Genomic DNA, 51946 nt, shown 5'->3' with positions numbered 1-51946 from the left:
AAGCTGTCAAATGTGAAAAGGGTAGCTTTTCAGGTATTGAAGAAACATCCAATCCAATTTATTTTACAATACCAAAAGGCAAACTTTGGTTCTTGCCCTCTCTAGAGGCCAACACTGTCAGTCCCTACTCGGTCTCCTTTCAGCACACTGAAGCCAGATGTGAAATGGCACATACACGAATAAAAGTACAGATGGGGGCACCCAGATGATTCAATGACCATGTCAAGATTTCAGACTTGCATTCAATTGTCATCCCTCCCATCTGTCACCCCATTCCACATCTCCCTATATCTCTATAGATATAGAAATGACGACAATACAACATAAGATTTAAAAGTTGTAATGAGGTCATTGCCCATTTAAACTAGATTTGAATATTTTGCTAGATGGCTCTTTTAAAAGTTTTCTTTTTATATGATGTAATATTACTGTATATTCAGACAAGCACAGACAATATGCATGGAAAAGACTTGAGAATACATGAACATGACAAGCCAATGGTAAACACACAGTGGACAGTACGGTGGCACATTTCAAATAAATGGTTCTCTTTATTCGACTTCCAGATAAGACTAAAAACGCAAAATTCAAACCCTTTGTTTTATGCATCTACAAAAAAACAAAAAAAGAAATTTCAGAAAAGAAAAACCATCCCACTTCCATGATTGTATTTTCAATTCCTTGGTTTTCAAAGGGGAAAAAAAGTTTATAGCTTGAGGTGAATCCGTATAGTTTAAGAATCCATCTGCACATATCCACCTGGGCTCAGTGTGTGGTACAGTATGTGCCGTTACGCCTGGTAAGTGCCCACAAAAAGTTTGTAAACTTAACTTTGGTCGATTATTTCTCAACTTTAATAAAATTGGTATTGTATTTTATATATTTTTATCGACGATTAGTCACCATTACAACAAGGTACAGTTTGTAAGGCTCAAGCATTTATGAAATGAGCAACAAAGCAAGTCCCCATTGTTTTTGCCCCAAATCCCCTGCAATATTGTTCTGTTGGCATTCTCGTGGAGTCGCTCTCATTTTGAGCTTCAAGTGCTGGCAGGTGTGTGACTGGCAACTGAACATGGGTCCTGCAACTTTGACATCTGTCTTGAGGTACAGTTGTGCAAATCTTGCCTATGGTTCCTCAGTGAGGAAGGGGTGAGGAACTGTCTTCTTGGGGTGTTGTCTCCCTGGTACGGCCCCTTCACGGTCTGTCTGTGACTTCACCAGTCTCACGGAACTTGGTCCTAAGTTTGGAAATGTGTTGTACCAGTCTCTGAGTAACGGCACATCAGCTCCACTTGCCCCATTATCCTGAAGGGACAAACGTGGCACCTTTCCATGGGGGCAGTGTTGCTGCTTGGAGCATACACAAACTCAACTCAACAAACTTACAGAACCCATGCTCTGCCAGCAGATTTGTGCTGGCAGGTCGCTCAAAATGACAGCGATTACTAACAGACGCCTATTGCGGGATTTTGGCAAAAGAAATTGGGGTCCTACCCACACGTTTAGCTGTGTTGCTCATTCCACGAATGCCCGATCCTTACAAGCTGTGCCTTGTCGTAAAGGGGAATAATTATCAACGATAAAAATTATTTAAAGAATAATAATACCAATTGGTATAATTAAAGGGTGAAAAATAATCAACCAAAGTTAAAATTTCAAACTTTTTGTGGGCAGTTTACTTAGTTGCATGCCTGTGACCAAGCACCAAAAATAACAGATCTACAAGCTCAAAACGTTGCAGAGAGATGCATTGAGCTTACAGATCTGCCATGTTCGACACACGACACCCTCGTGCGAATAAGTATAAAATCTGGTTTTACCATTTCACTGTGCAACTTCACCCCGACCCGACCACCCAAACCCTCCCTCTCTACCACCCAACCCACCCACATACACACCTCTCAAACAGGATGTACAAAAGCTTGTGTTTAGCATTAAACAGTGCAGGACCTTAACATAAACAGTAAAGGCTCCGTTCTCTCTTCCTCCCCCTTTCCCTCCCACCCACACTTGCCCCAGGTGAGCATTTATCACTGAGGGCGTAGGACTCATTTAATCTACAAAGTGACAGAGTAACAGCAGGGGGTACAGGAGAAAACATACACGCTGTATACAACGAACTCCCATCACTGTCATTTTCTCTGGTTCACACAGATACACATACACGCACACATTCAGACACACAAACGGGTAAAAATAGTTTTTAGAGAAAAACAAAAAAGCAGAACTGAACCCTGGATACTGTTTGCTTTGTCGCTTTGTTTTGTGAAGAGGGAGAAACAAGTAGGGAGGTAGAGGAAGAGTGTTGTTGAAGCGACAGGGCTGGCTGGTTCTGGGAATAGGATCCAGCAGCGGCTGTTATTTCTTGGCCTTGGCGCCCTTGGCTGAATTTCGAGGTGGGGTGACTGGTCTCCCGGATCCCATTCCACCTCCGCCACCATAAGAATACAACTTCTTATCTGCTGGCTTGAGAATCTGACAGACAGGACGGAGATGTGTTTTGTTTTATTTAAACATCTGAAGATTGGGTGACTGCATGTTTTGTTTCAGCCAAATGGGCGACTGACATTTTGGTTAAATTGTGAGGACATGAAAGTTCACACTCTCACTGCGCTGGCAGCATGTTTTCTGTGCTAGGATTCAGGTTAAAAGTCATCAATGTTGCCCTTCAAGACATCAAATTTAACAGCGAAAATAAACATGAGAATTCAGGTCAGTGTAACTAGGTTCTAAAATAGTTTCTTTTTATGACTTCTTGAGAAGGACAGTATTTAAAACAATGAGGCCAAAAAAAAAAAAAGAAAAAAAAACTGACAGGCTTTATGATGAATCACTCATCAGCCAGAAAAATGGCAGGAAATGCTTTGAAATCTGGGCAGCTAAAAACAAAGGTTTAAAGAGACAGTAGAGTGAAAAGCCATGAGAGGCCTGTCTACCCACCTGGAAGGAGCACATGAGTGTCTCATCTACACTCATCATGGCACCGGCATTGTCAAATTCGCCACAGTAGTTGGGGGCCGAGAATAGTGTAACAAGTTGCCTCTTGGCGAAGAACTCATAACCATCTTCTACCACCTTCAGGACAGAGATTACATGACAGTAAATTACATGTGAAATGAGGAGGAAAACAGACAAAAGGCCACAACATACAACCAACGCTGAACCTTGTTCTATGCAAAAATCTGAAATTCATGTTTGGTATATCATTTCTCTGTTGAAACAGTTAACTTTTATACCAAAACTTTTATACTGTTGGAAGGCCTGTATATTTCCCTTTAAAATGGTGCCCCATTTGTAAAGAACATGCATTTGGGGAAATCTCGATATTTCTACATTTCATTATTTCGACTAAGGTTTAGGCAAAGTTTTACAGAGGTAAGGGTTTGGGCTAGGTTTAGTCATAGTGATAAATATTCACCAGGTTCCCATTCACCAGCGTCGGCAGTTTGGTATTTCACCAGGTTAACATTCACCCGTGTCAAACAAATGATGTCGCAATACTTAAGCAGTGCAGTTAAGTACAGTATGTGGGTTGAGCCTATGACAAATGTGACAAATCTCTGCCCGTGTTAAACAGCTTATCCTGCTGTTGCCATTGACCTTGGGGTACAAAGGGGCTCCGTGTCTCCCCATAGGATCCCACTCTGTTAGAGTGGGATCCTATGGGGAGACAAGGGCCCACGAGTTCCTAAGCCCACAAGGGCCCACGAGTTCCCCTCTCTGGGGAAAAACCTCCATTAAAACAGAAGGACTCAGGCCAGCAGGTGTATGGGAAAATGAAGGCCTGTCCCTCGGATAAAATTGGAACGGCCTGAAGGTCTGTTAAGAGTAGGATCCTATGGGGATACACAGAGCCCTCAGGACCCCCGGGTACCTGTGTGCACCTGGGGTAGGCAGCTCAAAACAAGAACAGCAGAATAAGCTGTGTTGTAACAAAGCAAGTGACAACGCCAGTAAGCAAAATTGAGAGGAAAAAAGCACCAGGGCTTGTTTTACACATACTGTCAGAATCTGATTTCTTCATGTTCATTATGTGTGATTTTGAAACCCGTTTCACCATGCACTTACAGTCAATGGAATGGTATTACCGGTTCCTCACAAACGTAACAGATAAAAGATGACCCATGGTTCTACCAAAGTTTAACATTACAGCTAGCCCAGCTTTCAGACTGTCTGGTTTCATTTACCTGATGTGCCCTACATATAAGGTCCATGTCGTGCTTGTGCAAAAATTTGGCGACCACATCCGCCCCAAATGTGAAGGACACGCCGCGGTCATTCTCTCCCCAGCCCAGGACATCTTTGTCGGGGTCAGCCCACAGCAGGTCACACAACAAGCCCTGGTCAGGCACGTCTGTGGGGCGCATCACCCTGCGTACCTGCTCCATAGACTGGAGATCAGGTGAGAGGCCTGTAAGGAAGATGTGGACACAACACAATCATCTTACTGACAATTCTGAGAATATACTTTTAGAAGCATAACATGTTTTAATCAAATACATAATTCCAAATCTCAGTGCTACAGGGTTTTAAAACAAAAAATAAAAAAACAACATCATCATAAGACCCTACTTATGGTAAAAAGTCTTATCCATAACAAAACTAAATATATATATTATACTATTTATGTCCAGGGCAGGCCTACCTCCATGACAGCAGAAGATCTTCTCATCTACAATGGCAGCCACAGGTAAACAATTGAAGCAGTCTGTGAAGGTCTTCCACAGCTTGATGTTATACCGTCGCTTGCCTAACAACAGGTGGGGGAGAGGATGAGTACTGGGCGCCACAATTATGGCATGAAACCATAAATGGGAAAGCATGTTTGTCTAAGGGTTTCTGTTACACTTACACTCATCATAAAAGCCATAGATACGGTTTATAGAGGCGCATTCGTGGTTGCCACGCAGCAGAAAGAAGTTCTCTGGATATTTGACTTTGTAGGCAAGCAGCAGGCAGATTGTCTCCAGGGACTGCTTCCCCCTGTCCACATAATCGCCCAAGAACAGGTAATTGCTTTCTGGTGGGAAGCCTCCATATTCAAACAATCGGAGGAGATCATAGTACTGACCATGGACATCACCTGTAGGGGGCAGCAGAGAAGTACAATTTTAAACACCATATGGACAACAGCATGGATAGTAATTGTTAGGGCACACAGGCAACAGATCTGTCAATTACAGTCAAAATACTGTATGTTGCCAACCTTGAAGACCTGGATAGGTTCTCATTTCATGTTTACTGCGCCTATTTTTAAAGGGCTACACATTCTACTACACATTAATTCTACTCCTGGCATTCTTACTCTGAGACCGAGAGTAGGAATGCAATCAGGGTGACAGGTAGGGCAATGGGAATGAAGGCTGCAGATTCAACTCTAGGTCATTGAATGTAGCACATCTGAGTGGCTCTCTGGCTATTTTCCAGTCATTGACCCCAGTTCATTATAACTCACCACAGATTTTAAGAGGAGCCTCTAGTTCAAGCAGGATCGGCTGGCTGAGGAAGATTTCACGGGACTTGAGGCAAAGGCCACGGATCTCATTCTCTGACAGCTGGACATTCTTCCCTGGCCGAGAACCCTTAACTGGAAGCAGGACAAAGAGACAGAGCAGTGATTATTAGTGACAACACCATGCTCCACACCCACACCCACACCCACACCTCTCAGAAAGTCCAATGCAACTAGTCTGATGTGGTTAGCTTGAAATCGGTGCAAGGTCTGGCTGCTTGTGAAGCTGATCAAACCCAGGCTAAGAGAACCCCACACCCTGACCCAACAACCCCACTCAATTGGTTTTGCTGAAGTAACTATAGCAAAGAGCCTGCAAAAGGAGCACGGCTCAATTTGAAAGAAGCCAGTAAGCATTTGTATATCAAAAGAGGAGGATCTTTACAAAGAAGCAAAGTTGAAATGCCAAGAGCTGAGCTGGATTATCACAGTTTAATAAATACAAACACAAAATTCACAAGACCTTGAAAAACAACTTAAAGATAAAACCAATTAAGAAAATGAAGTCAAAACTAAGCTCAGCCGCTGTTACATTAGTATCTCAATTGCTGTTATCAGATAAGAGCTGTGGCATGTAGCAGGTTTGTCAACTCACTGGTTTTCACAGTTTCAGCTATCAAAAGGAAACCATCCATGCATGCATGTTGGCGTGGATTTTGACAAGCAGCCCATTTTGTTTTTGTGTGGTAGATAATCGTGGGAAAGTGAAACTTTATGAAGAGCAGGCAATGTCATAAGTAAACTGCAATAAGGAGTATGTAAGGCAATCACTTGGTATGTATGAATTTATGAAACAACCTTTCAAGTGTAACCGTGTGTGTGTGTGGTAGTGGCATTGATATTCCAGAGTTTTGCCTCCATTAAAAGGAACCCTTTACTGAGTTGACAGAAAATAAAAGAATTTGTACCCCCTCATGTTTCTGGATAATTATAGTCCACCTACTGATATGATTACAGTATATTAGATGGTTAACAATTAATGTGTCCACTAGGGCTATCACAATCATGACATTTGACTTGACAATAAATACTAATAGTGATTAACAATTTAATTGTGGCAATTGTTGGCATTGCACATTGGAATACTAATTTAAAAAGAAATCTGCCATTTAGGCTTTATACCCAAATATTCACAGGACAGCTATGAAAAATAATGTTGTCAAGAGATGATTGACAAGGACAAGTACCAATAATCAAAATATGTAATTCACTATGGCCAAAATAGGCCATATTTAATAATTCAATACTTTGATTAAAAGGAATTGTGGAGAACTGGAAATAGACGATCTGCAAGCTCACAACAACACGTTGCATTGCCATTTCCACCATTTCTGAAAATGTTAATGATGATTATGCACAATAATTGCCATCATCAAAAAAGAAAAATGCAAATAGGCGATTATATGTAATAATTGTGAGTTTGTGACAGGCCTATACACAATCTGCCTTTACAGCAGGGGTCTTCAACAGGGGGTCCGGGACCCCCAGGGGGTCCTCAGAGTTACTAAAGGGGGTCCTCTAAATCTTTGTGTGGTAGAAACTTTTTTTTATATTAACCACTTGAACCCTAGTGTCCATATTCTGAGAACTTTAGCCAAATATAGCAGATCTACAAGCTCACAGTAGATCGTCTATTTACAGCAAAGATGTTTGGTGTAGAGGGGAAAAAGAGCAGACTAAGTACAGAATGAAAGGTCAAGTATTGACGGTTCAAGTTTTAATCTATGAAAAGGTTGTGGTGGTCCCTGCTTCATTTCTCTCTCCTTGGCCTGAAAATGTCGAAGACCCCTGCTTTACAGAGACACCGTTACCATACAGGGCACACTCCATCAGTTGCAATTCTATGCCTTTCTACACAGCAGCGCAACGGTGTCGCTTGCAAAAAAGCACAGAACTACAAGCCTACGTACGTCTCTTTGCCAATAACTTAAAGCTTCACATTAGGTGTGAAGCATTGACAATATGTGAAGCATTACAATTCTACAATATTATGTACTGTATTGTATGTGGGTTACGGATGTATTTGTGGGGTGAGTGAGTGGGTGGGCTGCAGGGTAGTACGCTGGGAATTGTGAATATTCTTTTGAAAATCTTAAAATCTTCATATTGTGTTGAGTCTGGCATAGAGGATTGCATCCTGTGCCAGAAAATGTTCAATAAACTTTAACACGTTAGCTTGTAGATCTGTTCTTTATCATACTTTCAGCAAAGGATGACAACAGGAAAGAAACAAGTTGGTCCCTAAAAAACTATTCGACGTCTGTAATATGAAACTGGTTTGTATTTTCCAAAAACATGAAATTAAGCATTATTTGCAAAGATAAGATTTGCACGTTGGATGGCAACACAGCAATGCAAATCTTTTAACTACTTCTACGGGAGGCGAGTCAAGCAGAGCATGGGGCTCCCAGTGAACTATAGCCCAAACAATTATAATGAAGGCATTAGAGCAGTGATTCTCTAGCCTAGCACAGCTAAACAATCCACCCATGTTATAACAAGGTGGAAGAAAAGGTAATACATCAACACAAATTCATTGAATGTATAGAAATAGTAATCCAAGTAATAGACCATGCACCTATTCAGTATGTGTGTGTGTGTGTGTGTGTGTGTGTGTGTGTGTGTGTGTGTGTGTGTGTGTGTGTGTGTGTGTGTGTGTGTGTGTGTGTGTGTGGTGCTTTCCTTTCAGGGGGGGGAGGGGGCGGTCATTATATTGACGTCAAAAGCACACACGCTTTTAGATGTGTGTAGCTACTGTGTGCATGGAGCAAAATAGAAAATACTGTGCTGCTGTAGAGAAACTAAAATCGAACGAATCTCAAAAAGTACCTACCACAGTAATGGAGCCATGTAGCCTATGAAGACACACGCACAATGCACATACAGTCACTGCTGGAAACCTAAAGTAGGCCAGGTGTTAAAGTAGACTCTCCATATGAATGGACTTGTAAATCTAAGGGGGATGTGCAAGCCCACCTGCAGTTAGCTGCATTATAGTCTGGCCAAGCCAGGCTAGTGTTTCTCACCCCTTTAAACTTCAAGGACCCATAGTTTGATATGCATTAGGCCACAGATCCCCTTTTGAGACACAAGGTCCATTTACATAGGGAGCACAGTGTTCCATCCTCTAATTCCATGTTAAGACAAAAAACAAAATCTACCCATGGGAGCCGCCATTTCGCATAACCGCATCCTACTTTCTTCTACGTTATACAAAATCACATCAAAACAAAAAGTTCCAAAGACACTGCCATTTTGACCAGATTGTATTTGGTCACACGTTTGACTATAAAACCCAGAGCAGCACGTCTGTGCCACGGCACGAATGCCATGAGCGGACCTGATTTTATGGGACATACTTTACTATCGGAAACAAATCGACATTTCTTGTAATTCTTGTAAATTAATAACACTAGTATCCTTGCCCGTTCGAACTTATGTGTTCCTAATTATGTGTAGTTTGGGTTATGGGGTGTGCACAGTATATGAGGGAAGTAATGTTGGAGAAACCAGACCTATCAGTGATGTCAGTCATCTCCAAATTTGGGTAGTGTTTCTGCATGTGGCCGTTACCATGGTGGCAGCGCATGCGCAGTACAGGTGCCGGTATCAGAGATGTCAGTCATCTCCAAATTTGGGTATTAGTGGTGTAAGATGCCACATATTTAAATGCCATTAGAAGTATTACATTTGCAATGTCTTTATTTTGGTGCTAGCCTATTTACAGCCTTTTATTTCTTTCAGGTAAATTTTCTACACAAGTTAAACGCTTCACTTTGTTAAAAATGACACATTATTAGGGCTCAATTTCTCTGGGACTCAAAATGTCAAACACTGAGCTTAGCTAAGATGGCGAAAGGTTGACATGATCAGTGGTATGATCGTTATGTCGTCTGAAAAAGATTATGCCCAGCTATACATGATAAACGAGAAAGGTTCATACTAAGCGAAGTTGTTGCCTTTGAGGCTTGCATCCAATTCAGAACAAATCTTCACTTACTAATAGTTCCACTTCAGACCAAATCCTCACTTACTAACAGCTTCAAGATCTCAAAAAAGGAGACTCCAAATTTAAACAGGCAGAACTTAACTAAACAGTACTCAGAAATTCATGTTGACATTTTTGAACAGTAGCATTTTTGAGTAATGACCGTTATTTACAACACTGTCATTTACAATGAGAAAATTGAGCAATGATGTTGTGGGTCCCAGGGACATTAAGTTGGTCCCAAATACATTTTGTGGTTTGACAAAAATGATTGTGCCGTTGTAAAAAAAGAAAAGAAAAAAAAAACTCGAAAAGAAATCTTAAGAAATGTCAAATAAATGTAGGCTAGATACAGAGCTGAGAAATTATATTTGAATGTATTGACTGTTTGATTAAATTGTTTAGATTTTGCATAGGAAGAGATAGATGCATATAATGAAGATAAAATAATGGCTCACACCGTTTTCCACCTGTCAAAGTCAAACTCTTCAATAGTTTAGTTTCTTGTAAACAGTCAGTTGAGTTGACCACAGACTTTGGTTCAACCACATCTCCCTATTCGGGGCATACAGTCAGTGAAAATGTGGAATGTGTTTTGGCTTGTTTAGATGGACAAGAGATTGATGTGTCGGCAGTGGCACACAGATGAAATGCTGGCACCGAGTGGCCGCTTTAACTTTAACATGATTTCAATAGCATACATCTCCTGGATGCATCGACTGAGTTTACAGTGTCCTTTCAGATTATTTTGTATCAGACATACAGGACGGATAGTATTCAACATCATTGCTAGAGACAAGTAAGTACTGTATAAAAGCATAGACAATATAATTATATTAGACATTTTGATGGCTAGCTGTTTAATTTAAGAAAAAACAAGGGGTGGAAGGTGTGAAAAAAAGTTGCTGAATGCACCTGAGACGAGAGCCGACACCGACAGATGGCTACTATGGTGCTAAGAATAGCATATGGCTTGATGGAGTTTTTCCAACAACAAACACATGTGCATGCTTAAATAATTTGAGAAATTATAAAAGATAACTAAAGGTCTACTGCAGTGCAGGGTGCCCACAACATGCGTTTCACTTTCACATGTAGATGGATGGGCGTGGATTGAGATCATAGATAGATGTTTTTTTTTTTTATTGAAAAACAAAGATCTAAAATCTGATTAATCTGCAAAAAAGTAAATGGGGAATGCCCTGGGACCCCAAAATGATGCCCCTGAATGTAGGTGGCTTGTGCAAGAATTGATGGAATTAGGAACTTGGGTTGTTTGTACAATTACAGAACCAATCAACAAGATGCATGAGCAGCACAGAACAGAAGCTGTACGGGGGATTACATAAGTGCACATACTGTATTACTTCATGTATGTTGGCAAAGGAATAGCATACATTTGTTCCAGTGACATTTATTTTTTCCAGTGACATTTATTATCTTACTGGCTGCAAGCGAAGCTTTCTATAATAAACATAGGGGTGTGATTGATTGAACGGTTAGCTATTCAACACTGAAATACACAACCACAAGCAAATAGCTTGAAAATGCCAAGCAAGCATAGCCAAGTGGGATGCCAAAATAGATTAGAACAGCAAGTAAAAACGTGTGAATTGAATCTATATACATGTGTTAAGGGTTAATGTTAAACAACCAGTAAACCTCCAATGGGTGTGAACTGTGAAGAAAAAACATTGTCCTCAACAGTGAAAACTAAAAGTAGGTATAAATACTGTAGCAGTGCTCGTCACTTTAACCCTGGATTATGACCAGCTAAGCCATCACGGAGCTTATTCCAAAGTTAGTCACATAGCCGGCGATGGGCAACCGTGAGTTTAGATTGGGGCTGTGGGAGAGAGGCTGGGGGCCACAGACAAAAGGCTTTCCGCTGTGTTGAGCACGGGCTAGAAAAGAAAAAGTTGGGCCAGCACAATAGCAAAGCCATTGGAGGGGAGTAGGGAGCAGCAGAACCAACTGTTTGTTTGGTGCCCATCTCCCTGCCCCATGCTGGGTGCTGTGGTAGTGGGCAGGATTATGTGAGGTCATGTTCAGACATACTACTGGCAAGAGTCACAGACTGACCCCCAGGGTCCACAGAGCCCTCCTAGTAGCTAATCCAATTGAAACCTCTCACTATCCAAACAAACACACTTAATTGGTTTGATGTAACACGGGCAGTAGGGTTTGCTGAGCTGTTGTAAAGTCTGAAGGCGATAATGAACTTTGTCACTAAATGTTACATAAAAAGACTTCCTCTCAATAAATGTTTGCTCAGAAGTGGATAGGTTGAATTAATAAAATATGAACATTACATCTTTCTGTACGGAGATATGCAGACCACTGAAGCCACAATTTGAAGCTGGTAACAAAAAAAAATGATATATATATATAAAAGGTCAGGTTACATAATAGGATATAAATACTGCCATTATCGGGTCTGTTTGTTTTCTCCTGAGTTTGGCAGACAACCTTATCACGGCCCAAGTAAATCTGTGTACAAAACACAGTCCTGCAGCTGCTGGGTCCCATAGTCAAAGTCAAACTCCCAGGAGGTTCTATCTGCACACACATTTGTGAATAATCAAAATCACTTACACCAGCACAACTCGAACTATTAGGACATTAGAAATGTAAACAAATACAAGGCATTAGTCAAAAGTATTCAAGATACCCAAGTACCCAACCCTGCCACACACACTTAAAAAGCAACCATATATACCTAACTTTCCACAAGAACTTTCCATGTGAATAACGGCAGGCAATATACAGATGTAATAAATATGCAACATAATTGCCAAAGACACATCAAAGTCCATCCGAGTCTTATGAATCACAGGTAAACACACATGCATTCCTATGGCAACCAGTCATAGACAGAAGGATGCAGTGCCTGTGCTCTATGCACCTGCCCTGCAAGGACAGAGGATGATAAACCAAATCTACAGCGTTTGGAGCTCACAGACTTGTTCCTGTGATCTTTATATGAAATATACTGTTAAGTCAAGAGGAGATTTATGCTTCTCTGTGATAACCTAAGCTAAGGCATTATACTTATTAAGAATTATTCGATTGGGAATGTTAAACGAAGCAAATCCCGCTCACCATATTTTAATGGCAATCTAAACTGTGATACACAAGAATAGTAAAAAGGCATTCTAGCTCATTTTTAGAAACAATGTTTCATAAATCTAGAGTGGAGCAATTAGGTAATAACAAATATCCATTTAACCAAACAGGGAACAAGTTAAAGCATCCTTTCCCATTAACCTCATGGCTCGGGAACATAGCTCTCAAGGCAATTTACTTGCTAAAATGACAGATTGTATAATGCACTTTAAAACTACTGTATAGATAATGCTATGGAGGTATAAAACAAACTATAATAATAATAATAAAGTGTGTGCGTGTGTATATATAAGAAAGTAAGTAAGAAAGAAATAAAGACAGAAAAAAAAGAAGACACTGAACCAACTTTTTAACTTAAAACCATGTTTGTATCATTTGAGAAGATCTACATAGTTCTGATATCAAACAAGCCCTTTATATTATTTGATACTTTTTTTTCTTTTCCCCCAAAATAAATTTAAATGAATTGCAAATGTTCTGTGTCGTTACAACTCATGGTAATAAAAAGCAGCAGGCTAGGAAGTAGAGTTAAACTCGTATTCCATCTACACAACAAGGTGGTGTAAGGCCAGTACACATGCTACTTCACTGCGGGTACATTTCTCAGTACATCAACCAAATGCAGATCGACATCAATTAAGATCTATCGAACAGCCAAATCGATTCCCCCAATTCCCAAATAAGTAACTTGAGCCATTTGTGTCCGCATCAGAACTAGCGATAACGCTCGTCCAGAGTGTGTGAGCTTGGCTCTAGCACTATGCAACTCAGCTGACTAGCGTTGACTTACCAAATGCTCCAGGAAACAGAAACACACACCAAACCAAACCACCATGAAGACCCGCAGATTATTTACATAGCTCGAACACTTGAGCGTTTAAATGCGAGTCCTTCTCACCTTCCAAGAGACGTTGAATTATGGAGTCGATGTTTAATTTGTCCGGCTCCGCCATTTTCTGTTTTTTTTTACGTTCTCAGTCAGTCGGCACCTTTATGTCATGCAGCACCTTCGATTGTAAGAGCAGAAGCGAACAAAGACGGACACAGTCGGTTAGTTATTCACAGCATACCGGTATCATTGAGTACATCTCACAGTAGAGCTGTGTTGTTAGCGGACTTGTGCAATCAATGAGCTGACGGTGGAAGCTAAGCTAACTAGCAACTAGGAAACACAACTGGGTTAATACTAGCAACACGGCTAAACTAGCATAGCAAGTTAGCCAGCCTTATTCGCAAAAACATATATATGTAGCCACATTAAACACCAGCAGACCTTGTCCTCGGCTGAACAACGATGCTTCCGGTGAATATTGCGATGCTGAGTTTCTTTTCTTTCGCTCTCTAATTTCAATGAAGTCCGTTTCCCTCCGTAAGTCAGGCCCCTTATCTTCCCCCAGCAGCACGGAACTTTAAAAGGGGCAACAAGGGCCGTATTTTACACTCTTGAAAAGAGGTTGATTCACGGCCCAGTAATTTAGATTTACTATACTCTGATTGGCCCACTGTACAATTTTAAACCCCCAACTCTCGCACCGGATTGGATACGCACTGCATCGGTCTTTACAGTAGTGCTGCCCCGCCCCCGTTCGTTCACGATGACATCAATGGCAACGAACGAACACAGATCATCATAGACTGTGGAAGAGATCCCCAAAGAGTGACATCAAGTGTTCAAAGTTGAAATTGCACAATGAAATTGGTCTTCATCTATGCCTGGGTTTAGTTTGCCAAATACAACTTTTTCCAGGACCTTTGATATGAAACATCCAACCCAGATTTGGCACACACACACACACACACACACACACACACACATATATATATATATATATATATATATATATATATATATATATATATATATATATATATATACGCCTCTCAGCCGTTATAAAAGGCAACCACATGCCTCTTGTGGCTTATTGCAATGACCATTTTTTTTGGTGTATCCTTTTAGTTGACCTTGTACCACTGAACTGTACTGTCATGAAACATCTTCGAACAATCAATCAATCTATCAATCAATCAATTAATCAATCAATCAATCAAAAGTCAAGGTTAGGTTTTTCAATAATGGGCTGGACCACAGCATGTTTAAAATATAGCAGGAGTGAGGGACACAATGTGAGCTAATACAGCTGTTGACAACATGGCAAAGGCCTCTTTGAGTAGATGTGATCATGTGAGTGGACAATAACAAGTTGTGCGTTTCATATGAGAACCTATGTCCAGAAGATGAGGGAGAGACACTGGGTCGAACTGGCATAGGACAGCACTAGACACATGCATGCACAGGGGGTGTAAAATGGACTGGTCACATGCAGATGGTGAAATCGGTTACCCTTTTAACAAAGAATGAGAGAAAGTTTTCACAAGTGGACAGGGATGTCTGCTATTATAAAATCATGAAAAACAACCCATTTTTGTGGCACACTTTTTCCCACATGGGCATGGACAGCTATTCATTTTCAAATATGGAAGCCTTTATAAAGGATATGTTGGCTGTTGTAAATCCATTGCTGACCATGATAAACAAATGTGCTTTTTGTCTGAGAAGTAGGGTTACACAGCGATTCCAGGAAGCCGTTGCTTTCCATTTATTTCAGTAAGCTAGTATGAAAAACTTGCTTGAGATGGGTAATTAATCCAACACAGTGAACTGTCACTTGCACATTGTTTACAATTTTTTGTTTTCTTTTTCTTGTAAACTGTCATGTCTTGTAAATTACTATTGTCCTATGTGGCTGTCTATGTACCTTTTTATTTTATTTAAAGCTTCCTGAAAAGAGGGGCTTTAATAATCCCTCTAACTCCCAGCCAACCAGCGTGACCAGGCTTTTTTAATTTGGGACATCAAAGATATGATTTATTAATTAAAAATCACACCCGTGTGAACTGAGCGGTGGAGTCTGTGCGCGCGTGTGTGTGTGTGTGTGTGTGTGTGTGTGTGTGTGTGTGCGTGCGTGCGTGCGTGTGTGTGAGTGTGAGTGTGCCTTGCCTGTTCTGGCCTGGCCTGAACAACAGCGCCCCTCCCTTAACATGTGTGGTCAGAAAAGGTACTACACCACAGGCTTGAGGCTACATACAGACCCACCCACCCACCCACATACAAACAAACAAACATACATACCTACACACACGGCCACGCTATGGAGACGGTGTGACCACCGCTCAAAAAAAAATATATATAATATTTCTGATGGCTGTTCTGTATTCACTTGTACATGAGGCGACAGTAAACCCATTACTGTTTCCAGTGTAGCATCCAGAGCTGTTATAGTGGCTGGGGAGACTTATCAGCATGTCCCATGGTGAGTTGGGTATCTGCATTGTGTTATTGCGTTAATATTGCATATTTACTATGGGAATATGTTGTGGTAGCCTCGCATAGTCAGACAATATCACTGAAGGGGAATTTTTCTTTGCAATGGCAGATTCGTCTGGATACGCGAGGCTAGTGTTGTGGGGATTCATGTGTGACAAATGTAGTTGGTTTATGTTCATGTAACCATTTATTTTGATACATTTGTGTGTGTGTGTGTGTGTGTGTGTGTGTGTGTGTGTGTGTGTGTGTGTGTGTGTGTGTGTGTGTGTTTTGTGCGGAAGGGTAAAAAAGGACACTGTCGTAGTGGTGCCTACCGCCATCTATCAGCACATGTCGCTTAGTGAAGACACCCTTGAAGAGGAGACCATGGGAGAGGGAGACCAACATGGTGCCTCACTGTACAGACAGTGGTGCACACCTGAGGAGGACCGTGAGACGCAGCAGCTCATGTAGCCCCATCATGGTCTCCACCAGAAGGTGCTACAACTAGTCAATGGCTTGGTTCGGACTCTTCAAGACTTTACGATGGCTTGAAGCCCAGATCTACAGGCCAAACTGCCTGCAGGATGTGGAGATGTACGTCCACCAGTGTGACCTGTGCACCAGTCAGAATGGCCCTACCTAATGCTCAAATTTGTCCTCTACAACAGTAGCAGGTTGCATGGGGGCCCTGCCCTGGAGCATACAGGGGTTAATATCCTGGGCAAATTCCCTGCCATGAATCATGGAAACTGTTTTACTGTCATGAATCACAGAGAAAATTACCACCTGAGCTGGAGCTATGGTGGGAGGTGGTGTTGGATTACTTCAAGCAGCTATATTCTTTCAGCAGAAGCCGGTGCTCACCAGTAGCGGGCCTACGATTCCAAATAATGCGGGAATGGACCTTCATATGGGTGTGGGTGTTTAACCCCTCACAAAAGAGGAAGTGTCACCAAAGCTTTGCACTAACTGGGCTGGGCTGTGTCACTTTCCCACCGGCCATTACATTAGAGTGGGAAGTATCCAACCCACATACTGTATAGCACATCGAAATAGGCAAGTTATAGGCAACCGTCACCATGAGGCCGATTTAGGCAAAACTCATTTTTGGACAGTGTACTCCTACAGATTTTGTCCAAAAATCACAAATTGATAAGACAGTATCTCAGGCATGTGATTGACATGGATCTGTACGATTTTCCATATTCCATCCTAATAAGATTGGTCAGTTTTGAACAAAATGCCTCAAATCATGAACGCAGCGTGCAATTTTTACGCAGCATGCAATTTTGGTGAAATTGTGCACACACATCCCCACTAGGCAGAGGAAGATATGCCACTTAAAAATGTTCAAATCAGCCTCATGGTAGCACTAACAGGCCGATTTGTGTTTTTAACTATAACTCCACCGATCAGTATAAAACATTTATGTGCACTTCCCAGAGACCAAGGAAAAGCCTTTGCCCTTCAATTTCCACATCTGCCTTTTGTAGCGCAAGCAGGAGGCCGACTTATGTAAACACAGTTTTTTTATATAACTCCACAAATGCCTTTTCACATTGGCCTGTTATAGTGCTACCAGCAGGTCAACTTTAGACAAATTAATTTTTGGAACAAAATGTCTGAAAGCCATGTCCATGAATTGAATACCTAGGACATCCAACGTAAAAAAGACCGTAAAAGGTCTTATTTGGGATGTTCCTTTTAGGCAGGGTGTTTAACTGTACCTGTACTGTACTGTACTACATTTCTATTGTATTGACTTTACTTGTACTGTTCTCCGTTTTGTCTAATAAAATGTTCAATCAATCAATCAATCATGCATGCAGTATCCGATCGCCACAAAGGCCAAAAAAAAAAAACATGGAACCCTTTTCGCTATATCCCTTTAACCTGAAACCTTATTCATTAAAAAGTGGGGACTGAGGGGGCTAGATGGTCCAGTTACCCCCTCGTAACGCTGGGCCTGAACGTGATATCAGTCCGGATAGGCAGTACCAATAACATAATGCAACAAATTAATAGTACAATCAGCATCTCCAGCGAGGTTGTAGTAGTAGTAGTAGTACAGTAGTAATCATGTAATGACATCAGCAGCTGATGTCATTATGTTTACTACTGTACTCAACTGTTGACAAGTTGAGTGTAGTAGGCTGATGATTAGCCTACTACACTCAAATTGTCAACAGTAGAGTTTTGGTGAAGTTGTGAATTTTATAGTTGTGAACTTTGATAAGATAAGAATTATGATACATAATTCTGGTTTGTGTATGACGCTCATATGACCATATAAGATATTATTATGAACTGAACTCACAGTATAAGAGACCACATTTTGGTCGCATACTGTAGGTTCAGGCAAACTGATTAAAGGTCATAATAACTTTGGTTTCCCTGAATATAATCATGTTTTGGTTTTGGTCACCAGACTCACTGTCTTCCTTGATATAAGTCACTAGTGATGGAAAATAACCAGCACTACGTGGCACTTTCCTGTCTTATTTCCTTGTTATGATATGGGAACGAATGAATAAGTTCCACGCTTCTTACTGTCATAAACTGTATGTCTTTATATACATGTTTTCCTCCATCTTGGAGGAGAGAGAGATTTAGAAAGCTACCCCTATGGTACGCTCACTGTTTGTCTCCTCTGTCTGACTCCTCTCAAATACAACAATCTATGGACTGTCCTTTGGCTCGTGTCTCTTATTTTGGTTATGGATTTTATCCATAATCCATATTTATTTAACATTAATAATTTACATTTCAATTGGTCCTTCGAGCCGGATTTCTACTGAGTTGACGTTTATGGATTCGATAAACTGCTGGACAGTTTGTTTTGGAGTCCTCGTTCATCTCTGCTAGAGAAACAACCAGCCGAGGATATTATCAGACATTTCCCCTAACTCCCACGGATTATCACTGAAAGGACTCTCTCCCACTCGTTTTTCCTCCTGCGCGCGGAGAAATTACCATGGGACTTGAGAAGTGTGTATAAAGCACACAGTGTAAGTTTTGATTTTATTCATGCCTTTTTGGACTGAAAATCACAGATGGGTCAAGTACTTAAAGATTTGTACCGGCTAAGTTAGAGAATTGCTACCTCTAGCCCAAGCTGCGTTTTGATTGTTTAATGTTTAATGTTTTTTTAGTATATTGTTTTGTTGCTTTTTGTTGCACGTTTGAGTAACAGAATAGGGACTGCGGTTTCCTGTTCTGAGGACATAGCAGACTGTTGGTCACAGATTCATGCTTGTCCATATTATTAGTTGGTGTTATTTAGCACGAGACTCCAGTTTAGTGTTGCCAGGACGAAAGTTATTTCTGTCCTGAAGGAAATCTTTACACGATTTTGTTTAGTGTACCCAGAACAAAAGCAATTGTTCTGAAGGGAGAATCTCTTGGCCAGTGCATAACCCAATACGGCTGATTAGAGCCACTTAATCACATAAGAAATAGCGTGGTTATTTTAATTGGTAGATTTCCTTTATGTTTCAGAACAGAACGTTCTGACGGAAATCTTCATGCTCTACGCTTACATGTTGTGTCTTATCTAGTGTGTTTCGTTTTTTTAGTCTTATTATTTTTTATTCCGTCTAATCCGCCAGCTGAGGTGACAAGCAAACTAGCTTCGATTTCATCCTCCTCCTAACCGACCAGCTTCAAAAATGGGAAATGCACAGGGAGACAGAAAACACCTGCCGAAATCTAAACAACCTTTTTACAAACGGAACAACAACTTTGAGTTTGAAGCCTCTCTCCAAAGCTTGGAGAATGAACTGATAACAGCTTTAACGGCTAAGATAGACAATGAGGAAATGAAACAGGTTGTTTCTAGGTGCCCCACAATTGCACCATTTTTGCCCATATGGAGAAAGGAATTCGGATATGATGACTCTCTCACGACTGAGGACTTGACGAGATTTTCTGGAGTACTGTATCAACATATCGATAAAATCTCACAACGGAAAAATCTGAAGAAAGCCGAAAATGAGGTCGCCAGGCTTGGGATTCTCGCTCTGGCGCAGCTGCGCTGGGCGGCTGCAGAAAGAGAGGCAGCGAGGGAGAGAAAAGAAAAGGAGAGGCCTTCAGAATCGGACAGCCAGCCTCTGCCTTCCTCACACCGTGCCAGAACAGGGGCGAACAACAGTGAGCTCGGCCCGGCTGGACGACACCATGCCACACCAGAGGTGAAGGACAACAGTGAGGTCGGCCCGGCTGGACGACACCGTGCCACACCAGAGGTGAAGGACAACAGTGAGCTCGGCCCGGCTGGACGAACACCATCACCACAACCTCCCCCACCTGTGGCTGTGACTCACGGGCCTCCACGCCAGGGGGGTATCAATGCACGACATCACATTGACATGCAAACCTCATTACCTACACTTCTATCTGATAGGAAGGGGGTAGAGAGAGGGGGGAGGCAACATGAAGGAGAAAGATGTGACAATGATTTAAATAACTCAGTTGTTTTTTCTCCTCCTTGTAATCAGGTCGAGCTGGGAGATCCCGCTGACCACACGAATCCGCCCCTCCCCGGCGTTCCACGCAAACCACCAAAACCAACACCCACTAAGAATGGCCATACACTCACTAAGGAAAAGGTTTACACAGGTGAGCGTCGGGAACAGTTTCACACACCCGCACCCAGTCAAATTAACGATTCTCTTTTGGCCCCGATGAGTGCGTACCCAGAGGATGGCAAAATTACATTTGTGTACCGTAATTGGTACCCAGTGGATGCTCGAGACATGGCTGAACGTTTACCCGATATCCACAGCAACCCTGATGAGTGGGAAAAATCTGTAAAGGCAGAAATTGTGGAGCTAAGACTAGACACCTGGGAAGTTAAAAAACTAATTACTATGTGTTGCACACCTAACGCTTTTCCTTATCAGATTTCTGTGGGATTAGATTGGCTACAGGCAGACGGTCACCCATACCAGTGTATGCGGCCCGTGCCGGCCCAAGGTAATAACCCTGCAGGTGAGGTCAGGAACGCCCCACATGAAGCCTCAGTACAGGTTATGATTAATCAGGCTAAGGACCTTGTTAGGGGTAACGTGGACTTTTCCTTAATCACTAACATTAAGATGAGGCAGGGTGAGGACGTCTCTGATTTCGTCCATCACTTCACCACTCAGTTTGACCGCCACTCTGGTTTCACAAAAGGGCTGCCAGGATATGCTAGTGTGCTTAATCAGCTTTTGATTGACGCTTTACGCCCCCATTTGAGACAGGCGATCATTATGCATGACCCGCTATGGAGAGTGAGAACGACAGATAAGATCACAATACTAGCCAGGTATTACAACGACATCGTTCCAGAGCCCAAGCCACTAGTTAAGTTGCGAGCCGTAATGTCGGATGATGGACACATGACACTCCACCGAACACATAACCCGAAGAGGGGTCCCAGTGGTGATCAGCGGGATCCCCCAGCCGGGAATGGACCTGAAGGACTGAGTCAAGGTAACAACATCAACACAAACACTAACAGGGCCCAGAACAATACACACACAATCACCTGTTTCAGCTGTGGAAAGAAGTGGCAGGCCCAACAGCAGCAGAACCCTGCTACACAGGGTCCCGGTCCCCCAACTGAGTCAGGTCAGGTACAAGTACAATCATGACTAGATAAAGGCCCATTGGGCCACCCACGTATGCCACCCAGATAACTTGGCTATTGTTGATGATTATGATAATGACTACTCTTTCCCACCACCACCAGACTACTACGGACTGACACTTCAGAGGTGTGGCACCCCGTTGATCGGCTGATCACGGTGCCAACCCTAGTAGTTGTATTTCATGCCTAATTTAGTATTGTTGTCAGTTCTCCACTCATAGAGCCTGCAGTTGTTGGAGTCCAGGGCGGAGCAGAACCATGGCTGCCTTTCCCTGGCCTTTCTGACCCTTGATGGAACTCTATGGTGACACGCCCGCTGCAACCAGACCACATCGCTGCAGCCACAAAGTTTCTAAGGGCGGTAACCTTCATTCTAATAGTATTAATTATTGTTAATAATAATAATAAAAAATGGGCTGGTTTAGTATAGTTTTGGCGTTTAATTTGTCAGTTTACCTTCTTTGATTTATTTTGGGTAGTGTATGGCTGTCTGCGGGGACGACGGGCACACAGTGTTTGGCCCTAGTAGACAGCCCACTTTTGATTATTTTAGCCAGCCCATCTTAGGCCATGTTAGGATTATACAGTACAGTAGTTGGATTCATTATAAAAAAAAAAAAAAAAAAAAAAAAAAGGTTATTAATTATTAATTAATTGTATGATTATTGATTATAAAAAAATAAAAAATAAAAAAAAAATCATTTCATTTAAAAGTTCATTTATGCTTTAATGTTTTCACACACAATGGACATTGTGTGTTCAAGGGGGGAGTTTATCTGATTGCCTATTATCTGTTTGTCTGATTTTACAGTGATTTTACATTGATTTTGATTTTACATTGATTTTCTATTACTTAAGATTTTACATTAATTGATTTTAACTACCTTATCAACTTCCCACTTTCTCTCCAACTCTTGTCTGTGCGTACGTGTGCGTATGTGTGGCTAGAAGACATTTGTAGCCTTCAAGGACAGATGGTCTGTGTGTGAGAGATTATTTAGACCTGCTCTCTTCCAGTTAATAACAACATTCCCTTGTTTAATGTTTGATACGGTCTAAAGTATTTTGTAAAGTATTTTGTTTAATTTCTGTTCTGGGAATCATTATGATGTTAAACATTTAAAAAAAAACTCTATTACCCACAACCTACTGCTTACAGTATTGATTGATTATTTCCTGTCTTTTCTTTTCCTTTGTCTTACAGATAAGATATTTTGATGATAATTGAGAATGATTTGACAGACACCCTTCATTGTCTGTCCAAAGGAGAAATGTCAAAAGGAAGTTGAAATTCTATATGGTATTTCGTGAGTATCAAAAGACATTACACACGTTTTTCCCGCTGTAAAGTGTTTTCTTACAGAAATTGACTCGGACAAAAGCAGCCAATAACTAACCTTAAGGGTAAAAAGGAAGGAACACTTGGCTTAAGGAGGTTCCGGTTTCCGACATCTCCACAGGTCTAGAGGGACGAACACCTTACATAAGGTAATCGGGGATGGGCAGGAAATTATGGCCCCCACGGCTGGTTCTGCGTCAAACCTAGCCTCATAGACAGAGGAGTCTAGTTTACTAGGGTAGGCAAAACCAGAATGCTGTCTCCTTTAACCCAAATTCTTTTGTCTTGTTAAAGTAAATAAATGATGAAGAGTCAAGTTCGTCTTGTTTTGACTGTAAAGCCCTAAATTATAACTATGACTTGGGAACGTGTTGATGTGTTTTGACTCGCCTGATCGCATGGGGAATTTTTCAACAAACCTTGGGACATTGAACCTTTGTAAAAAAAAAAAAACAATAATAATAATATATAATAATAATGGGTAATAATTAAGATATAATTAAGAAAATACAGTCCTGTATCTTATGCTATATTTTTCTTTTAGCTCTACTTTTAAAAGTTATCAAAATATTTGTACCTATTGTGATTCAATTATTAGATGTTCTGATTTAAATACCTTTGGAAATATACAGTTCTTTGACTCTGCTATCGAAAAGAGTTTAATTAAATATTTGGCTGATAGTGAACCATAAGTTCTCTGTCCCTTTGGCAGCATTTGTTTGGGGTTCTAGGGTCGACACTTTAACTCCTTCAGCTGTTGTTTTAGGGCGGAATTGTTGGGTTAAAAACATTTTAATATCTATTATATTTAAAACACCAACTTCAGTGTTACAAGTGACAAGGTTATTTTGTTTTGATCAACTAACTAATGCACGTGATGAGAATCTGCCCCACTACAGGGACAGAGAGATTGACCAGCGAAATGTCAAAGTGTCCCGGACACTGGATAATGAGAAGCCAAAACATTCTACATCCTTTCTGAGTTCACGAGACTCAGTCACAACACCATCTCATGATCCATTGTTATGTTTAACTGTCCAATGAATGCTTGACAAATCTATTTTCCCTGTACCTACTGAAGTATATTTGTGAACTGATGTTACATTGTATGAAGATTCAGATTGAGAAAGAAAAGAGACACATGTTTATTGTACTGTACTGGACATCTATTTTGTATGCTCATTGATTTTAATATACAGTAAGAGAAAAACCGGACTTACACTGTGTGGTCTCATTTATTGTGTGGGAGTGAATTCAATCATTTTGGGGGAAACTGTCTATTCATATGGAATATAATAATCCATTCCATCAAACTTATAAACAACTTGACAATTAATTCAGTCATATGATACAATAGGACACTTGAAAAAGAGACAGCAGGGTACCACAGGCCAGGGTGTTGTTGAACCCTGTTCCAGTTATTACCAAAGCCAGCAGTTCCTTTTTTACTTTTTCACACCAGGTCCTAACTTGCATGTGAATAGCTACATTTCTTTTACATCACAAAGCAAAAGGAGCTGTCACAGCCACACTACTTTTATATAGCCTTTTGCATATTCCTACCGTCTTGCTAATTGCAATGGAGATTGATTAGGACTACTTTATTTATAGCATTTCACATTTAAAAATGACAAAAATCAAACAAAAATAGATTTGTAAGTTGACCCAGAATGTGATCGTCTAACCTAAAACAATTTAAGAGTGTTGCTTTCAGACATGCAATATGCTATTTAGATTTAGGGAGGATAGGGTTATTAGGGTCGGGATATTTGGGAGAAAAAGGCGAAAGGGAATGAAGCACAGTAAAAGTGGCGTTTGGGGTCGACCCTTCTATTTTCTTTTATCGCTTTGGCCCTGGGCCTGGCCCCTGCCTGGCCCTCATAGTGAGCCGCGTCACAGCTGGGCTGACGTTTGGTATTATAATATTATGGTGGATAGATTATGTCCGTGTGCGGAAGGTGCAGTTACCAATAAAATAGGCTACAAATAAAAAAGACACAACTAAAACAGAAAGGGCCCATGTTGTTACCTCACATGACTTTGGAGCAAATCATTTTCTTAATACGATTTTTTAAGTATGATGAAAGATTTGATTTAAGAATTACAGAACAAAATAAATCAACAAATACCAAAATGTCCTGGTCATCAGAATTTAAGGTATTTTATCATATTAGAATCCTAAAAAAACGAAATAAAAAAATGCAATAAAACATATGACAGGATGTTACATAATATTCACATAACACATATTTGTGAACTACTGTACCAAGCAAGCATAATCTAATCTAATGTACTGCTGGAGGGGGGAAAAACACTTTCCGTCCACCACTGCATCATGAACCAAGTGCAGTAGTCCAACCCACAAGCAGCCTCCACCAATCACAGCATTCGAGAACATGCGAGAAGTTGCATTTTTCTCCGATCAACCTGGGTTTGAACCAATCAGCAGGCCTGTACTGTAGTAGTAGTAGTTCGGTTACACTGTGGACTGTGGGTGTCACTCATCATCTTTTTGGTAGAACTAGCCTAGGCCAAAGTCTTCTCGAGTCAAGCTTACCTTCCCACACATGATGAAAAACCATCATTCGGGGGTTAAATAACACCAAGCAGCCATTCATATTGAGGATTTAAAGTGCTCATAATCTAAAACGGACAGCTGGAACGGAACGGGTCAGCCTACGGGGCACCGGAAGGGCTAGCTGTGTGGCTAGCGGTAGCCGCCGTTAGCTGCCCTGCTGCAAAAACAAAAATACCTAAAGCGAGAGGAGCAAGCTCGCAGCTTGCAGTTGCAGTCGAATAGCTGTCTATTAATCTGAGGAAGATTTCGTTGACTAGAAAATACTCCCAGGTAAGTTTTCACCACGTTAGTTTTATTCAACTGTGCACACACACGTTGTAATAAATTGTTGTTGTTTTTTTCCTGTACGCCTGCGGATTGATAACGGGAGAGCTGTCCTTTGGGTTGCTAAACCTAGCCTCCACATTCTTCTGCTGGCTAAAGCTAACGCGCTACTACTACTGTGCTAGTAGTGCACGTTCACACACTGAACCGACGGTAGTAATTACTACCGGTAACCAAAGCTTAATTATTTGAGGCGTGTTGTTAACTTTGCGAACAGCCCGTGTTGTTGTTATGATGGGGCTCACGTTATCCGTTAAGGAGGTAACGTTGACGGTGCTGTGCTTTCCTCTATCACAGACATACTTATGGAAAACATACCCTGTGGCTGTGGGTGTTTTTTTAAATTGTTACTTTCAACTATGTAAATTGGAAGTTGCTAGCTGGCTAAAACAACCGCCTACGTATGAAGTGATTACACCTAACCGTTGTTTATTGTTGTTGTTGTTGCCATTACAGTAATATGTGTTGGAAGGTCATTGACCTCTGGGCTTTCACTTTTTACTTGTATTATACATGTGTGTGACAGACAGACAGACACACACACACACACACACACACACACACACACACACACACACACACACACACACACACACACACACACACACACACACTCTCTCTCTCTCTCTCTCTCTCTCTCTCTCTCTCTCTCTCTCTCTCTCTCTCTCTCTCTCTCTCAACAATGTATACATGTTGTCACATGTATGTGAGTGTTATGAATGGATTCGGTAAGCCTTGCTATGTTATAACTAGTATAATGCATGATAAACATGATTTATAATGTGTTTTAATATGCTTAACACTGTTTGTATATATATTAATAGTTATAAGCGTTAATAACTAGTTTACTCATAGTGCACTCGTAACAAAAATGCAAGTATTGTGTGTGTGTGTGTGTGTGTGTGTGTGTGTGTGTGTGTGTGTGTGTGTGTGTGTGTGTGTGTGTGTGTGTGTGTGTGTTCAACGTGTTCGCTCAAAGGAGCATGTCATACCAACATTCCACGTACATACTTGAGTGATGTACTGGAATAGAGTACAAAATGTGCCCCAATGTAAACAAGTCCTGTGCTTTTCCTGTGCGAACTGCCAATAAAGTATTCAATCAATCAATCTTTCAGCATGCTGATGGTGGGAGAAGATGGAATGGTGCAGTAGAATGAGTGTGAAGGAGCTGTGTGAGACAGATGACTTGGCCACCAGTTTGGTGCTGGACCCCCTGTTGGGGTTCAGCACCCACAAGATGAAGATCAGGTACTGGCACTCCTCCTACAATGATTCTTAACCTTTTTCATTTCAAGGACCCCCAGTTTGATCTACATTATTAGGCCCGGGACCCCATTAGATACGATTTTTATCTCTGGGTTCCCAATCCTAAACTAGACTCGACTGTACACCTCAGTGTTAATTTAGTCTGAGAATGTAAATGTGGTGGAACCGAGTTAAACTAAATGAAATGCCTCAACTCCTACATTCCGATTCCAAATGCCATGCCAGTGGAAAAGGGGCTCCACTGGCATGGCCCAACACCACACCACTCCACACTGCCCACTTGTGCCAGGTTTTCCACACCTGGGTAGAGTGGTGTGAAAGTGGTACTAAATGTGGTACTAAAAAGTATCCATACAGAGTAGGTCTGAGCTTGGTCAAACAGGGCCAAACACTTTATAATGACTGATCACTCACTGACTTTTCATTTAGACCACCAAGGTATAGTTGTAACACATGATAATAGATTCTATTGTGTTATAACCACTATTATAATCTATCATGTATTATAGTTATCATAGTAATACATTAATACTTATTATAGTTATAATCACAGTTATAATCCATTATAGTATAATAATTAGGATAGTTGGAATACAAATGTATGTATTATAATCATGGTTAAAAGGGTCAATTTGTTTCTTATCGATACGGGTACTTTTATGTAATGGAAAAGGTAGATATTCTTATGAGGTGTGGTGCAGTGTGGTGTGGTGTTGTGTGGTGCTTAAGCTGCAGTCGAAAAGGGGCTTAATTATTTTTTGGTGGTCACAGCCTACAAAGGTTGACTTGCTGTTGTAAAATAGTGGTTTTCAACGTGGAGTCATGGGACTCCCTCAGGTGTCCTTGAGAGGGTTCGCAGGTAAATTATTTATAGCCAATAAATGGACCCTTACAAGTCTGTAACTCAGAAAGGGGACAAAGGCAAGTAGGCAACCAAATTGACTCTCACAAGTCCACTTAAGATTGAATGATTGCACTCTCCCACAGTAATAGAAAAAACACATATTGGCCATTTTTACACTTTATTAATTTTACACTCTCTGTGAGAGAGATGTGTATGGATCTTCCACACGCTACGGTCCCTGACCTAAATAATAAATAAAAATGCCCAGTGTGTGTTGATTTTTCCTTATTACTGTCAGTAATAAGGAAAAATCAACACACATTGGCCATTTTACTGTGGGAGAGTGCAATCTTCCAATCAACTCAAAACAAGGGCGAATACCAACAGAACAATATTGCAGATGATTTGGAATTTGGGGCGCTACCCTCATGTTTAGCTGTGTTGCTCATTCCACGAATGCCCAATCCTTTCAAACGGTACCATTATAAAGGTATAAATATAAAATACAATCCCAATTGGTATTATTAAAGGGGAGAAATAATCGATGAAGTTACGTTTCCAAACATTTTGTGGGCAGTTTAGTTAAGAATATCAGCATCAGCTTTTAATTTGACATAATTCCAGAAAATCAGAAGGCGGAAACATATGGAATTGAAGGATCTGAAGAATTCATGTTGCGCTGCGCACTCCAAGTGTAATATATATATATATATATATATATATATATATATATATATATATATATATATATATATATATATATATATATATATATATATATATATATATGATTGATGAATTGGCCAAACTACAGTTTACTTGCCCGAGAAGACGGTGCACATTGGTCTCTAATGATTGGTTACGGAAAATCTACCCCCCTCCAGGCCTCTAAGCAAGCAGACAATTCAGTCTAATATCAGGCACTATAGTGTCCAAGCAGCAAAGCAGCTGGAAGCCATATTATATATTGTATTATATATGTTTGGATTATTCTTTCATAATTCGTAATACATGTCCGGTCCTCAGAAACGGCTACAGTTTCCAAACCTGACAGATATTATTTCACCCACTACCCAGACAGAAATTATACTGATTAGTCAGGTGGTTGTGCTATAACAAAAGCTTTATGTTTTGGTTTTTGGAGTATATTTTCACAAGTTGTTTAATGTGATTTTAATGTTATTATTTTTCCCATCACATAATAACCCTAACCTGAAAATTGTACTTGGCTCATATTGATTAATCGAATAAACTTCTGTTGAGTTGAAAGAAAGCCTGGTTCTCATTAGGAAAGGAATTCTACATGTGATCCAGCTACAGGTCAGATGAGATACAGTATGGATGTACATAGAATACAAGAAAGAATTTGATTAAAACGGCTTGTAGCAGATGAGAAACTGAGGCCTAGGGTTATCACACAACAAATGAATTCTACACTGTTTTCTGTTCTCATCTGGTGTTTCCCCATTTATTTTTCTTCTCAAGCCCCATACCGGAGATCCGTCGTTGGGGTATCCTGAAAGAGACACTGTTACGCTTCAAGCGTACACATGACCTCCAGGCCACGTTTGAAGCCCTGACAGTGGGAGAATTAGCTGGTGATTACTTCAACGCGCTGGGATCCCATCGTCAGGAGCTGCTGAGACAACATGTAGGCTTCTGTTTACCCTGTTTACCTAATACTGGCAGACATTCTTTGTTTTGTTTAATATGAGAACAATTTAATGTATAGCTGTAACCATTTCCATGTTAACAGGTGTATCGCTACCTCTGTGCCTTCCTCTTGGAAAGTGGTGTCACGATACAGGCCTGTGACAGATACTCCTCAGAGACCAATGGAGCAAAGATAACCTCAACAAGGCACTGGTAATAATTACTCCTATTTTCAAAACCTGACTCAGTATTTATCTGACTAGGATCGACACTGACACTTTCACAATGTGGATAGCAGTGTCCAAGACAGTATGTAAGCCATTGACAGGGATTTGCAGTCAAATTTAATTATTGCAAATTAAACACTCATAATGTTACACTTATATTAATATAGTACCTTTATTTTTGTTTAACTCATTTACTACCAGTAAGAGGCCCTAAGGGCGAATAGTGACCGTGCTGAAACAATAGAGACTGACACAATATGTCCATATATGGGAATTCCCAAACAAACTAACTAGTTAGCATTGTGTATACTGCGGACGCTAGGCAGGATCAGGAAACAGACATTTTCCTGCAAAATTTTACATGGGAGCCAATAAAGATTCGTTTTTTATCCTGTCTACTTAGTGTTTCTGGTTCAAACCGGATCCGGTTCTTTTAGAGCAGATGCGCACCATCATGATTTTTTATTAAATGAAATAAAAATAAATGTCATATCCCGTCAATGGCAGTTGGGGCTTATAAAAGAAACCATATTTTGCCTCTGACTACAAGCCCCTGTCCCATTGGCTACAGTATGTTTATTTGTTCTCCGTCTTGCGATGGTGTTGCGCTTTGGGGTGGCCATCGCGGCCTTGTAGGCTTCTGCATTGGCTGCATCGCGGCCTTGTAGGCTTCTGCATTGGCTGCATCGTGGCCTTGTAGGCTTCTGCATTGGCTGTGCTGTCGTGCGAATAAGTATAAATCAGGCTTAAAACTTAAATCCATTAACTGAAGGGAATCCCGCTCTGTAAAAAAAACACCAGACCAATAAGAATTGGTACAAATGTCTCTATTTGTCTTTCCTCTTCTCCAAATATCATGTTCTGTCTGTAATAATCTTTCCCCCTCCACACTGTGTTTGTCTGCCTGGTTCTTAATTAGTTCCTATCTATCTCTATTTTTGCAAAGTGTAAATTATCTTTTTAATTCATATTCAGAGCGTGTTACTCCAACCTCTAAAGAATTTATGAATATTCTGCGTCGCTCCAATCCGTGCAAGGGAGCGTTCAAAAGATGCCCACCGGTGTCCTAGAATCAGAAAATAATCCATGTCCATAAGCGACCCTTTTTAGTTTTGTTTAGTTTTTTACTCCTAAAAGAATAAGAAAAGCCTTTTTTTCCGGTTACGTCATCAATTTGTCAGGTGATGTCTGGGGGAATTGGGGAAATAATTGGTGACCCATAGGCTAGTGCAGTGGTTCTCAAACCTTTTTGGCTGCAGTACCACCTTCTACTGATTGCTGAAGCCGAGTACCCCTTCCCCTGACTACAGCGTTTTGCTTTGAAAAATGTACATCAAAAGTCCAGTTTTCATACCAATATGTTCAAAATAAAACGGCATAATGGCAAATAAAAACTGCTTTCTACTCAATAACAGATGTAATTTGGTTTAACAATTTACATCTGAGCAGGTTCATACAAAGTCTTTCATGTTTTATTATTAACCATAACACTAAAATACATAATACCATTTTCTAGTTTTTCTCACGTACCCCCTGCAGTACCCCTGCGTACCCCTGGGGGTACACGTCCCCCCATTTGAGAAACACTGGGCTAGTGAACAGCGTCAAAACACGAAAATCCCTGCAATCCCTGTGAAGCATTTAGGTAGGGAATTCCCCCATTTAGATTATCTTTTTCAGGCCCAAGATTGATACTTGAGACTTTGAATTGTTTCTCTGCAGGTTTGTTGGCGAGCGGGTAGAGGTTCTGCTGGGATGTATAGCAGAGCTGAGTCCTGCTGACAGCGCTCTTCTAAGGACGGGAGTGAATGATTTCAGTGTGATGTACTCTACACGCAAACGGTGTGCACAGCTCTGGCTTGGGCCGGCTGCTTTTATTAACCATGGTGAGTGTGTCTACCCATAAATAGCCTTTTTTGTTACCACCGCGCTCTGACTTGTCTGGTGCGGTGTCCTCTTAGGTCAACAACATTGTATAGGCAATGGGATGCACAGAGTGGCAAGAGTTGGTTTCCAACTTTCCATGCAAGTGCTTATGAGCAAGGCACTGAACCCATACCTGATTGCCCATATGCTCTGATCTTGTATGTGGCAAATGCATTTACGTTTGTCTATGAGGAGGATGTGTAGTAACAAATTCCAAATTGTCATTCAGAAGTCTAACTGTCTGTGTCTCGGTATTACCGGTAAGCCCGGTCACTTTTTGAATTCTAAAATATTCACTTCACATAACATTGTTTTAAAAATATTTAATCTTGATTATGGCATATAGCTCATGAAAATCCAAAATCCAGCATCCCAAAATATCCGAATATTACACAAGAACGAATATTTATAATACAGAAATGTTAATTTAAGCACTCAAATAACAAATTACTTCATCAATGTAGTGTGGCATGTAGGTGACACGTTGTGAGCTTATAGATGTAGATCGGCTATTTTTGGCAAAGATATTTGGTTTAGTGTGTTGACTGTATAAAATTTCCATTGGAGAGACTAGTTAGTCAAATCAAATCGACTGCCACAGCTCTTATTCATTGATATGTTTTTAACTTCATTTATATGTTTTCTAATCTTCTCCTTTTGTTTCTCTCTGGGGTGAAGACTGCAGACCAAACTGCAAGGTAATCATTAACATTCATTGATCTGTTACACTTAAAAATGTGGACTATTACCAAAGAATCAACAAGTCTCTCAATTTTTCTTTTTAGTTTAGAAAGGTGTTATTTATAATTATATATTCTTTATAATTGTTCCTGGTTGAAAATGGAACATAGAACTGTAATCTCTTAACCCATTTAGGCCTCGGAGTATTGACCGCTTTAGCAATTGAAAAATAGCAGATATACAAGCTCACAGCGCGGCACCGAGTGCCGCGCTGCGAGCTTGTAGATCTGCTATTTTTGAAAAATCCTGATATTTCTTTGCAAGTCTTTGAATATATCTATTTAAAAGCGAACATTTGTAACTCAAATACGGTATTTGCTTCTGGGTGGTCCCTGGAACAACATATTTTGAGATGGGGGTCTGTGGCCAATTACCTGTAATTTTGGGGGTCCTTCACATGAAAAGGTTTGAGAACCACTGACATGGTAGTCTCTCAAGAACAGACTAACTGAGCTCCAGTTAAGTGAAAAGGACTTTTTCTTTGACGATGGCTGGCCAGATTGCTGACTTAGAAACATAGGTTTTTCAAAAAAACCTTAGACGGATTCAAAAGACACTTATAGAATCGGGTCAAAATTCGAATTTTCACGATTTTTCAAAAATAGCAGATCTACAAGCTCGCAGCGCGGCACTCGGTGCCGCGCTGTGAGCTTGTATATCTGCTATTTTTCAATAGTTAAAGCATAAAATAATGATACACAAAATGTCTACCCGTTCTGAATGGGTTAATGTAGTTAATTTGCCCTGTGTGTTCTCACTGTCCTTGGTTGCAATATAGTGTGTTGATCATGTGTCCCAGGGGCTAACCGCGTGTCGCCTTTGTCTTTTGCTCTGTTTCTCTTTTATTCCCACCCAGTTCGTCCCCGGTGAGAAGGGTGCCTGTGTTGAAGTGGTTCGACCAATCTCACCTGGGGAGGAGATCACGTGTTACTATGGCGCCAGCTTTTTTGGCGAAGGCAATGAAATGTGTGAATGCTGCACCTGCGAGAGGTGTGTGTAGCACATTTACATCGCTTCTTTTGTTTAGCTAGCGTTATTTTCCCCTTTATGTTTTAAGATTCATAACTTCCATTTTTTAATGATTTCTTTTACATCTCTCTAGGAAAGGAGAAGGTCACTTCAGACACAGAGGGAAACCGCCCGATAATGAAGAAACAAAAGACACCGCTGGCCAGAAGTACGGTCTGAGGGAGCGATACCTTCGTCAGAACAGAGAGAAGTGCTGCCCTACAAGACCAGGAACTCACTTGGGTACTTTTACAGGTAACCAGTCTTGTGTTCTCTAACAATGGATGCCAATGATATTGTCATTGACAATCCTTATCACTAATAATGATAATAATAACACACTACTAAGAGTGGTTCAGACCTCTTTAATGGTCCAAAATGTTAGATCTGGGTGCTGCTATTACACAAGAGAATGTAAGTTAATGGCAATAGAGCCTGCTGGTTATTTTGCAGAGAAACATCAGTCCAACCCAAAGACCAGGGGTCATCCCATTATAATAATAATAAAATAATATTTCTCAGAAGATTTCAATGTTATGCATCGCTGATTGTAATTGCTCTGTCACCTTATACCCCCAGAAACGTCAATGCACAAGCTGTCAAAAGAGCTGTCTGTCAAGCTACAGTTTATTTATTGCACATCTAAGTTAAAAGCTCTGTAGTACAAGCTGGGCCAAGCCTTTATAGACTTAAAAACAATAATCAAAATATTTAAAGCCTGATTATTTACACTGGAAGACTGTTTTACATAATTATGCAAGAATTGCATCGCAAGACTTTGTGAGCTTGTAGATCTGCTATTTTCGCCTATAATGACACGCCCAAATGCATCTAACTGAAAATAACTGTGTGTGTGTGTGTGGTCTGTGGTGCAGACTGAGACTTGGAAAGTTGGAAGCAGGCGATATTGGGGTTTTAGTTAAATGAATTAGTAATCAATAAATCTTTTTTTTTTAATCGATAAAAGTGATTTAGGCCATATTCAAGAAGCCAAAATTAGATACTTATAATACATGCATTTGCAGTCTTTTGTTCTGTTTTGTATGGGTCAACAGCCAACCAGAATAACTGAACTTGTGAAATATGGATATGAGGATGACGGGGTTTGGCTCCATGCCATACCTGGCACCGGTCCCGATGGTACGGGTGTAACCAGACTGAATCACAACAGAGATTTCGGCACTTCATTTCCGTGCCTGTCATTATGGCTTCTGTTCTGTAATGTCCACTTTGGAGCCCCCTGGTGTGTCAAAGCAGACATTACATCAGCATCACATAATATGACTATTGACTAGTAAACTAGTGACAACAACACTGCTCTGTCCACCAGCAGCTTGTAGGCTACGGTTAGCTTGTTAGATGCTTAAAAAGGGCGGCCTAAGCTGTGTGGCCATATTTCACTTCAAAGATTCCAACACTGGGACATGCAAAACGCAGAAGCAGGGACACACAGGATACACACAAATGCAAATCGACACACTCATGGTTTACTACAACTGATTTCAGTCATTTTGTGGATTCCGTACAAGGAAGGCAGCATCACTGAAAATTATTTTAAATGGTCATACAAGCAATAGAATAGATTAGACTAGTGTTTGAATTGATCACACTAGCAATTGAAGACCTGTGTCAGAGACATCTTAAAGGAGTAGTTCACCCCCCCCACAATGACTTAAACACCCCATGAAGCCTTGAATTAATGGAGATTTTGAATAAAATCAAATAATTTACTTAAGAATGCGACAAAAAGGGCTTAACTCATTCCCTGCCAGGCCCGATAGTCCCGAGATTATTCCAATGTCTTTCCCCGCCAGGCCCGATAGTCCCGAGAATTTAAAAAAAAAAAAAAAAAAAAATTTTTTTTCAAAAAAAATTTTTTTTCAAAAGAATTTTTGGACCCCAAAAAATGGAGTAGGCATGATAGCAATCGCGAAATTGCATGTTTAACCCCCATAGCAACCCCATCTTTCAAGCATGGCAGCCATTTTGGCAGCCATCTTTGTTAAACATAGTGGCTGTTATCTCATGAATGCCTGAACGGATTTCCATTCGGATTTTTTTGTTTGAAAGCTGTGAGCAATGTGGACACACGTGGTGCATTATCTAGGCATGGGTGTGCATGATCCGTGCACACCCAATTACATGGAAGTCTATGGAGACGAATGGCAGGTGGGAGTACGGAGGTATGTTAAAATGGCGGTCAATGTGTTAATGAGGCGTGTAATTGATAGAAAATAAGTAATTCTTTGGGTGAACTGCTCCTTTAAATAAAACCCTAAATAAAACCCTAAGGGTCTCAGATATTTCATAAAGGCAAAGGATTAAAGCCTCGCTCCGCTGTTTCTTCCCGGTTGGCTGTATGTTGGAACAGCAGGAACAGTTTGTCCCTCGATTGCGCCAGTTGTAGCACATAGAAATGGAGAAATTAGATCCAGCCATAGAAAACAACCAGAAAAGTGATGTTTATGTGTGCTCAAGATTTAAGACTAGCGTTACTGGAGCTGCTGCTACTGCAGACACCCATGCCACCCCTCATCTGCCCAGACAGGCTCTGCCGGGGAAAGAACGAACGCTCGGTATGGTCGATTCGCCGCGTGAAAAAAGAAACAAGCGTTCGTTCGGTGGCAAAAGAGTTAATGTCATTGACTGTTTCTTTTTTCCTGTTTAATTTTATTTTTATATTGAACAATATAGTTTCTGGGCTACCGCTCTAGTACCGTTTAGGGCAGGCACTGGCCCTGTTTCAAAAGTACCGGTTTAGAACCCTATCGAATAAAACCCAAACTATACCCAACTTTAGAACAATGTGCAAATTATTTTTACCCTGCTTCACATTCATGGTTCAAGAGCCAGGGGGCCCCAGCATCATTTGATAATATAGCATCAAATCCTTTTAACCATACATACCATTAACCATTATACCATATTTTATTATGCTCTGGCTATTCAAGAATAGCAGATATACAAGCTTGAAGAGCTGCTATTTTTGGAAAATCTTGAAAATGTGTGCATATCATTGATTATTTATTTTAAAGCAAACATATTTAACTCTAATCTTTGCTTTTGGAGGTCCCAGGCACAAAATCAATTTGAGATGGGGCACACGCCCCATTTAATGTAATTTCTGAGCTCACTTGATAGCCCTACAGCCAAACAACCTGTACCTGACACAGCCCTGGTGAAGAGGTTTTCTAGTTTAGATTGTGTTTCCAGTGTACAAACACAGCGTACCAACCTAAATGTTTTCTCCAAATACAAGGTCCTAGGACGTACTATTGACAGTGGCACAAAACATTAGCAAATGTGGCAAAATGGCTTTTTTGTGTTGACCAGCCAAAGTTCAATATTTCTTTGTTCTTGTTTCCCATTCTTAGCCATCCCATCAAGGAACTCCTTTACTCTGCAAATGAAGAGGAATGCCTTGATGTGCCGAAAGTTGACTCAGAAAACGAAGTGGAGACAGAGACAAGCAAAGCACAGAAGAACAAAAAGGCAGTACCACATACTTGCATCACAAGTTAAACTGAAGGACCTTAGAATCACAATACGGCGCCACACGTTGGATTTTCTGCTTAATTGTAAGGACCCCAAAAGTAAAGAGAGAGCCTTGCTCCATAAGTTGGAAGAACTTAAGCCAAAAGATACAGTTGAACAATTGAAAGAATGTTTGGAAAGCAAAAACTGTAGTGACACTTGCAATGGTAATACAGTTCAACAGTTGAAAGAACTGCGCTTGAAAACAGAAAATGACAGTGCAATTTGCAGTGGCAACCCAGTTAGTGAGGTAAACTTGAAGCCTTTCACTTTGGACTCTGCAGTGGCTTTTCATGAGAAAATAGTCCCCAAGGTTTCTGTAACGAGCCTTAGTGAGAAGTCTGCCAAAGTGGGGAACAGACAGGTGGTCCAGGCAGTGACCTCTACAAGAAAGAAGAGCATGGCTCATAACGTGGACACGCGTCAAACCAGGGCCAGCATCGCAGCAGTTGCTAGCCCTATTCAGGTTGACAGAAGCAATGAGAAACTAGACCTGGCAGATGACACAATCACAGAAAGTCAAAGTAACAAGTATATAACAGTCGGTGATAGCACCAGGGGAAGTGCTGATGCATCCTGCGTTACCAAACTAACTTACACTGTAGGCTGCGGGCCCAAGGACAGCAGCGCTCTCAGTCCAACAACAGACCAAATAGAGATTAAAAACATTAGATCCCCATCATCCCGGTTGAGGAGTAGTAAACCTTTAAATGAACATGCAGTGGAAATTGGTGAAGTCTGTCAAAGTGCCTCGAATAAATCTGATAAACTCGAGGATGATCCACTCAAATCACTGAAGCAATACCTCACAGTGAACCTAATAAGGATGACAGAACCAAGAAGTATAAAAGTGGAAAGGGCTGATGGAGAGGAACAAGCACAGGTGATGGTGAGAGGAAAGTGCAGTGTGACAATGGATAAAAAGCCACAGACGAGGCCAGTGGCGGCACAGGCAGAAACCAGGTTATCCAGATCGCAGCAGAAGCGGGGGGAAAGTACAGAGGTCTCCACAGCTGATGGTAAAAGTGGGGTGAGGGAGATGTATTTCAAGACTCTTGATAAAATTAATGCAACAAAGAGTAAACTAAGTGAAGCTGTGGATGATTTATACTGTGGGAAAAGTGGAGATTGCAAGGTAATAGAAATACAGACAGGCACCGAAGAGGGTAGTATACAAAATAAGCAGGGTAGTATACAAAATAAGCAGACTATTAAAGATAAAAGAGAAGGAAAAAATGAAATTGGTAATTTTGCTAAAGCTCCTGTTGCAGAATGTAAAGATAAAGGGAGCCTATGCAAGGAAGCAGATGCAGTAAAACGCAGTCAAACATGCAAAAGAAAAACAAGCATAGTTTGCGGCAACATTAAGGCTAAGGATTCTTGTAAAGATGGGGAAGAAAAAATAGTGGAAAGAACAGATGAGAGCAAAAAGGTTGAGAATATAGCTAACAAGTCCGGTAGTAAGGAGGACATTGTTGTCAAACGGGCAAGAGTCCTGCTGCACGATATTCTAAGGACTGAGAAAACTGATAGAGATGTGAGTTCTGCAGTGAAAAATACAGGAAAGGAGATTTCTACCTCAGTTCAAGAAGAAATGGAACATAGCCTGACACAAAGGTCGACTGAAGAGTCATTTAAAATACAAGGAGATGTATCTCCAAATCCATTGCGGAGAAGGAACGTAGCAAAACGAACGCTGAGGTTTAGAGGAGCAAAACATAAAACTGAACCGGAACAGAAACGAGTTGTAGGAACCTTGGTTGCAGAAGTTGTAACTAGAAGTAAGGTGCAGAGAACCGAAAATGTGCAGGTTCAATTGGCACCTAAGAAAGATGAAATACTTGCAAAATGCCCTAACCCTCTACCTCCTTGTCAAGAGTCCCTGGCTCCTGCGAAAGCCAAGAATAGTCTTCAACCAGACACCAGTGCACAGTCGCACGTACAGTCCAACATTCCTCTGAAGAAACGCATGTTCAGAAACTCTGTGGATATGGACACTGAGCAAGGACTTGGCTCTCCTGTCACAGAACTCAACTCTTCCACAGAACTCAACTCATCCACAGAACCCAACTCTTCCACAGCACGAAAGCAGGACCTTTCCCTGTGTTCAGGTGAGGGTAAAGGCAGAGTTAAGAAGACTGAGGCCCATGCTCAGAACTTGATGCACAAAAGTGCAATTAAAAATGATTCTCCTATCCGACGTACTCGTTCCAGCGCTGAGGAAGTTCAACATGATTGCCTACCGAGAAGAACTAGGAAGGTTAAACTGGAGAGACAAGGAAAGGACTTGATTGACAAAGATGAGATACAAGAGAATGATAGACCTGCTAAGAACAAACAAACTGACCCTCAACATTCCGAAAATAATGTGGCGGGGAATGAATTGAAAAATCAATCTGGATCTGAAATGCTGAAGGATGAAACGGAGCAAACCTTCAGGATTCGTTTTAAGAGAAAGCAAGGCAAAAAATGGGAGATGAAAATGTCTGAGCAGATGAAGTCTGAGGCTGATGGGGATTTGCCATTAGCTACGGAAATTCAAGATGATTTGATGGCATGTGACCCTTTTAAGGCCATCATGGATTCTGTATCAAATTTGAACATGGAGATGGCAGCAGCACGGGCACACGTGCATGCTAGTATGAGATCAAAGGACAGATTGCACCGTTTGAAAAAGAGGGGTGAGAGGTTGAGTAAAGGTAAAGGATTACCTCCAAGCCAAGGTTCATATGATGACAGAGATCTTAAAAACACAGAACAATGTGAATCTGACAAAGACAAAGTGGAAAATAAGGAGAAGCTAAAGGATATTTGTGGAGTCAAGCAGGTACCTGAAAAGAGCATGGATCATAAAAATACCAGTCAGACTTCGTCTGTCTTAGAGCAAAAACCAAAAGTGGAAAATACAGTTCTAAAAGATACCTGCTGCTTTCAGTCAGATGCACAGCACGAACAGAAGCCTGAATTAAAATGTGATCCTTTACCAATAATCAAACTACGGAGGAGGACAGAAGATGTTTGGGAGGTGGAAGACAAGGATGAGAAACTGTTGCAAACTGAGTTTAAGAGAGAAGCCAAGCAGGAGATAAAGGGTCACATTATAGACAAAGAAAAGAAAGGGTTGCTGTGTTTGGGCAAACCTAAAGAAGAATCTCCACCTGCTTGTCAGAAAATGAACAGTAACTCAGGTCCTCTGAAAACAGAAGCACCTCCACCTGAACTGCCGTCTTTATGTCTTTCATCTTTGTCTTCACCTCTTAATGACGGTACAACTCAAATCAAAGCTTCTGCTCCAAACAGAATAATTGAAAAGCCAGTGACGGAGATGAGTGCTGGGGGAGGGAGGAAACCGAGGCACAAAATGGAGAGACCGCGCAAGAGTGGGCCAGTTGAAACACCCACCACTTGCCTCAGTCATACCCTCCAACAAATTGACAACAGTCTGTCCAGACTCACGGAAGGCTTGTGTGCTTCTCAGGCATTGGAAAAAACGGTGTCCTATGCCACTGGCTCTGCTTCTGTTATCCAACCCCCGTCCCAGTCGCCACCATTCACTTCCTCAGATATACTTTCCACTGAGCCTAACTTTACAAATTGCTGCGATGATGACCTTCTGGACTTTCAGTGTCTCAATTTTGAGGGGTATTATCAACCACCGACTGACCTCTGCCCATTAGAGCCAGCCTCGGATCCCTTCAGTAGTCCACTCTCTCATAGCCCCTCTGATACATGGAACCCAGAAACGCCATATCTTGGACCACCCAGTCCAGCAGGCAACTTCAACAGTGAGGATCTGCAATTTTTCCCAAGCCTCATTACTTCTAAAAGTGACTCTCTTCCTTTGGATTGTGAAGTGAAGGATCTCTCCAAATACAAACCCCAACTCGGCTCCAGTTTAAATTTCCCACCTCTGAGCAGTGCTGAGGTTACTGCTATGGATAGATTTTTGAGTAAAAATCCAGGAATGAAACTCTCAAGAGAAGACCCCAAAATACAAGCCCCACCCGGGGTAAACATGACTCGGCCTTTTGGCACAACCTCTGCTGTCATTACATCTCAATCTCCCATTATTCTAGGCCAACCTACCAATCAAGGCATTAATGTTAAAGCTAGTACTAGTCAGTCAAAGAATAGCCAGTCGCAGTGTAAAACCCAGGGCCCCTTCCATCGTGTGGGCATTCCCAGCAAATCTCAGTCTTTTCCCAATAATCAGACAAACGCTATCAGAGGTGAACCCCAGCATCCCTTGACCAAGGCTGTCCATTCCCACCAAACAGCCAACAAATTATTCCCTTCTCAACTCTTCACTGTGAAAAATCAAAATCCAGCAGACAATCTATTCAACTCCCAGGACAAAACCTCTACTGTTATCCAGAGGGTGCTTAAATATCAAGGAGGAAAGCCGAGCCAAAATTTGTGTAGTGCACCTAGTGCACCATGTAAAGACAATGTGGCTGCCGACCGACCACCGACTGCAAAAACCAATTATATTATGAAATCCCAGCAGAGTCGTCAAGCCGAGATTGCCGCACGCAGAGACTTCACAGACAGCCATAAGGATAACCTTTCAGTTCACGGATTTACCTCTCAAAAAGATGTGGGTAATTTCAATTCATCCAGAAATCCTGCCAGGTCAAATGTTTATAACAACAAAGCTAGCTCAGTTTTCCCCCAGCCCTTGACTAAAAACAAGGCATCAGGAAAACCCCAAATGATTGAGACTGACTTTACACAAAAAAACTTCTCAAATCTCCCAAGGCCTTTCTACTTTTCCAACAAAGTGTCTGAAAGTTATGGCTCACCACAAGGCAGAAGTTTGATCCAGGATAAGTCCACTCCGTCGACCACTCACAAACACCAGCCATGTTATGCTCAACATGACCCTTTTGACTATAGCTTTGACGCAAACCTTTCTCCCACCATGTCTGAGCACAGTAGTCCCCAAGTGGCCCACAACACACCTGGAACACAGACACCAGCAAACAAGCAGCAAACCACGTCATCGTCAGCCTCTTTTCCATATCCCTATCAAGGTCCTCCTTATGTATTTAACTTCACTGGAGATCACTCATTGACCCTGGGCCTAAGGGATGGGGCTGATGGTCAGACATACCCAGGTTTAGGGCCCACAAACTATACCTACCATTGTCTGATGGAGCCCTCGGGCACTCAAGGGAGGCTGGTCCTTGAGCCCTGTGGACTTCAGCTTTCAAATCCGTCCTCTTTTTCAATGGAGGGCTTTGCCGGGCTCAAAGGACAGGATGAACATTGCAGGAGGGACACACAGCAACCATGCCAGCCTGTTAACCGACCATCAACTCCCCATTATGGACCCGCTGCATCCTCTCACTCCATGGGTGCCTCAAAGCCCAAGAGAGTAAGGCTAGTGGTAACAGATGGCACAGTGGACTTAGACCTTCAGTACTCAGACTAATTTGTACCCACAGCCATCTCCTGGATCTTAGGCTACATGTATATATGCTCAAGGGGATACTTTCTGCAACAAAATGTTTTTCTAAACATGGTCATTCACAGCCTACCATTTATTGAAGCCCATGTAGTGAATATTGGCATTTGTTTGGATGAACTGTTATGGCAAATGACTTCTAGATTGATTTATGGTAGTGAAATTTGAAAGTCAACATTTGTAACTTATTTTTTATGAATTGTCAAATTGAGAATGCATCTTGAAAACAAATAGAAATGGTTTTAACTTTAGGACATACAGTATGGCTCAAATCATACTATGGCCTCAAAGGATTTAGACCCCTTCACTTTTTCCACATTTTGTTTAGTTATAGATATTATGGTGTGGCTCTGCAACAAGAGGCTAGCCATCTATGGACCTGAGTGTCTTGTGTCTTATGGGGTATTGTGGGTCATCAATCTACACACATTTCCCCATATTCTTTTATACTCAATTATATGATTCTATGATTCAGACTAGGTTTGCAACTATAATTTGAATATTTTGCTAGCAATTATTCTATCAATTACTTTATTAAGTAATCTAGTAACTGAGAAGCTTGTTATTTGATTATTTGTTTTATCTCTTACATATACCAACAAATGTGAAATAAATTGTTGTACAAATTTGAAATGGCAAAAATTGCGTTTTGAGGGAAAATCTATATTTAAAGACTTCTCCCCAAATCTATTTTTGATTATCCCTTATTATTTTCATACATATAATTGATTAAATCAATTACTTGATTTAACTGTGCACCCCTTAAATGTTTCAATTTATAAATAGGATTAAAAAAATATCATTATGGGGTGTTCTTTGTTTAGATTGTTGTCGCCAAACTCAATTCTATATCACAATAACATGTGGAAACAGTGAGGGGATTGAATATCTTCCGAAGCCACTATATAAACATTGAAAACACCAGACTGTAACATAGATATATGAAGTTTCCTATATACTGTATGACCGTAGAAATGACAGCCTCACAATAGTTTGCTGGTACTTGTACTGATTGGATATCACATGGCAGCTTTGTGCCTCATTCTTTAATATGCTCTTGTAACTTCCTGCAGAACCTGTAGAAATGCTCTACCCTCATTTTGTATTTACAGTAAGCGACACATTTTTACGGTTTGGTCTTTTTAAGATCACTTTACATGTGATTCCATGCGTGTGTGCGTGTGTATCTGTGCTGATGCACATGTGTTTGTCAGTGTTGTACTTTATTGTGTGAGTGTCGCCATGCCAAATTGCATTAGGTTTGTTAATGTCAGTAGTGCATAAATGAAAGGCTTGTGCATGAACAGTGTACCTGAAAAATGGCTTCCAGACCTGGAGAGAAAACAATTCCAGGTCAACAACACATGGGACACTTAAGTGTGTGCTTTCTGGAGCACTTACTGGGTGAGGGTGGGATGGCTAGGAGGAGACTGCAATATACTCTGCAGGCAAATAGTATTTAATGCTCTAATATCGAGTTTCGGGAGTTTATAGAACCGCATGAGATTGAGAGATCCTTATAATGGTGAGGGCAAGGTCAGAGGGGGTTCTTTGTAAGATTTTAGAATCATTCAGGGGGTATTGCATCAATGGTTACACTTGTGTTTAACACCGTGAGAAAAGACAATCTGTCATTGCATAGCCCTAATTTGGCTTAGTTTCAAAAGTTGAATGACTCGTTTTCTGAAAGTAGAGCGAGATAAACCTGCTGTATATGCCACTGGCTGTTATTTGGTCATGGCTCATGGAGATATAATGTACATGCAGTTTTAACATGGAGATTATTTACTGTTAGCTGTTAGAGGTGTGGGTGTTGTGTGCATTCCACTCATGTCATGATGTATGCTGCTCCATTTAACAACCTGGGGGAAGTGTTGTTTGACTACATAGCCTTACATGACTACCACGAAACTGTACTGTCTTTATACGGAAAGGCCAATTATTTATTTGAGTATCCTCATTCTTGAAATGGTGCTTTAATGTAACTGAACATTTTACTTTGATTGTGCACGATATGAAATGTTTTTTTTATTTAAAGATTACATACTGTACTGAATATTTACGTTGAGTATTTAATTTTAAATCCATTTTACCTACACCATGATTTTGATAATTTCTGTTACAGCCTATTTTTCTTAGTGTTTTTTAAATGGGTGATTCAGTCTTTCCCAAAGTCTGCTGTAGTACTGTACAAATGTAGCCTACATCATTAAAGACAACTAATTCTTTATTAATTTTTGCACGTTTTCTATATTCCTGTTCATGTCTGGTTTCTGTTCCAAATGGTCACTGGTGGTAGCTGGTGGGAAGGCCTGGACAGTACTGCACTCTGCACGCAATTTAACAGGAGCGCTTGACACCAAGAAATGAAGTAAGACAAATCTACATGGACGGTTCGATTATAACATTATACATACATTGTGGTCCGGTGTCCACAATGTATTCAAATTCCCACCCCTCTTTCAGCACATGACCCAGTTCTGCCTTTCTCTTGAGTTCAGTGGCATTTGAGTGGTTAAATGCTATGCCAAATTTTACAGTTTTCTCATGAGGATTTTTTTGTTGACCACTGAAGGGCCCTACATGCACCAATCGCAGTTTACAGTTTACAGTTTAGGCATTTAGCAGACGCTTTTAATCCAAAGCGACTTACAATAAGCAGATAACATCACAATAATAAACAAGATAATATGTCAGTACATCATCAACAATATAACAAATGCAAATGGATATCTATCTAGAAAAAACACAATATAATCAAAGTTCTGAAAAAACCTAAAAAACAAAAACAAATGCTAACTAGCTGCAGTGATGATTAAAAGCCATTGCAGCATGTGGTTAAGAAGAAACCAGCCAACTATTGTTTGTTTGTGCTCTTGTACCTTCATGCCACACGATCTTTGTGCCGTATATGCAAAATGTATGTGGAATTCCAAATCCGGAACATTCTTCAAGAGTATTACATCATGGTCTCAATTATTTAATGAGACAGCAGCTCACACTACTTGTCGTGCATTTGTGTACATCACAATTCCATTAAACCTTAACTGTGTGTGTTGCCACATGTACCACCCAACCCCCCACCCCATTCAACATTTTCTTGTGATTATAGGCCATCATTGCGTACAAGTGTAGCACAGTAGCCTCTAAAATGGCTGACTGTTTTGAGTTGACATTGAGAGTTTCTATGAGATTAGTGTAGTGGAACCAACCACCCAATTCAAGACAATCCGTCACCCTAGCAGTAAAGGAGCAAGAGCACAAACCATCTGTAACGCTGAGAAGAGAGAGGCGGGGACACAGGATTGGTTTAGAAAGCAGCTGAGAATAGAAAATGGTGAGTAGAGAGAGCTATTGAGGGATGCTCTGGTATTACACATTATTTCCCAAGTGACAGGTGGCAGAAGCTCCAAATAACTGGCCACTGTTTGAGATGTCAAATTGTCAATACATTAGTGTAAATTGTGTCTGTAAAGAAACCCCACTGTGTCTGCAAGAGGAGAGCGAATACTGTAAATATGTCGGCTGCACAAGCTGGGTTATTGCTCTTATCATTTATTATGGTCATTTTTCTTTATTAAGTCTGCCTGTTTGATCTTAAGGCTGCCCCCATTGCACAGAGCGTGTTTTTTGATTAAGCACAGCAATCATAGGCTTAGTACAGCTATTTGGTTACTCTCAATCAGTTAATTGATCTTATTGGTTCCACTTGGGTCTGATAAACAAAATCTGTTTTAACATACCAGTATGCTTGTACTGCATAGACTCATTGATTGGTGTAGGCCTAACAAATCTGACTAATGTATATACTGTGTGAATGCAATGTGTTACACTTTGTAATATATTTTGTAAATCTGTAAGAACATTAGCCTACCTGTATCTCTTACATGCATACTGAAGTGGACTCTCCCAATATAGTGAGATAATTTAATTGAAATCAAGTAGATTTGTAGTAGTAGTAATAATACAGCTTGGAATTAATAGAAGGTGTAAATTGGAAAACGCCTCTTGGGGATCTACAGGAATCCTCTAAATTAATGTATAATTTGGAGATCATTTACCAACTGCTTATAACCAAACTGGGTTCTTAATGAAACTCAATTCTCATGTTAAAAGCATATTTAGACTTCACTTCCTGAAAGCTGAAAGCCTCCGAGTCAAAAGGCCCAGTTGAAATCCACCGATATAATGACATCATATCATCCCCTCCCCTTCTTACCAGTCAACTGCAGCTGTGGGTGTGGCTAACATCAGCTGGGTCACCAACCACCTGAGAACCAGACGTACTTGAGCAGGTGGGTGTGGCCACATAAAACATAATTTTAACACTTTCTGTATACTTTAAAAAAAGGTCTTCCTCCAAGTATAATCATAATACCTGATGATTATGTTTTGTACAACAGTGGTGCACCTCAATCATCCCAAGAACTAACTTGAGAACCAATATTGTTGTGTACAGTGTATGCAGTACATTCTTTACCCTAACTAACCCTTGAATTCAGAATCCCACAAAGCATCGGCTAATGTGACCCTGGTTGTACAAACAGTCAGATGTGAAACTTTTAAGTGTATAGAGGGTATATGCATACTATTACCCAGGTATATTTCTAAAGTGACAATTTTAAGGACTGTTTGGTCAAACATTGGTCAAACTGTCAAATATTCTGATCTACATGCTCACAACGCCTCGCAACAATAGAACCTGCTATATAAAATGTAATGCCTCAACTCTTAGCCCTTGTCAGGGTGGGTGGGGGGTGGGGTGGGGGGGGGGGTCCCCAGTTCAAATATGATTATTTAGGGGGTCGTGGCCGGTAAAGGTTAAGAACCACTGCACTAGAAAATACTGTTCCTGAAGAATTCCGTTGTACCTATTTATATTATTATATTGTGATGTCATATGAAGCTTTACCAATCCTCAAACCCATTATATTGTCAGAAAAGTGACGAGTAGTCTGGCAAATCTTTGAGCGGTGCTAAACGCTCACTACATCTGTCTTTGTCTGTTTGTACGTATGGCAAGGGTGACATTGGCTAAGCTTTGCGGGACGCTTCATGAAATTAGCTCATAAATAGCAATGGTCACTTCACAGTGGGTGTGATTTTGGGAGTTGCTCTAGAAACAATAAAGTCGGTAAAGTACAAAATTGTCAAGCAGGCTGGACAGCCTTTAACCACTTAAACTCCTATCACTTTTTTGTTGTACATCAAATTGCAGATCTACAGTAGATCTATTTTTGCTGAATGTTTGCCTATAACGCCCAGAATAGGGACGCTAAGGTTTATATGATAAAATAAAATAATATATCGTCACTGTTGGGAATAAACCTGTGTCCAAAACCGTTCCTTTTTTATTTTTGTATCCACAAGTTTCCAACGTCCCATCGTGCATTGCGCAGAAGGTGTGCGGCAGTTCCGGCGTTGCAGCAGAGTGTGATCTACTCACAGCGGTTGCATCTACGACGCAACGTGAGCTTGTATGTCAGCTGTTCTCCAGATGTGTCCCACACATAATTCTACAGTGAATTCTCGCCGAAACAGGTGGATAGAATTGTGAAAATACCCTATCTACAAGCTCACAAGATCTGTAGAGCTTGTAGATCTGCCATTTTCACTATTTTGGGCGACAATCTTGTATAATGAAGTAGTAAGTAGGGCACCCCCCCCCCCCCCCCAAAAAAAAGAAAAGTTACATATGGAGATACAAGGTTTCTGCCCGAGTTTGACAAGCTCCACTCACTTCTGATGGCTATAATGGAGCTCATTTCTACTTACTATTCATTTCAGCTAGTCAGTGGAAGCCCCCGCCCCCCCCCCCCCCCCCACATACATACACACGCACACACGCACGCACGCACACACACACACACACACACACACACACACACACACACACACACACACACACACACACACACCCTCTCTGTATGGTAATAAGCATTGCAGCAGTGACTTGCCCATCCTCTTATACACATCCCTTCCATTCTTAATTCATATTTCAGGTTTGAGTGTGTGAGAGAGAGAGAGAGATTAAGAGAGCAAAAGCTGCTGCAAATTGTGGTCTTCCGTGACTTTTTCACTGTCTGTGTCTTGTCCATTATTGCTTGATTTGGCCTGTACATCTATATATATATATATATATATATATATATATATATATATATATATTGTTATTTAGTGTTGGCATCTCTGTACATATTGTTGGGTGGATCCTGCTGTGTGTCATGGTGCTTTCGGTTGTATGGAATTGAAGAAAAAAAACACAGCTAAGAGTCTAACTCCTCAAAACATCAAAGACCAAGAGACAGAAAAGGAGAGGGAGGGAGAAATTCTGCCCTGTTTCTGGGTGATGATGGTGGAGAGAGAAAGAGATGGAGAGAGTGACCGAGAGAGAGAGAGAGAGAGAGAGAGAGAGAGGGGGGGAGAGAAACGGTGGGGGGAGGGGCGAGAGCGCAAGAGAGAGAGAGGTTGGGGAGGGGGGCTGAGGAAAAGAAACTAACCAACCAGATGAATGCGAGAGAGAGCGAGTGAGAGAGATAGGGTCTGTTTGAACATGCTTTGGGGGGAGAGAGGGGGAGAGAGAGGGAGATTGTCAGGACCAAGCAAACAGAAGTGTTACTACAGAGCTGCTGCTGGGAATCCAGGATAATAGCGCATCATCTCAGCGCATTCAGCCACGCTGGACACCTTGTAATTTCTGCAGGGGGGGGGGGGGGCTAATTATTACAGCAGGGTTTTTTTTCTTCTTCTTCTTTCCCTCAGCCTTGCTTTCCTTTTTTATTGCAGTCTTCATCATCTGCCTTCCCCATTCTTCTGCAACTGGCAGCCGCTGGGCTTCCCCTGTTTCCCCACTCTCGTGCCACTCTCTGTCTCTCTCCCTTTTCCAAAAGGAGGGATCTGTGTTTCAACGGGAATTGAAGAAGACAGTAAGAGAGCTTCCTTTCTCTACATCTGAGGGAGACGAGGGGAGGTTGCATGGGCAGAAGGGGGTAATGTAGCAAGACGTGCAGAGGAGAGGGGTTTTCTTTTTTGCGGGGTGGTGGTGATGGTAGTGGGGAGGCAGGGGTAAAGCGGGAGATTTGTCGGTGTGCGCGTGTGTGTGTGTGTGTGTGCATGCGTACAAGCGTGTGATATTCGACTGGAGAATTGCAGGGTGGAACATGGCAGGTTAAAGAGGTGCATGTTCAAGTTACTGCAATGATGTGCAATGTAATATTAATTCGTGACTTCCGATAAAGACACAGTTGCACAGTGAGATGAACAGTTGGTGGTGAAAGGGGGGAGAAGAGAGGATCTGCTGAGGATGCATGTAGGGGAGGGAGACAAGCCGGGCAGCATTTGGCAGTGGAGTACTCTCTTCGATGCCCCAGATTATACATGCATACTTTAACCCAGCTTTAACCAGAGAGACGGACCAAGGGACAAAGTGGGAGAGTAATGCAGCAGATGCAATTCTAGATCAGTTATTTTCAGTGCACGATACCGTCATACCACAGAGCATAAATTAGCCATCAGAAAGATGAGTGGAGGACAATGTAGACTACCTGAGCGGAAGGTAGGAAGTGGGCAAGGATGGGACCATTGTATACTATAGCAAACACACAAGAGTGATAAATACTTCTATAGATGGATACCAAAGATCTATGTAAGCTTACAGTAATTGATCTAACGTTGATGTAACACTGATGCTTGGCCCACCCACCCACCCACATACATTTGCATGCATGACAAGGGCTGGGGATGATCTGGCTCACATGGGTACACACAGTAAAGCACAGGGTGTTAGTTCATAGGGCATAAAAGAAAGCGGACCGTTTTTTTACACTCAGGAAACGAACATCAACATACTCGGTGCATACATTATAAGGCTGTATCCATTGCATTCAAAATAAAAGCCCAGTAAACTGTGCATCAGCTGTCCTGACACGGCATGCACAGAGAGAGTGCACATGAATGAACATTGCTCATATATATGCAAGTTACATCTGTGACACACACTTACTTACTGCCCTTTACATGCCTGTCGGCATGTAGGGCACCTAGATACTGAAAGTACAAGTATATTAGGAATTCTGCCATGCATCAAGAAGCAGATGCTCTTCATAGTGGCGCGCGCGCACACACACACACACACACACACACACACACACACACACACACACACACACACACACACACACACACACACACACACACAGACACAGACACACACGCACAGAGCTGATCTCACTTGAGTGGGTTGTGGGTTGCTCTATAGGAATTGAGTTACCCTCCCACCAGGTAACGTGTTTGATCTGGCCCTGTCATTATTATCCAGCGTTAGTCTACATCTATTGTCTCTATTGTTCATGTAGATTGTGCAGCCCACACTGAAAGGGAGTTGGAGATGGGTCACTTTGGGCACGTGTCATTACACACACGCTACTGTGTGTATGGGCCAACAGAGGAGGAGGAGGACGCTTTCAGTGTACTGAAGCAGAGCAGAAAGTTTAACCATTGATCTTTTGCAACAATTCTATGGGTCAGCATATATATGTTCTAGGACATAGGCAGATAATATAATGGTGACTTGATGGGTTCTTGACTTGCATGCCTGTTCAGAGTGATCTCTAATACATTACGTAGAATTAGCCTACATAACTAGTAAGAGGCCTCAGGGTGACATGCCCTAAAGGGCGAGGTTGTGCCAATTCTTGACCATCCATGGCCAGTGATGTATATCGGACCAGTTACCCATACATGGAGACCCCTGCATGATAGTCAACAATGTGATGCAGAACATGGCCATATATGGGCAGGGATCTCCATATATGGGCATAAAAGGGACATCAAGCCAGAGCGGGATATCAGAGCGGCAAACCCATTCTGTTAAGAGTGGTTCCCCTGACATGATCACAGTGACATCAGAGCATGATGTCAGAGCGACAAACCCATAGAACACAGACAAACCCATAGAACCACAGTGTCAAGCGTGACAGAGATATGTGGACAAGATGTGCCGGTTTTTATAGTATACTTGCGACCTGCGGTTGCAATCAAGACCTGCGGTTGCAATCAAAGGATGCTGGTGATGTGCATTCGCATTTTACCATTTTCACCTTGGCATCCTTATTATACTGTAGGCAATATGAATTGCCAAAAAAGGGCATAAATAGCTGATAAACCAGCTTGTGAGCTTGCATATTGGCTATTTCTTTTCTTCTTTTCTATTATGTATATAGAGCTGTTTAAATGAAACCGTGTGGTTTGGAAAACTGTTGGCGACACACAATGCCTGGCACGTCACCCAAACATGGTCACTATCGATGGACTTCAGGTTGTTACTTCAGGTGGTGTAAGAAAACGATGGCAGCTTGGATAATCAGGCAGAAAGAGAGATTATTCGTCACTCACCACTATAGAGAAAGTGACAATACAGAAAGCCTGAAGCCACACTGCGATTCATTTAGAAATCTCTCTCTACCTCAC

General features: G+C 41.2%; 2 protein-coding genes across 2 annotated transcripts; one reads left to right on the top strand and one right to left on the bottom strand.

Moving 5' to 3' along the window:
* Positions 1–2012: 2012 nt before the first annotated feature.
* ppp1caa (protein phosphatase 1, catalytic subunit, alpha isozyme a) lies at positions 2013–14040 on the bottom strand. Its single transcript, XM_080724251.1, has 8 exons — positions 13903–14040; positions 13528–13636; positions 5459–5590; positions 4856–5086; positions 4649–4753; positions 4191–4414; positions 2944–3078; positions 2013–2478 (listed from the first exon to the last, which is right to left on the bottom strand). The coding sequence occupies exons 2-8, from the start codon at positions 13580–13582 to the stop codon at positions 2362–2364; spliced, it is 999 nt and encodes a 332-aa protein (XP_080580377.1). The 5' UTR covers positions 13583–13636; positions 13903–14040; the 3' UTR covers positions 2013–2361.
* An 11491-nt stretch (positions 14041–25531) lies between these two features.
* On the top strand, positions 25532–49433 carry kmt5c (lysine methyltransferase 5C; the record flags this gene model as incomplete). The annotated part of the gene is made up of 10 exons (XM_080723268.1): positions 25532–25755; positions 26928–27060; positions 29408–29573; positions 29679–29788; positions 31525–31688; positions 32407–32426; positions 33326–33459; positions 33572–33732; positions 36852–41123; positions 49369–49433. The coding sequence occupies exons 2-10, from the start codon at positions 26948–26950 to the stop codon at positions 49431–49433; spliced, it is 5205 nt and encodes a 1734-aa protein (XP_080579394.1). The 5' UTR covers positions 25532–25755; positions 26928–26947.
* Between the last annotated feature and the right edge of the window lie 2513 nt (positions 49434–51946).

The sequence above is a fragment of the Nannobrachium achirus genome, assembly GCF_963921795.1.
Source record: "Nannobrachium achirus genome assembly, chromosome: 4".
Classification (NCBI taxonomy): Eukaryota; Metazoa; Chordata; class Actinopteri; order Myctophiformes; family Myctophidae; genus Nannobrachium; species Nannobrachium achirus.
The sequence above is the reverse complement of the archived record's forward strand: the minus strand, read 5'-3'. Positions and strand labels throughout refer to the sequence as shown.

What these genes read in the sequence shown, in the direction of transcription:
- ppp1caa (XM_080724251.1), bottom strand. Translation starts at nt 13,582, where the DNA reads ATGGCGGAGCCGGACAAATTAAACATCGACTCCATAATTCAACGTCTC. An exon ending in TTATATGTAGGGCACATCAG is followed by an intron (nt 3,079 to 4,190) that starts GTAAATGAAACC and finishes TCTGTCCTGAAG; the next exon opens with GTGGTAGAAGATGGTTATGA. An exon ending in CACTCATGTGCTCCTTCCAG is followed by an intron (nt 2,479 to 2,943) that starts GTGGGTAGACAG and finishes CCTGTCTGTCAG; the next exon opens with ATTCTCAAGCCAGCAGATAA.